Source organism: Chenopodium quinoa, unplaced genomic scaffold (assembly GCF_001683475.1).
Source record: "Chenopodium quinoa cultivar QQ74 unplaced genomic scaffold, ASM168347v1, whole genome shotgun sequence".
In the NCBI taxonomy this organism is placed as follows: domain Eukaryota; kingdom Viridiplantae; phylum Streptophyta; class Magnoliopsida; order Caryophyllales; family Amaranthaceae; genus Chenopodium; species Chenopodium quinoa.
In genome coordinates this window covers 4259978-4332066 of record NW_018743389.1, presented here as the reverse complement: position 1 = coordinate 4332066, position 72089 = coordinate 4259978, and the positions used below count along the sequence as shown (strand labels likewise).

Sequence of the window (72089 nt, the reverse complement as noted above, 5' to 3'; positions counted from 1 at the left end):
TGAGCTCTAAATTAAATATGGGTAAATTAAAATCTACCAATATTACTCTGCAAATGGCCGATCGATATGTTAAATACCCTTTAGGTGTTTTAGAGGATATTCCTGTTATAGTAGGTAAATTTTATATACCTGTTGATTTTGTTGTTCTTGATATGGAGTAAGATTTGCAAATTCCGATTATTTTGGGTAGACCGTTCCTTCATACTGCAGGGGCAATAATAGATGTGAAAAGTGGTAAACTTACACTATTAGTAGGGGATGATAATGTTACTTTTAATCTTAATAATGTCCCTAAAACCCCCATTTTAGAGGAAAAGTGTTATAGTGTTGGTGTGGTTGATGTAAATAATTTTTCTAATAAGCCCCAAGCTCTCGTTAGAGATCCCTTGGAGGCAGTATTTTGTGTTGCATCTTCCGCAGGAAAAACTAATATATCGAGAGATGAAGTAGATGGTATAAAAAGAGCTCTAAATTGTGTAGGTCTCGGGTTTGAAGATGAACAAGTGGAGAAAGAGAAGCAGATTGTAGAGGTTGAGCACGTAGTGAAAGTCCCACTAGATCGAGTGATATTTGCTCAATCAAGGGAAAAAACGAAGGTATACGAGGCCAAAGAGGAATCTCGTGTAGCAAGTTGTGAAAAACCACCTGATCGTACCTTGGATACGGGCCCGGTCGAGCCACGCTCGCCCGGTCGGGCGCGAGAACGCATCAGCGAAAATGGTCAACTTCAAAATGCTATAAATTTTGCGTTTCTTAACGAAATTTTGCGTGTGACCTATCGTTGGAAATATCTTCAAGTCTACTTTCCAATGCAATTAGAATTACTGCATTATAATTTGTATAAGAAAAATTATGAGAAAAATAGTGAACCTGACTTGTTTTTGCCTCTTTTCCTACTAACACTTTGTTTCTTTTTTGCCCAAAATTGTACCAAGGTGATGCATTTCAATGCTTGTAATGGTGGTGGATACGAATATGATGATGAGGGGTAGTCACTTGGATTGCTAGCTTCCCTTTAAGACAATGAGGACATTGTCTGATTTAGCTTGGGGGGATTTCTTGTATATATGGGTACTCTTTCTTTCCTTTTATTTTTATTTTCTTTGGTGTGCTTAGTTTATTTTTTTTTTCTTAGTCTAGTTTTTATTTCTTTATTAGTATAGATATTTTTGCTTTCTAGGTTAGATATATTGGTTTAAAAAAAATAAAAAAAAATTCCAAAATACATTCCAATAAATATTATATCATGCTTCCCTGTTCCCCTTGATGAAAATTTTTCGAAATTGTTTTGTTTCTTGGTTATTGATGATAAATATTGTGGATTAGTTGGTCATGATTTGATATTTGATTGCTTTGAAACTTTAACATGCGTCAATTTTACCCAACTACTTGTGAATATAGTGCTTTACTAGTTGATTTGGTGAGGAATTGTGTGTTAGTTCCTGAAATGTCAATGACGTTGAATATTGGTTTTTAACTTTGAGTAATGTTTGTATGATTCACTATCATGCACATTGAGGAGGACGAAGGCGTTTATTCTTTTAGGTAGCCTTCAGATGATATTAGATACATTTGTTCCCTTCTTGCTACCCGTGTTGTTGCCTTGACCCTTTTATTATTTATTTAGCTACATTACAAGCCTATTTAAGCCCCATTGGTTACTAGTCCCAAGCTTGGCTTGGAGAAGCTAATAGTTAGTAAGGTGAGGGAGTTGTAGTGTGCACATAATTTGCACAATTTGAGTGGATTTGAGAAGTTAATTGTTTGTTCTTATTTTGTAGATTGAAAAAAAAAAAAAAAAAAAAAAATTGTTGTTCAAAGTTGAAATTCCAATGTGAGATAAAAAAGATAAAAAAAAAAAAGAGCAAAAGAAAAAAAAAGTATTTCAAAGTTAAAGTGTTCTAATTGAAGGTTGCTCAAGAGAAAGAAAAAAAAAAGGTTCCAAGGAAAAAAAAAAGAAAAAAAAAGAAATTCAAAAGAGGAAAAAAAAAAAATCAAGTTTGAAAAAAAGAGTTCAAAGTTTGTTTATTCACTCAAGTTCTATAATATCATATTCGTAAGAGTGAAGTTGTAAGTGTTGAAAATTGTGAAGAAATTGGTTTGATTGTTTGGTGAACTTTTGTAGTGTTGAGTTATGTTGGAAGTGATTAGTCATTATTTATTATGACCTTGGTATTACTAGGATTTGGCTCCCTAGAGCATGGCTTTGCTCTCACATTTTCCGAAATTTATCCTACCCTTTACCCTAGCCTTACATTATAAGCTTTGAAGACTTTCCAACCTTCGAGCATAGAGTTGTACGAATGTGAAATTAGTAGTTTATCAATGTAAAGAATGATTTGACATATTCCGAGTCGACTATTAGGTTGAGTGTATGTCTTCTTAAACACACGAGTGTTATGAGTTTTGGAGGGCATTGTTCACATTAAAGGGGTTGGTTGGAGAGCGATCGAGTATATCTTTTACTCGCCACATAAATGAGAGTTGAGTGTGTGAGCACTAGTCTTAAATTCTATATGCTCTTGTGGTTTGCTCTATTTGACAATTGTTAGGGAAGATTGGTAATTTGATGTATTTGATTGATTGACTTTGATACATATTTGTCTAATTTACCTTGAATCGTATTTATTGATTTGAATTGTATTTGGGGTGAAGTATTGATTTAATAATTCATTGCTTTGCTTAGGGACAAGCAAAGGTTTAGCTTGGGGGAGTTTGATAAGTCTATTTTATATATATTTTTATTCCCCGTCCCACAGTCATGTTTGTGCTTATTTGAGCTCTGCGGAGCTATTTTTATTACTAATATACGTTTTCTAGTGGTGTTGTAAAATTGGTATTATTTTGTAGGAAATTCCAGATTTATGACGATTCCCAAACCTATTGAGTCACTACGAAAATATTAGAGTCAGATCGTATTTTATGTGAGTTAAAGAAACTTGGTTCGTTGTTCAAAGTTCAAGCAAGAAATATGGAATAAGCTGATTAAGAACTAAGACTCAAGAGTCAAGTCAACATGGCCCAAGTTCGAATCCCTATTCCAGGAATCAAGACCTTGCTGCGAAGTCCGTTAAGTCGGCTTTAGTCTTTTGTGGGTTTTGTTATTTAATCCAAATCCAATTAGTGGGCTAAATGACCGACAATTGGTGAGGGGTTAGATAAAGAATTTTTTTTTAGCTTTAGATAGTTTTAGTTTGCTGTTTCTATTCTTATCTTCTAAGACTTTTAGTTAAAGCTAGGATTCTTTTTTAGTTGAGCTTTCCTATTCTTATATAAGAGTGCTGTTAGTGGCGTCACCAGGATTTTCGAAGTGTGGGTTCGAAACTTCCGAAATTTGAAATCATAATTAACAAAGGAATAAAAATACAATAATTAAATATTCAGTACATAAATAATTTCAAACTATGGATTACAAATAGATTACACATAGAAAAATGAAAAAAAAAAAAAAAAAAGCTATAACCGATAAAATCTGATCAAGCTAATACAATGGCAGAGAAGCAACACATTAAATAAATTACAAGTTAACATTAAAAAAAAAGCTACAATATTCTAATTAGCAAGTAAGCATTACATTGCACATATACTATTTAAACTGAATAAGCTACATACTATCATTGTTATAGAGTTAAAATATGGATTCAACTAGTCAAAGAGGCCAACAATCAGCACATATTAACTTAATGACGGAAAAATAATGATAATGGCCATGATATTTCATTGTATCCTTTCACGCATCGCTAGAGCTTAAGGACTTAACCCAATACATGGATCAACATCCCACCTTACATTTATTTCTCATTTGATAAGTTGCCAAACTAACCAAATAGGGATATTAAGTTCAAGTAGCTAAATATTATCGTTTCACTATCGAAGCTTTTCTCATTCTGATTGCTCACTTAGATTATTGTAGCAGATTACTGTCGTTAGCTATGGCTTGACAGAATTCTTATGTGCCGACAATAAAAATGTTCAATTCAATGTAGCTTAGTTAGAGTTAAATTGTGTAGTAGATTCATGTCACAGGATTAATTTCAATTTTTTATATATAATTAATCAGCAATACAAAACCATCACTGAACTCAAAATTATACAAATAAAATTATCAAAGAGTGTTCGCCAAACATCACTTAACTCAAAATCATGCTTCAAACACAGAATAATTAAAGGCCAAATTTTCACGATTGAATTAAAAATTAGCATATATTAAACATAACAATGTAAATAAATTATCTCTAAGATCTATAATATTCATCAATCAAACCCATATCAACGAAATAGCAAATGAAATTATGAAAACTAGAAGGCAGAAACGAAATACAGAAAATAGCATATGAATTGGCAGAAACGAAAGGCAGAAAATAGCATAGCATATGAAAATAGCATACGAAATACAAAAAAATCCCCAAATTGAGAACTTGAGAAGTAAATTAGATAATTATATCCAAACTTCAGCAATTTACAAAACATTGGCAATTCGTAAATCGTAATGTATATTAGCAATTGAATTTAGCATATGAATTTCAATTTTCAAGTATTCAATGATTTAGCAAAAAAAATCCCCAAATTGAGAAGTAAATTACATTTGCAAAAAAAAAAAATCCCCAAATTCACTTACCCCTACATACACCGATACACCATACACGGCTGTGAGGCTGGGTCTGGGTGAGTGGCTGGTGCGCTGCCGGCCTGCCGCTGCCGCCGTGTTCTGCTGACTCTGCTGCCGTGCTGCGCCGGGAAGAGAAGGAGGAAGAACGGGAAGAGATTAAGAGAAGGAGGATTGGAGGAAGAAGTTAGGGTTTTGCAATTTGGGGGAATGAGGAAGAGGAAAGCGAACTCTGGAAGCAGGAAAGCTCAGTGCTCAGGAAACAAAATTAAAAAAAAAAAGTGTGAGTTATGGGTTTTGAACCCACAAACTCTTGTGTGATGGGAGGTAAAAATAACCACTGGGCTACAACTTTACTTGTTGCCATATAATACACAAATATTCTATTTAAACCTATTTTGATTTTTTTTTTTTTTTTAAAAAAAAAAAATTTTAATTTTTTTCAAAAAATCAGTGGGTTCAATGAACCCACTTGAACCCACCCTAGTTCCGCCCCTGAGTGCTGTACTAGTACGAGGGGGAGGTCAGTAGTTAGTTTTCTTAGAATTAGTTTTAGTTTAGTCTTATGTTTAGTTTTGTTAGTGGTTAGACTTATGTTTTTATACTTTTAGTTACTTTATTTTATGTTTTTATTTTACTTCTTTCCGATCGCTTTTCTCTAGTTTTGATTATTATTGCTTTTTGCACTTGTTTATTATTATTGTTTTTATCATGTTTAATTTAATTGCTTTGTTTAGTTTAGTTTTAATTATGCACGAGTAGTTTAATACTAGGGTTTTTGGGGATCAATAAATAATATGATGGGATGAATTATTATTATTGATTGTTAATGTTTTGGGTTAATTTCCTATTGATTGTAATAATGCTATCCAAATAGATTTGCGCGGGTTTAATTGTATGAGTAATGCAATATTGATTCGAGATTCGATAGATGAGAATTAATATTAAGGCCTAGTTTCAATAAGCAGATTAATTTATAAATGGTTAAGACAAGATTCGAGAGATGCAATTTAATACCGCCAAGTTAATTCTGTTATTGTAATACGTAGCGAAAACCCTTTATAATCTGGTTAATTTATGCATTGATAATTGATTGTTGTCTTTCATCCGGAATATTATTTATTGGTGAACCTATGACCCTAGGCTTTTTGTTATTGATTATTCCCTTAGTTTAATTATTGTTGTAGTATAATTCTCACAAAAATACTCGTTTCTTGATAATTTAGATTATAATAATTTATTAGAAATAAAAGAACATTGTTTCCCTGTCGATTTGACCCTACTTCCCTATCTATTTTAGTTTGTGGTTTTAAAAATTACTTTTGATTAGGTGATACGACTATAGCCTGTCACTTTCGACCCATATGTATAAGACTAAGTAAATGTTTGAAGTAAGTATAAAATAGGCAAATACTAAATCAAGCATGAAAGACTCTAATAGAGACTTTCAGTCATATCATATACCAAACAATTTAGTAAGACTAAGTTAAACTATATGAGCTAAAAGTCAGATGAGTGGGATCAAATTGGGAATAGTACTGCATTTGAATCCATCATGTATGCTACGATATGGAATCGTCACATGACTTGCATTCTTAGAGCATGACAAGCATAAAATACCTATCGACTTCAATCTGAATAATGGATCGTTAGATTATGATCAAGAACATCCAAAGTGCTTGGTTAAGTAAAAAGATGAGTTTTTGATACGTGAAAACGAATATAAATTAGAGTATTGATGTTGCGAGCACAACATTAACAAGGATTAGATCCTTAACAAGGAAGTCATTTATAAGCACGAGTTTAAATGTGTCGCGGCTTGAGAATGGCAACATGAACTAATGTCCATGTGTAATGTGTGGGAATTTAAGGTAAAATTTCCATGATCGCAAGTGATTAGGGTATCCCAAATCATTGCCAATTTGTTGGAGTAAAATCCAAACAAAGCATCATTAGAAAGTCTACTAAAATATATGTTGAGAACATTGTTGCCTTAGAGACAATAATAAGGATGTTGTTTAATGGATAGTTTGTTGTTGAACTTTGATAATTATAGGTTGCCAAGTTGAAGGTCTCAAATCATGAAAATGAGTGGGAGCCATCATTTGGGCAATAAATCCTAGATCACATGTAATCCATAACACACTCAAATTTTATCATCTTATTATGAAAATGTTCGATAATGAAGATGCTAAGATTTGCAAAGTAATGATAACTAAACCTATGCAATAAAAGAACCACAACATTCACAATTGCATAAAAGAAATCAAGAATATTACATATGAGTGTGATTTCTATAATGTTATATAAAGAGTATTACTCTTAAAACATTTGGGGAAAACCATTTACCATAAGATGAAACATTGAAAAGTTTCGTAGTGGAATAAAAATTTTACTAACAATTCCACAAACGATTTAATTGTGGTTTAGAATTAAATAATGAGTCCATTCGATTTGACAATATTCAAAATAGGGTATCAAGACAATGTCTTGGATAAAGAAACACCTATTAAATGAACATTGAATATCATATCAAAACCATCCCTAATCGAGGTCATTTGAAAGTTGGACGACTGTTGGCCGCGCGAGATTAGTGTGTAGTATGATTTATAACACCATTTCTTGTGCTAAAAGGACATGAATGTCATAAATCATTTGCACAGGTACAAGTTTGGAACTATACCGGATTGACCTATGAGAATACTTTAAGAGAATTAACAATCGTCATAAGTATATTACTCATTATGGCTATCGAAACCTCTTTCCTCAACCATGAGTATTGTAAGTTCTCTTGTTTGACTTATTAATAGTAGGGAACATGTCTTTGTTGTTTATAAGGCCTCTCGAAGAGCGAGATTGAGAAAATTCATGGCCGTGCTCAGATGGATTTTAGAAATCATCTGCTTATTGACAGTCAAACTCGGAAATCGAGAAACACTTCTGGACGTAATAAGGATAACAAAGAATATTACTTTATAGTTCATGAAGAGGCATTAAGTGACATAGGAAATGGGCTATACACAAATAGCACACTTGTCCAGAAGGACAAGTGGGAGATTGAAAGGAATGGTGTCATTCGAACAAGTGTATTATTCCGATAGAGAGTTCAGAATCAATTACGGAGTTAATTATTCAGTGAAGTCAAGTGATCGGAAAGTCGGGCTAGAGGCCATCTCCGATCAGTGAGATTAATTATATTAATCTCACATATTTCCTTTGACTGAACCCAACGGGTCACACCCAAGGTGACGAATTAAGCCGAAGGCCTTATTACGTCAAACAAGAGGCTACGTACTCCGACGTCGGATTCCGAGCTTAGAGTGTCGAAGCTGAACGTCGAAACGTCAAGTCGATTCTAGGAAGCGACGAGAACGTGCAAATAAGTCAAACAACAAGTCAAAGTGTATAGTCCTAGCCTTGCATCAGCCTAGCCGTGCGAGGGCTAGGGCCAACTTGATGCTGCCGCAAGCCTAGCAAACCACGTGCATGGGCTGGCTGGGGCCTGCTGGCCAAGTGCGTGGTGCGCAGGTATCGCAAGCAAGGCCCAGTAGTTAGCATATCTAGCTAGGCCTTTGCTAGCGTATGCTGCGGCTAGCAAGCAGCAGCAGCCCGGCTTGCGATGGCAGCACCACAGCCCAGCAGCAATAGCGGCCCGCAAGCGTGCGAGGCCTTCTGTGCTGCGATGGGCCTCGCTAGCTAGCCCAGCCGAGAGCACAAGGCATCCAGCAAAGGCCGGCCTTGGTGTTCAAGGCATAGGGCCCAGCCGAGGCACAAGGTTGCCACCTTGGCAAGCCTTGTTGCCCAAGCCTTGACCGGTCATAAGTTGTTGTGATTGGTGGGTTTGGTGGCTTGGGGAACAAGGAGACCATGTGGCTCTCCTTGTGGTCCTCACCTAACCCCCCCCCCCCATGTGATTGCCACTTGTTGCTTGACTATTTGTTCTAGCTATTTAATTTATTTTAGAATTAAATTAAATACTACCTTTTCTCAACTTTGCAAAAGTCCCACGTTGATAGAATATCAAGGGGATGGAGATGCTTCTCCTATAAATACCCAACGCCTCCCTTGGGAATTCTTGGCAAGAGTTGAACTCTATACAAGGCATCTCCATTGAGAAAACCTTATAAAGATATCCTCTTGTTAGTAGTGTTAATATTACCCTAGCTGGTAATATTAGCCAAGTTTGGGTGGGTGGGTGGACTACGTTGGAGGGGTGGCGTTTGAGGCTCTTTCTCCGTTCGTGAGTTTGTGCTCGTGCTAAGTGGAAAACACGCATTAAGGGTATGATCATCTTTTCCTCTTTCTCTCTCTCTATTATTTTCTGTTTATTGTTTAATTAATTATATGCATGTTTAATTGCTATAATTTATGCACGGATCTTTGGGCGGGTTTTGTTTCTGCGCGGTCTTGGGCACTGTAAAACCCAACATTGGGGTCTGCCTGGCTATGGGTGTTAACATGCACTCCCAACTCTGCTTCTTCATCGTTACCCACAACCTCTTCTTCCTCATATTGATGCCCATAATATTCATCAAAATCCTGATCAACAACCACATCATAACCCATAGAAACAATATTTCTCGGCCTAATTTTCACCTCTTTCGTGTCAACAAATGGAAATACACCCTCGAAAAATTTCACATCCCTAGAGACAAAGAATTCCTTTTTATCAATATCGTACGACCATCATCCTTTCTTTCCGAAAGGATACCCCAAAAACACACATTTCCGACTTTGACTCTCGAATTTATCACCCTTTGTTTTTTATTATGAGCAAAACACAGACAATCGAAAGTTCGAATAGCATTATATGATGGAGGATAGCCAAATAGAATCTTGAAAGGAGTTTTGTTATCTAACAAAGGAGTCGGAGTACGATTAATCAAGTGGGCTGCGGCTAGGACACACTCCCCCCAAAAATCAATTGGCAATTTTGCTTGAAATGGGAAGGCCCTAGCAACATTCAAAATACGCTTATGCTTCCGTTCAACCCGTCCATTTTTTTGAGGAGCCCCAACACAAGAAGTATAAAACAAAACCCCAGTAGCAGCAAAATACTTACGCAAGCAATTAAATTCCATGCCATTGTCACTTTGAACAATCTTAATAGTCCAAGAAAATTGACGATCAACCATTGCAATAAAATTCAAAAATACACGAAAAACCTCCGTTTTATCATCCAACAAATAAATCCAGACAGCACGGGAAAAGCCATCTACTATTGTTAAAAAATAACGAGCTCCACAAGAAGAAGCATGTCTATATAAGCCCCACAAATCACAATGTATCTTTTCAAATATACGACTCGCTTTATTACCACTAGAAGGAAATTTGTCCCTGGGATAATGTTAAGCACTAAAGCAAACTTCACAGTTCTTATCTAAGCTACCCATAAGGCTATCAATGGGAAGTAAGTTTACTATCTTCTCCGAAAGATGACCAAGTCGCTTGTGCCATAACTCTAATTGTGACGTTGCTCCATTCACCGAAATATGTTGCACCGAATCGCCTCTGAAGTAGTAAAGTCCATCTCGTCTAGCCCCCGTTCCAATCAGTTTCCCCTTTTGGTCCTGTATAGCACACATAAAGGAATTAAAATTGACAATACAATGCAAATCATCATTTAATTGAGAAACTGAAATCAAATTATAACTCAATTTGAGAACATATATAGGGCATGTTTAAGGACTATTGAGTCTGACAAACGAACCGAACCCTCTAATTTTGTAAGGACGGTCTCACCATTCGGTAGACCAATCGGACAATCAAATATAGGCGTTGTATCAAACAACCAAGTAATGACAGTGTCATGATGTGTGGCACCCGTATCAACTATCCACAAATTAGTATTGAATTTACCATTCATCCGATTATTTGACACCTTAGTGTGACCGACCATAGTTGCAATAGCCTTCCATTGATTCTTTATGAAAATTTGAGAAGCAGACAATGGTGGTGGTGTACTGGTGTGCCGCCTTTCATAGGTTAGGTTTTAAAATAAACAACCTGCTTCGATACTATGTAAATTATATTTGAGGCAAAGCTTGAATTCATTCATATGAGCTGCAAAGAATACATAGCGTACAAAATATAACGGCCTTAGGAAACTACCTAGGTAAGATCAAATATTTCCATATTCCTATCCTATGCCAACCATACAAAATATAAGATAATATCAAATCATATATTTCTATCTTAACAACTTTGGTTGTCACAATGCATCGTAGGAACACATATCCCCGACTTTAACTCAAGGGCGAAGCTAGGATTTGAATTAAGGGGTTGAGACTTATATTAACTAAAATAGTATTGTATTTCATATAAGTAGTATATGATTTCCATAGCAAACTTTTTTCTTTTGCACTATTATAAATTAGCTTTGTACCACTTTTTCACCAATATTTCTTTGTTTTTTAAAACATTTTTTACTAATATATAACCAAACAAAGGTTATTAGCTGTATTATGATTAAACAAGATGTATAATTTTACATAACCCTTTTTTTTATAACTTATACGAATTATTATCAAAAATACCAATGGTCAAATCAGTACAATATGTTAAAAATTATGTTGCAAAACTCAATCTTTATGATCGGTTATTATTAAACAAAAAAAAAGGAGAAAATATTAGTTAATTTCAATAAAATATCTTTAACCCATAGTTTTGTTATTCATCAAAATAATCACACATTACATAGAATAATACTAAGCCAATAAGGTATTTCCCATTTGTATTATTCATTGCCACTGCGGCTCATTTGCACCGGCACCAAATAAAATAAGATAAACATTATTAAACAAAAAAAAAAAAAAAAAAAAAAAAAAAAAAAAAAAGAAAAGGGAAATTAAATTAAGCTACACAACTATGTAGTTAATTAAAAGTATAAGAAATATTGGAGTAAAATATAAACCAAACTAAGAGATAGAAAGGTTGTAGGGATAAGAAAGATATTGAAAAGACTAATAAGAAGATTGGAATGATTATTTGCAAAAATAACAAAAAGATAGGTTGAAGTGATAATAGCAAACAACGAGAATCGAACACGGGCTTAATTTGTCAATGCGCAAGTATCATACCACTATTCCTATAGCTGGGCTAGGAATTACAATGTTGTAATACAATACAAATTCTTATATAATAGTTTAAAGGGGCCGGTTTTGACAGTAAAGAGATTTGTGGTTGGGCCAAGGGGGCCAGGCCTCCACCACCCCCACCCCGCCCCCCCCCCCCCCCCCCGGCGGCTCCGCCCTTGCTTTAACTCACCAAGAAAGCATCTTAGCCATTGGGTTTCTTTGAACACATCCGTCAATATATACCATGTATTTGGCTTCCGTTGTAAACAAGGCAGTCACTTCTTGCAACGCCAAACTTCAACTAATTAATTACCGAACCACTAAGGCAAGACATACCTCGAAATAGACTTTCGATCATCAAGGTCAATACCTGTTATGTCTTTCCCAAAGGATACCCCAAAAAAACACACTTACGACTCCGACTAGCAAATTTGTCTCCTTTACTTCTTTGGTTATGGGCGTAAAACAGGCACCCAAAAATTTTTATGTGATCATATGTGGGACGTTTATTAAAGAGAATTTCAAAGGGAGTCTTAAATCCTAGCAATCTAGATGGTGTCCGATTGATTAAGTGACATGCACCCAAAACACATTCCCCCCAAAACCGGATGGGAAGATTAGCCTGAAAACGCAAATTCCGTGCTACATTCAAAATATGTTGGTGTTTTCTTTCAACACATCCATTCTGCTGTGGGGTTCCTACACATGAGGTTTCAAACAAAATACCAGTCGTACGAAAATAATCCAACAAACAATTGAATTCTGTTCCATTATCAGTACGAACTATTTTAATCTCAGAAGAGAACTGTCTTTAAACTAAAGCCACGAAATTCAAGAAAGAGCACGCAACATCTGTTTTATTATCTAAAAGGTACGTCCACACACCCCTAGAAAAATCATCCACTATAGTTAAAAAGTAACAAGCACCACAAGACGATGGTGTCCTGTAAGGTCCCCACAAATCTATATGAACTAGTTCAAATTTACAACTAGCCCTATTATTGCTCTTAGGAAAACTACTCCTGTGTTTCTTTGCTCGTGGACATACATCGCAACATTTATTTTGCATAAAGGAATTACTACTAACAAACAGGAGATGTTGTAAAACCTTTCCCGAGGGATGCCCAAGTCATTGATGCCACAACTCAAAAGAATTGGTCAAAGTTGCTTTTAATTTGTGCACGGTTGGTACTCCTCGGAAATAATACAGTCCATCAACTCGATCACCCACTCCAATCACCTTCTTCGTCGCTAGGTCCTGTATAACACATAATTTGTTAGTGAATTGCAAAGTGCAATTTGATTCATCACATAATTGGGAAGCAGAAATTAAATTGCAGTTCAATTGGGGTACGAAAAGAACGTTTGTTAAAGTTAAACCCCCTTGCAAGGTCACAGAACCAATGCATGAGGCATTTACCGAATTTCCGTCTGGCAATCTTACCGGATAATGTGTAACGTTCTCCGTATTTTCAAGTAACTCACGGTCACATGTCACATGGTTCGAAGCTCCCGTATCTATTATCCAGTCATGCTTACTATACAGTTTACCTTTGAGAGAATTCAAGTGATCCAGAAGTTGTTGTATTTGGGCTGGTGTCACTTCCGCAAGAGTCGCACCATCGAAGGTTGTTGCTCCCTCAGGTTGGTTGGTCCTTGATGAGGAACCACCAGTTTTGTATGCTCGGGTCGTGCCAGAATCGGACTGCCCCCTTCCACGTCCTGAAGAACGTGCTCCGCCCCAGCCACCACGATTTGAGCCACGGCCACGAGGTCTATCCCCCCACCACTCGGGGTAACCATGTAGTTCGAAGCAGCCTGACTCCATGTGACCTGTTTTGCCGCAATGGTCACAAACTTTATCGGAATTATCTTGTTTCCCCCCACGACGACGAGTATCGGAGTTAACATTGAACGCTGCTGCCATGTCCTGCCTAGTGGCATCATCAGCCTTCGATTATGTTCCAGCAATACTTTCGGCTTGTATTATTTGCTGGTAAGCTTTGTTAACACCGGGTAGGGGTTCTTGGGCTAACAATTGCCCACGGATTGATGCGAAGTTATCATCCACACCAAGCAAGAAGTGGTGCACATGGTCTTCCTCTCGCAGACGTTCCACCTGCGAGACGATGTTGCAAGTACACAAACCACCCGAGCATGTTGGGACTGTGAGGTATGTGTGTAGCTCATCCCAAATTTTCGATAAGCGTCCAAAATAGGAAGCAACCGCCTCCTTCTTCTCCTGCCTGCAAGAACTCAGAGAGTTCTTTAATTGACATATTCTTGTGCCATTCACCACACAATATCTATTCTTAAGATTAAACCAAAGGAGTTGGGCATCATATAATCTCCAATGGTAGCTCAAACCGAAGGGTCCAATGTGTTAGTTAGCCATGAAACCAACATGGAGTGCACGGCTGACCAGTCATCCAGTTTCGCAGGGTCAGATGGTCGCACCACCGAGCCATCAATAAACCCGAACTTACGCTTAGCCTTTAGTGACGTTCTCACCGCCCTCGCCCATTCATCGTAGTTTTCTCCACGAAGATGAACGGGAGTAATGACATTGCCCGGAGCATCACTAGAGCCGAGGAAGTATGTGAGATCAATCGTCGATTTTTCACCATAACCGGTGTTTGTATTGGTCATGATGATCGTTAAAAAAAAACTGGTTTCTTGATCTTGATTTGCTTGGGTTTTTTTTTTTCGTTGAATTAACCTTGGCTATGATACCATGTTAAATCAATATCAATCTATTTCCCATTCCCATAATGTATCAATCATACCATCTTTATACACCAAGAGTCCTAGACTAAATAGGTTTTGGTAAAAGATAATACTTCAAGATAATACAAAATATATCTAAGATATAACACAATGATTATCCTAATAATACCATAATCGGAATCCACATAACCAACCAAGTCGTCGTTTTTCTCCGATACTCAATACAATTTATAATAAAATACCTAGCAAATACTGAAGCATCCACATAATGGCTTTCCAATGCGCCTTTCTCAGCTTGTGCAATTTCCGGTTGAGTATAAATCATTGCATACCCAATAATCCCATATGCATGCATAAACAATGGATGACATAACTCCTTGTCCTCAATAATTTTAAGAATTAAGATGAGATGCTAAAGGGACGGAGATAGGATAACACTATATGAAATCTCTCAAAGACCTTCTCGATGTATCTCTCTTGGGATAGACACAAACTACACCTTTCACGAATTCCTATGATCTCCAAGCCAAAATTTACTTTGCTAGCCCCAAATCGATCATTTCAAACTCCCCCTTCTATATATATTTCTTTCACCTTCTTAACCTTAAAAATTTCTTTTATCTTAACAAGCATGTCATCAACCTATACAAAAAATTACACCAAAACGCCATCACTCACCTTCTTCAAGAAGACACAATTATCACATTCACTACAAGAGAAACCATGCCCCCAACATACATTGGTCAAACCATTTGTATCATCGTCGAGGTGATTGCTTCAAACCATACAATGACTCCTTCCCAAGCATATGTACGTAGATGCTCCTCCTTGTTAGGGTTTTAATTGTGAATTGAATGAATTGATCCCTTAGGTCTTATGCCAGTGGAAGTTGGGGTGGATGGTATTCATAAACTGCTATTCAAATTTAGCTCATAAATACCATTGTGAAATTGCAAAATTGACTAGTACCCGATTATTACCATAACTAAACCATCCGATTTCAAATTATCTAGCCCGATTTTAACCTGATCGGAAACTCACTAAGTCTATTACTTATTATTTTATCAAGGTAAGCATGTTGGCAATACTTTTTCTGTTTCAAAATAAAGGACTCAGTTTAACTGACATATTTGCCAAATCGAAACTTTGATAGATGATATCAATCATTAATTGTCAATAAGTATAACTGATAAAAGGTTATTGATGTTCATTAACTATACATTGAGACGATTGCAACGACTACCCACATGAATATGTTTATGTTATATAAAACACAAGCGTTGATCAAATCATTATATATGATCGAATAATGCAAAAGTCAAAGTGGGACATATATTTTGAAATGAAAAAAACACGCAACATTGTAACTCTAGCTATTAACATACTCACTTAACTAAAAGTTTTTACTTATCTGATATATTTACACGATTTGCTTTTGAACATTAGTAATTGTACAAACTATTCTAGAATGGGCAAATAATAACTCAGCATGTTTAAATATTACTGTTGACAGTCTTGACACCAAAATTCTGTTAATATTTAGGTGTTAAATATATGTAAAATAGGTTATAATATCAAAAAAATAAGATATTATCTTCAAGATCTCATAGAGTATTTGGTAGCTATCTTGTTTACTACTCTATGACACTCTATATAAAGAGGGTCGTTTCTAGGGTTTAATTAGGTTCAGATGGAATAAGTCACAAAAACCCCATCTCCTCCCTACTACCAAACATTGTAGGTATATAGTATGGATCAAGCCGACAAGACCCTATACTATAAACATATATCAATACCCTAGCCCTTTAAAGAGAGGAATCAAGAAATCTATGAGAGTGGTAACCCACAAATTATGAATAAAATTATTGTTTCCGTATATTTTTTTACCTCTTTATTTATATATTGAAGGTTTGAATATTTAAGGTTTACAAATTGGCATGCCCGATGGGACAATTTTCGCTCTTTATCTCTGCTCTCCAAGTTTCGAAATCCGTGGAATCAATGAACGCATCACAAATTTGCTTTCAAATTCTACAAGAAATCGAGACCAAGTTGCATCCGATGTCAAATCTCCACAACAGGTCTCGAGGGGGCATTTGTTGACACCAAAATTTTGTTAATATTTAGGTGTTAATTATAAGTAAAGTAGGAGATAATATCAAAAAATATACTCCCTTCGTTTTTTTTTTTTATTTGGAAATGCATGGAGTTTTAAGGAGAGTAATATAATATTGTAAGTGGGTGAATAAATTATTATAATAAAAGTAAGATAAGGACCATGAAAGAGAAAGTATGTGAGAGAGAATAAATATTTTTATTATTTAAGTGGGGACCATGGAAGAGAGAGAAATGAAAAAATAATTTGAGTGGGGTTTAAAGTAAGAGAGAGAAATGATAAAATATAGTATAAAGTTACCAAATAAGGAAGTGATACATTTACAAAAAAAAAAAAAAAAAAAAAAAACACCATAAAAGAAAAGTGAAAAAAAAAGAAAGGAGTAAGATTTTATCTTCAAGATCTCGTAGAATATTTGATAGCTATCTTGTTAACTACTCTACGACACTCTATATAAAGAGGGTCGTTTCTAAAATTAATTAGGCTCAGAGAGAATAAGTAACAAAGACCCCATCTTCTCTTTACTACCAAACATTGTAGGCACTTCTTCCGTTCTCTTTTAAATGCAACACTTCCCATAAATGGAAATGTCATATTAAATGCAACACACTATATACGGTAAGTATTTTTGAGTGAATTTCCAGTTTTACCCTTGATTAAATATCATTACTGTAATACCCTAGAAATTCCCTTCTTTTAAAATACTCTCTTACTCTAAATAAAACATAAATTTAGAAAATATCCAAAGTATTACCGCCACCGTAATAACGGCTAAGGCTATATCAATTCAAAGTCACACGGCGAAAGACTAACTTTTAAAGGCTCAAATGAAATAAAGTTTAATAAAAATCAAACTCAAACTTTAAAACCAACTTACACTAAACCAATAACTTGAAATCATTAATGGCCCTTTTTTAAAAACCAAACTAAAATATCAAAACAATAATTAATGTTAGTGCCAACAATTACATAAAAAGTCCAATACAATTAATAATAAACAAAGAAACATATAACCCTCTTCGCTCAATCCCTCATGCTTGATATGCTCCTTCTACCTGTACTTCTCTTTATTTCAACCTCACTACTCGTCATATAATGAGTCATAGTAGGGTCAATCCAAAAAAAAAGCCAAACACAGACAACAAAGTACGAATCAGCAAAAGCTAAGTACATATGCACTAACAAGAATACTCACACTAACATGAATATCCTATCAATAGACAATGAATAATTAATTAAATAAATAAATAAAAACATGCTTGCCATACAACACAAGTCAACTTACCTTTGACTCATGACTCTACTTTAATTAATTAATATATAGTTTTGGATAACGCATCGAACGGGTTTCCTTCCTTACAAATAGCCCATTAAAATATTGAGCTTCCAATAAGGAAGCTACCCCAATTCGCACCAACTATGTCACCTTGTGACGGAATTCTAGCGCATTAATAATAAAATAAAGTACAGCGTCCTGTACCCCTGTAGAAGCTATGGTTAAAATATAAAACACCATAACTTCCCCCATATGTTCATACCCAAGGTATATACGTTCCAAAAGTTTTGGTGTGTATCCTCTAACACTTTACGTGATTTACCAATTTAACTTGTGATGACTCCAACCAATCAATCAAGAACAAACATAATAACAATCAACACATACTTTCTATTCATTCTTGAATTAATTAGTGAGCACATACTATTTATTTTAATTATGGTTCCTTGCCTAGTTTTGTGCACAAAATTGCACGATTACTACATTGGTGCATAAAATGTACAAATAAATTTCCTTGACTCAATCTCAACTTATGTGAGTGAGTAATAAACTAACTTCTTGACTCGACCTCAACTTATGTGGGTGAGCAAATAAACAAACTAACTTTCTTTGGTCAACTCCAATAATAAATGGGTGAGAATAAAATCATGAATCATGCTTAATAATTATAACTTTAACCCTTTTTAATAAACATAAGTCTTGCTTATTAAATACTAGTCTTCTTGATGATGAATAATAAATAATACAGTATGATTCAATTACTTTCAACTTGTATCAAGCTCATAATAATAATTTCAACATACTCACATGCTTACATATAAGACATGGATAATCAATCAATCATTCCAGGTATCACAACAACAACTTAACATGATAATAATCTCATACTTGATACCAAATTAACTTCCTATCATGGTACTACGCATAATTAATACATCCTACGCGCATATGTACCTCAAATCGTCTTTCCAACTAGTCACAATGCTAGAAATTACTCAATTTAAAGTCTCCTACAATACCAAACACATAAATTCAATTACTCCCTTGATTATAAAAATTTCCTACAACTTTTAAGCACTTTAAAACCTCGCTAATAAGCTGAAATTTTGGTTTAAAACCCTTAAAACGCTTTCTTTAAGTGGGTAATTAAACCCGTGAAAACTCATTCATGGTGTTTATATAAAAATTCCAGCACACTTTTAAGGTTTAAACCCTTCAAATAAATCTGAAAATTTCATTAAAACCAATTAAAACCTTCTCTACTTATTAGTAATCAAACCTTTTTTATAAAAACACAAAAGTAATGCTCAAAAAAAAACTCCCGCAATATAATATTAACAATAACTCATTAAAATTCCATAAAAATATAGTCTTAAAACTTTATTATCACTTACAATCAATGGGTATATAAAACCCCCAAATTAATTGCTAGTTAGAACCCTAAAAATCAACACTTTAATAATTAAAACCCTAACTTTTAATACATGATAAAATCCAAACTTACAACCCTTTTATAAATCTTAAATTTATACTCTTTAATCATTAAAACACAATTATAAAACATACTATTCATATTTCAATAATTAAAATCAAAACCCAAAATACATACTACATAAAATAAATTAAAAACAAGAGGAGAAAGAAGGAAGGACCACCGTGTGGTGGTGGCCGGTTGGCCAGACTGCCGACGGAAGGTGGCCGGGTGTGGTGACGTGGCAGTGGGGCCGACGGGTTGTGTGTTGTGGCAGCCACATGCGTGAGGTTGGGGATTTGTTTCCCCAATTTCCCGCGCACAGCAACAAAGAAAGAAAGGAAAGAGTGAGAAAAATAGAAAAGAAAGAAAAGAAAAAGAAAAAGGAAAAATAAATAAGGAAAAAAAGTATTACCTTAGAAATCTGATTAGGAGCCTCTTTATGTGGGAAAATTTTGGGGTTTGGAGGGATATTTATAGAGTAGAGAATATAAGGTAGGTTTGGGCTTGATATATAAGTGGACTTAAGTTATGAAATATTTTACCCACAAGGGTTCAAATGTAAGAATTGAGCTTAGTTAAATGAAATAGGTAAGTCCATTAGGAGTATGTAGGAATTCTTTACATTCGATTATTTAAACGAGTCCAAATAAATTATAAACGTTTAGCGCAAAACATATTTTACTTTCATAAAACTCAATAATAAGAATGCTTTAGCCCTTTAAAATATTTAATTAAAATACTTGAACCCTTAAAAATATATTTTATAATTAATTAAATGATTTATAAAATACATAAAAACACGAGTATTACAATAACATATTTTAATTTACTCTTAAACATTAATTAAACATGCAACCCCACTACTCCACCCCACTAACCCGTTTTCACTCCCCCTCCACTCTTTCTCTCTCATCCTCATTCTTTCCCCATAGCCATCACCTCCACCAATTCTCACCAAAACAACCATCAACTACCCACCACATTCTGACCCAAACCACCATCAACTAACCCTAGAACTACCATCAAACCACCACCACGGCCACCGAAAGTACCCGAAACCACCACCACTCCCACCGAAACCACCACTACTCCCATCGAAACCAACCAAAACCACCACTACTCCCACCATAACCAACCAAAACCACCACTATTCCCACCGATACCACAACTTTTCCCACCGGAAACTCCACCACGCTAATCGAAAAACCCACCCAGCACTAGATCTACAAACATTTAATGTGAAGCTGATTCACTTAAGCTTGAATCAGAAAAATAGAAGAGAGAGAAATTACAAAATTAATTTGGGAATAGTTAAATGAATGTACAGCTTGTAAAGTATTTATAGCCTAACGTCTAACTAACTAGCTGACTAGGAAAAGCTATAAATAATAAAATACAATTAATGGAATATCATTGCTGAGGTGTGCATATTCTGTTATTCTTCATAACAGAATATCGAAGCTTCTAGGAGCATCTAGATATTGTTGTACATTCCACATCCCCCCCCCTCAAGCAGGAATTGTGGTTGTAGAGGAATCGGGAACAACAATTCCTAGCTTGAGCACCAGATTCAGGTGTTGAGCTGGACCAAGGGGCTTAGTCATCATATCAGCTAACTGTTCTGCAGAATTGACATGTTGGATCTTAATGAACCCATATTCTACATTCTCCTTAACATAATGTACATCTACTTTAAGATGTTTAGCCTTTCATGCATACAAGGATTTTCTGCAATATGTTGTGTAGAAATGTTGTCACAGAACAAAGAGGAGGAGATACTTGCAAATCAGATAACAAGTTAACAATCCAAGCTATCTCACTTGTAGTACGGATCATACTACGATATTTAGCTTCAGTAGAACTCTTGGAAACCACCTTTTTTTTTATTAGTCTTCCAAGATATCAAAGATGAACCCAAGAAAAATCACAAGAACCCCAATCTGCATCACAGTATGCATGAACCTCAATGATGTATTTGCTGAATAGAATAAACCATGATGCAAAGAACTTTTCAAATATCTCAACACATGATGTGCAGCTTGAAAATGAGGAACTCGAGAATCATCAAGGAACTGACTTAAATGTTGTACTGCATATGAGATGTCAGGTCTTGTCATATTGAGGTATAATAGTTTACCAATTATTCTTCTGTAAACTTCAGGATTAGCTATTCTTTCACCACCAAACTTGCTAAGTTTCAATCCCTTAGGCAAAGGAAATTGGGAGGGCTTACAATCCAACCATAGAAGTATTTTCAAGAAGATCTAGAACATACTTTCTCTAATTGAGCAAAATACCAGAAGCTGTTCTAGTAACCTCAATTCCAAGAAAATACTTTAGTGGCCCCAAATCCTTGATAGTAAACTGAGAATGCAACTGATCTTTTAATATTTGTATCAAGGACTGATTTGTTCCAGCAACCAGAAGATCATCCACATAGGTTACCACTACTGTAAAATCAGAACTTGAAGAAGAAGTGAACATAGAATAATCATACTTTGATTTTATGAAACCAAGTGAGATCAAAAACTTGCTGAGTTCCAGATTCCATTGTCTAGAAGCCTGCTTAAGACCATACAAGGATCTCTTTAATTTACAAACCTATCCAGGTTTAGCTTTAGTATAACCAGGAGAAGGATGTATGTATAGCTCTTCTTCAACATAACCATGCAAAAATGCATTATTGATATCCAATTGATGCAATTCCATCCCACAAGCTGCAACAAGAGCAATAACAAGTCTAACAGTTGTAAACTTTGCAACTGGACTAAAAGTGTGCCTATAATCTTTCCCTTTGATCTGCCTATCTCCTGTTACAAAGTCTCCCTTTGCACCTTTCAATTGTCCCATCAGGGTTGAATTTGGTTTTATAAACCCATTTACACCCAATAGGTTTAACACCTTTTGGACAATCAACTATGTCCCAAGTACCATTCTGTTCCAAAGCATCAAGTTCCTCGTTCATAGCCTCAACCCCCATCTAGGTTCTAGCTTAGCTTGATTATAAGAAGCTGGTTCAACATTAGACAACAAATTAGCTAAACTAGGTAGCTGATCTTTGTGCAAAGAAGACAAAACAGGACAAGCATAAGCATTGAAGCTTGAAGAACCAGAAGAATTTTCTTAACCAAGAAGACCAGCAGGTGAAACAATGAAACCTTACAGCTTAGAAGAAGGTTTAACTAGGGTCTAGAAGACCTACTCAAAATAGGAGGATTAGATATGATCTCAAAATCAACAGAAACAGGAACTTCAAGTATAAGACCAGAATTAGAAGATACATTTGTATCTTGCACAATTGTATGCTGTAAGTCTGATGCGGAACCAGAAGATGAAGAAACAAGAGACTCGGAAGATGCTAGAACTTCTGGAAAATAAGGAATATTAGTTGGATAACTGCAGGATTAACCATAGAACCATGTTCAGATGTAGAAGTATCAGAATCCTTGTCAACAGAATGAGTTACCTTGAAAGGAAACACATCTTCAAAGAAAGTAACATCCTTTCTCAAGATGACTTTCTTACTCTCCAAATCATATAGCTTGTATCCTTTTTTACCATAAGGATACCCTAATAAAATACATTTCTTAGCCCTGCTAGCAAACTTATCAGAAGTTTTATAAATAGCATAACACAAGCAGCCAATGACCCTCAAATGATCATAGACATGTGGCTTGTCCATCAAACATTCAAATGGTGTCTTCTAATGTAAAACCAAACTAGGCATGAGATTAATCAAATAAGTTGCAGCAAGTAAACAATCACCCCAGAACTTAGTTGGTAAACCATTATGAAATCTCAAAGCCCTAGCAGTCTCAAGAAGGTGTTTATGCTTTCGTTCCACTCTACCATTTTGTTGAGGTACCCCAGGCAAACTTCGTTGATGAACTATCCCTTTTTCAAAGAACAGAACAGAACAAACATCTTGGATGATCTCAGTCCCATTATCACTTCTAATAGTCTTAACAGATTGATTTGCAACATAAGCCAAAAAACCCTTGACAATAGAAGGAACTTGAGTCTTACTATGAACCAAATGAGTCCAAGTTACTCTTGAAAAATCATCCAGAATAGTGAGGAAATAATGAGCACTATTTAAAGTAGGATGTCTATATGGTCCCCAAAGATCAACATGTATTAACTCAAAGGCACAGGAAGCATGAGAATTAGAAATAGGAAAAGGATGTTTATGAGCTTTTGCAAAGATACATGACTCACAACCAAAATCATTGATCTTATTAGATTCAAATGGAACTGTCAATTTTGACAAGTTCTGTACAGAATTGTGTCCTATCCTAGCATGAAGCAGACTAAGCTTAGGAATAGAAGAACTAGCTTGATAAGAACCAGAAGAAACATCTACATCCAAAGATTTATTCAAAACAGAAACATATGAGTTTATTCTCTACAGCCCAGCTTGTTTGATGCCAACAGCTCTAATTTGCTTAGTGAATTGTGTCCTGAAAAACATATGAGTCATGCTTAAAATTGGCAATCAAATTATTTTGTTCTAATAGTTTTCCTACTGAAAGAAGATTGTGTTTAAATTCGAGTATAAGAAGAAAATTTTTTAGTGTGATTTTAGGTGTTAAAAAGACGGTGCCAATATGGGTTACATGTTTTAAATGACCATCTGGTAAGCCAACTGTAAATAGTTTTGACAACAAATTGCAAGTACTTAATAGATTCTTATTATAGACCATATGATCTTTAGCACCAATGTCAACAATCCAATCTGATTCGAGAAAACATCTTAAATCAGAATCAACATTGGAAGCAGTGATAATACCTACAAAGTTGACTGACACACTGTTAAGATCTGCAGCCTCATGTTGCTTTCCCTTCATCATCTTCATTATCTCCTTATAGAGAGCACTAACAAGAGCAGTATCAACTTGAGTATCCTTAGCAGATGCCATTCCATCATCAAAATCCAGTGGAGATTCAGAAACTGAAACCTCATAAACATTTGCTACAAGCTTTGACACATTACCAGTGCCACCAAACTGCTTATTCTTCATAGCTACATATCAAGGAGGAAAACCATGAAGCTTGAAATAAGCATCCATAGTATGTCCAGATCTCTTGCAATAATCACATTTTCTATCAGATTTATCAGCTCTATAAAACGTGAAGCGTTTCACATCTCTATTTCCAGATTGAGAATTTTGAGGATTTAATTTTGAGAGAATTGATTCTGCTTGAAAGTAGCAAATGCACTAGTCTGAGAAGATATATCAACCATCTCATTCAACTTATGTTGTCTCTCAATTTGCAATAGCATATAATATGCTCAATTCACAGTAGGCAAGGGATCCATACTGATAATATTTGTCTTAGCAGCATCATAGTCTCTACTTAGTCCGGCTAGGAACTGAATCAACTTCTACTTTTAATCAATAGCTAAAATTGTCCTTAAGATTCCACAAGTACATTGAGCTAATGCTCTAGAATCACAGTCTGGAAAACCTTCCAGCAATTGTATTTCATCCCAAACTCTTTTCAGTTTAGAATAATACTAAACAATTGAATCAGAATTTTGTTCAATTGAAATCAACTTCTTATGCAAATCAAACAAATAAGGTGCATTAGACTGTCCATACCTCTAAAGGATTTCTTCATACAACTGATTAGCTGATTGTTGAAGAATGAAACCTTCTAAAATTATCTTCTCCATCGAATTCAATCACCAGGATTGCACCATATACTCATTTCGAATCCATTTCTGCAAATTTGTAGAATCCACAGCAGGTCTTCTACAAGTCCCATAAATGAAACAGAGTTTGTTCTTCGCTCCAAGAGCAAGTCTAATCGAGCGATTCCAGGTGAGAAAATTATCTCCATTAAATTTGTGAGCTCTAAGATGTTGATCAGGTTGATCACCAGTACCAAGGAAGTACTTATCAGTGTAACCAGTAGTAATCGATTGCTCATTAAGAAATTCTTGAGCCGCCATTACAGCAAAACGAAGTTAGATCGATGAATCAAGTTCGATCGATCGCAAAATTCACCTCAATTTCAAGAAAATTGAGTTGAATCAAGAAAATCTTCAGCAAATTACTAAAGCAGGAAGTAATATCAATCAAAATGTGAAGAAAAACAAGGAGAAATCAAGCAAAAAATCAATCAAAGATCGACCAATGCTCTGATACCATGTGAAGCTGATTCACTTAAGCTTGAATCAGAAAAATAGAAGAGAGAGAAATTGCAAAATTAATTTGGGAATTTTATTTCTCAAGTGTGTTAAATGAATGTATAGCTTGTAAAGAGTATTTATAGCCTAACCTCTAACTAACTTGCTGACTAGGAAAAGCTATAAATAATAAAATACAATTAATGTATAATATCATTACTGATGAGGTGTGCATATTCTGTTATGCTTCATAACAGAATATCGAAGCTTCTAGGAGCATCTAGATACTGTTTTACATTCCACATTTAAACCCACCCAATCTCTTGTTCAAAGTAGTATCGAGAATATGGTTTCAAAGGCTAGGTTATTGATTCTTCAATTTTTTTTTATTTTTTATTTTTGAATTTTAATTTTTAACTACATTTTGTAGATCTGATTTTATTCTGTAAATTTGACTAGATTTGTTGTCGTTTTTTTTCCCTGCTTTTAAGATGAGTATGGTGTTGATATGGTGGTAATGCTGGTTTTTGCATTGATTTTGGCGGTGGTGCCGGCGGTGGTGGCGGTGGCGGTTATGGCTGTGGAGGTTACTTTGTGTTATTATCTGTGTAGTTGGTATAGCTACTATAGGATGATTTAAGTTGGTTGGGGGGTGATTAAAAACTTTATCTCATTGTATTAATTCAAGTGGGGCCCACTTGATTCCATTTTCTTAAAATGTGTGAAAAGTGTGTGTTGCATTTAAAAGAGAATGGAGGAAGTATATAGTATATATGGATCAAGCCGACAAGGCCCTGTACTAACTATAAATGTATATCAAAACCCTAGCCCTTTGAAGATAGGAATCAATAGCTCTACGAGAGTTATAACCCATAAATTATAAATAAAATTATTGTTTCCGTTATTTTTCTACCTCTTTATTTGTATATTGTAGGTTTGAATTATTATTGTTTACAATTACATTAATAAATATACAAATAGCATATTTAGGTTTAAGTATCGTGTATTAGATTATGTTGCAGCTATAGGCCATCAAATTGCAGACTATGTAAACATTGATCCTGATTGTATAAACTAAATTTTTTTTTTTTTTCATTTCTATAGATAAATTAGGATACAGTCTTGCGAGAAGACTTACCTAACTTTTGTATCTTTCCCATATAAAAAATAAAAATAAAAATACAATTAAAAATAAAAAAATAATTAGGTTTAGTATATACTCCCTCCGTCCCATAATACTTGACATACATTTTTGTCCGTCCCAAAATACTTGACACGTTACTAAATATGGAATGTGATAATAAAAAAATATTTTCCTATACTCTTTGGGACCACAAAACCCAAAACCCAATTAAATCCTACATTTTTTTTTTCTCCTCACTACCCTCACCTTCCTTACTTTTTGTTTTCTTACAATATAAATACAAAAGAGAATCTTTTATATAATAAACAAATATATTACATGGAACCACTTATAGTTTTCTTAAATTACGTGTCCACCCCAACGTCTCAATTATTATGGAACGGAGGGAGTATGATTTAGATTGCCTGAATACAATAAACAGCAACTTTAAGTAGCTTTATTATATAGGCTAATCGAACAACAGTTCGTTGAATGGAATTGGGAAATTATTTCAAGTTAAGCTGAATCGGCGGGTTCAAATTATCTCTGACCAGGTAGGTTTTGGATATCAAGTCAGTTGACGTGGGTTGATTTCAGCTATTATTAATTACAGAGTTAAGAAAAGTTAGGGGCACATTAGGCCGGTTATGTTTACATAAAAATAAGCTCGCAATGGTGTGGTTGAATTTGATCTCGAGGGTTTGGTAAATTATATTACAAGTTATTATATCAAGTTAATAGTTTCAAACTGATACTGAGTTAAGGGTGAATTCTCTATTTAGCAGATATTAGGTTCACAACGCATGTCGGGTTTCCTACAATGATCTGGTTCAATCTTTGATATCTCTAAGATTATTTTGGAGATTCTTTCTTTTGTAGATTTTTGGCTTATGAATTGTACTTCCTACGTTCTCAAATATTGCAACATGGAAATGAGATACGGATTTTAAGAAGAGAGAGACGATAGAGAGTGATATGGACCCCATGTAATGAGGAGAGAGAAAGATAGAAAACACGTGCAAATAAGGAAATGTTCGTTGCAATATTTGTGAAATTCTTCAAGTAGTACACGTTGCAATATTTGTATAACGGAGAAAGTATTAGTGAATCTTACCAATTTAGCACATTGTTCTAATTCCCTTTACATGTACTAGGTGAACTAAGCCACCCTAACAATGTAACAACTCTTGCTTAAGTAAATGTCGTTTGAAAAAAATTTGGGTAGATAGAAATCGATAATTGCAAGAATAATGATAAAGACGGGATTCAATCTCACATCTTGGATACCGTACCACCCTAAAACTTTAACTAACTACTCCGTAATATAGTTGACGCTCAGTCACTCGATCACCTTAAAAAAATGTTTTTGTGATTTGCAACAATTTTATACCCTTAATTCATTTCAAACAAAATTAGGCAGCAATTGAACATAAACAAAACGATACAACTACCCATGTGAGATATGAATATGAACATGGGATGAGATATAAATTCCATATATGCTTAATCCATGCCGAAGGATAAGGCCATTAAGGATTATGTACGATTCTCTTCATATTTGCACGATTGCTCCAAAGCCCCCACCAATATGCTAGCTATATGACAATTTTTGCATTAGCTCATTTTACCAAAATGAAATAGTATTTTTTTACTAGGTTTGAAGGTTCAATTCTTGATATACAGTCTTTCTTAGTGAGGAGATAAAATAGGAGGTCATTAAAAAATACTTATCTTTCACAATTTTTGAATTAGCTCATTTTACCAAAATGAAATAGTATTTTTTTACTAGGCTTAAAGGTCCAATTCTTGATATACAGTCTTTCTTACTGAGGAGATAAAATATGAGGTCATTAAAAAATACTTATCTTTCACAATTTTTGAATTAACTCATTTTACCAAAATGAAACAGTATTTTTTACTAGGCTTAAAGGTCCAATTCACTGAGGAGATAAAATAGGAGGTCATTAAAAAATACTTATCTTTCACAATTTTTGGATAGCTCATTTTACCAAAATGAAATAGTATTTTTTACTAGGCTTAAAGGAACAATTCTTGATATACAGTCTTCCTTACTAAGGAGATAAAATAGGAGGTCATTAAAAAATACTTATCTTTTTTTACTTCCTACAATATAATCTTTCATGTTTCTCTATAATGTATAATCAGATCATTAATGTATTTAGGCCAAAATTCTATTCACCTAATTTTCTTTTATTTCAGGTCTTAATAAAATAAGTTCAGATAATTTTAGGAAAAATAGATTGTGGTAAATGTTATCCAAGTTCAAATTACAACAAAAATAATTTTTTTTTTTTTTATTTTTTATTATAGGATCTAATAAGATTAGATAAAATAGGATAAATTCAAATTGTTAAAATAAAATTAGGAGAATTGAATACACTCTTAATTATATATAACTTCGTTTGATTATGAAGAGGTATTGAATACATACTTTTTCCAAGACTCAGTGTTTGTATATCACCAACAACAACAACAAACAAACAAAAAAAAAAAAAGAAATTGAAAATATCAAATCGAGCTTGGTATCATTTAGTAACAAAGAACCGTGTAAAATACTTGTATTCAACATCCACATAAAATACTAAGAAAATTACGGGTATTGAGCAAACATTGTCCCAACTGCTATTATTAATTCCAACATTACAGTATTTTGATAACACCTTGATTTTGACGATTTTTGACAATAAACACGATGGTCACTTGAGCTTGAATTGAAATAACAGCCGAAATGTGACATTCCAATATGAGAGTAGTTGGAGGGTCGAATAAACTACACAAGTTGCTCTTATTATTAGGGGGCTAAAAGGTTGTAGTATTGGACATATTCTGTTCTATTTTGTATTTTCAAACTTTGATCTACCTAATAATGTACATCATCTTAAATTCTTAATTGTTTTTAAATACGAAATACACCTTTAATAGTTGTGCTCCTTAAAAATCTTCAAATGAACTAAACTGATAAAATGAGCAAAAATCCTTTATGTAGGTCAAAATTTTGCGTAAATTATGTTATTACTTCCTCCATCCTGTTTTTTTGGGTCATAATTTGAAAATTTTTACGTGTTTGATATTTTTTTTGTTTTTTTGTCATAATCTAATAATAACTTATCACCTACATAAATTTAATACGGAGTACGTATTCAAATTTTATCAAACTGATAAAATGACCAAATTTTGTGTAAATCATGTAATTACTTCCTCCATTCCTTTTTTTATTTTTATTTATTTATTTATTTATTTTTCTCCCATTTAGGACCATTCTTAATCAAAAGATTGTCTCATACTATAATGGTTTGCATTATATTAGTTCATTGAATAGAAATGCATTTGTACGAAATCTCATACTCCGTATTAAGGAGGAATGGATTCAAAATTTGGTACTTATTAAAGTTGTTTGGTTTATTGTTGGAATGATTTCTACATCAATTCACCTTATTAATGGAATGAATTGTTAATAATAGGGGAGAGGTGGGCGTGGGATTATAAGCAATGGGGTATTAAAGTTCACAAATTCTTATATGTGGTTGGCTGCGTCGTGTGGCTAACCATCATAGGGGTTACTTCGTTAGTATAATAGGGGTTACTTAGTCAGTGTTAAAGGGGTTACTTCGTCAGTGTTATAGGGTTACTCGCTCATTATTAAAGGGGTTTCTCGGTCAGTATTATTGGGGTTACTTGGTCAGTGTTACAGGGATTACTTTATTCTTTTATAAGTGGTCACACGGTGTGACTAGCCACACACAAAACGGGCTGATTAAAGTTAAAACCTTCTTAAAAAAAGGTTTCACATTTAAGAAGTCTAATTAAATAATAAAATGGATCAAACATATTCTAACTTCATTCCAACCAATTTCAAAAAATCCAACCAATTCCAAAAAAAGAATCCAACCAAACAAACCCTAAGTGAATGAGACCATAACTTTACTCTTATCAAAATCACTTTACACCTTATATATTTTTCCTCTGATCAATTTTTGCTCAACTAAAACTTAATTACATTAATAGGAAGAAAATATACTTGGTAATTTAAATTTTGTTCAAGGGAGGCAAAAGATAAAAAGGGTGACAATGATTGTCGTCAAAATGAGACCCATGTTGAGTACGTTGACAGCTCGGTGCCATAATCCAGCAAGGTCGGTTCACTATTTAGCCCAAATCACGTGGTGGGGGCCCTTTTCACGTCCGTTTGCACGATAAAACAAACCACAAATCTACCTAAACTGTGGCTTCTGTTTCATCACTGTTTTTGTAATTAAAAAAGTGACTACTTTGACAAATACAGTATGTATGATTGAGTGGTGATCTTTCAATCAATGCTTCGTCGCCTTTTGTAGCTACCGTTTTCAGATCTCACTTACTCTCCTCTCTTCACTATTCTTTTCATTTCAAGTGGTAAATGAATCCAATGTCCACTTGTATACTCATTGTCATCTTGGCTATAATTGGCAGATACAATATTAATAATACTCCCTTTGTTACTTTTTAATGCATGCAATATTCTAACTCACTTAGAGTTTTATGTGATTAAGTTGAATTTGTTAAAATATTATGTAATTTAAATTTGTCTAGCAATTAAAATCTGGTAGAGTACATCATAGTCAATGATATCTTGCTAATTTTGTACACCTAAACACCTCGTATTACAAAAATGGAACTTCATAATAATGAAGCTATTGCACATGTCATGTCTAGTGAAAAATATGATAAGGTACTTCAAACAAAGTAGTACATCTTAGCTTCATGAATCATGCAAATGTCAAATAATAAATAAATGAAATAAATGAATCCTCCATGAATTCTTAAGGTTTATTAGGGAATTTGAATTAGAATTGAGTACGCAAGAACAATAAGGTATCTCAATTTAGCATTGTAAAATTGAAAAATCATTTTTTATATATTTGCATAGTGTTCATTGATGTACAACCATGTCTATTTATTTTTCATATTTTTTCATGTAGGGATGGTCCAAATCAACAATGAAATAAATTTGATTATACCATATGAAAATTACAACCAGTTTTATAGCAAAAGTATTTGTATAGCTTTTGTTCTACATTAGAGAAACTTTTGAGTTTCACACTCTGCTAAGATGCACAAATCATTTGGATGCCCTCAGTAAAGGCTCGGCCATATACCAATTGTACAATGTGCATAATGTGACCAGTTATACAATATATAGATGCTTTGATATAGCTCTGTTTGACATAATAGCAAGTTTTTTTAAGATATAATTGATTAATCACAATTATGTCCAAAGTAACAAAGGTATAGTATAATCCAAAGTTGGTGGATATGATAGAATATACAATATATAATAGTAATATTAAAAAAAAAAAATAGAAGATAATATGATTTTTATTAAAAAAAAAAAAAAATAGAACATCCACAATAGTAGCCTCCAAAACCTCACTATCCATTAAATCCACTACATATATATACTCAATAAATATAAAGGAATCTCATAATATGATAGTGACGATTATGAAAGACGACCCACATTATATAAATTAATTACCACCATGATTTGAAGAATTGTCAGATTAAAATGAGCCCCACAAATTCAAACTCTCAAATGGTACAAGAACAACCAAAATAACTCATTAAAAAACAAAGTTCCATCTTCAAATTTTGATTCACATAATTAATTAAGCAGATAATCTCTGGTAATCAGCAGGGGCAGCCTCTTGGCCTCCAATGAAGATGAACTCGTAGATAAGACCGGCGATTCCACCACCGATGAGGGGTCCGGCCCAGTACACCCAGTGGTTGGTCCAGCTCCAGCTGACCAAGGCTGGGCCGAATGACACGGCGGGGTTCATTGAGGCACCGTCGAATGCACCACCAGCTAGGATGTTGGCACCAACAATGAGACCAATGGCTAGGGGAGCAATGATTCCAATGTTGCCCTTCTTGGGGTCGACGGCGGTGGCGTACACGGTGTACACTAGACCGAAGGTCATCACAATCTCAAAGACTAGGGCGTTCCATACGGTCACGTCTGCGGATAGAGCAAAGGCAGATGTTTCCTGCACAAAAATTAAAATGTAACACGCACGTCAATTTATGTACGTACGGTTCTAAATAGTTAAGATTATCTTTGTCAAGATTTTGCAAAATCTATTTTACTTGTTATTTGCTAATCACAAAGGTAACAATTTGCGCCAATTTTCAGTCTTCAGAGAAAACCTTCCTAATTTTCATACATCATTTCATTAACCACAAACATATTGTAAAATATGAAATCATTGCAGGCTGCAGAGGCTTGCAACAATTATTGGAGTTTTCAAATACTTCCTCCGTCCCATAATATAGTTCTTATTTGTCTTTTTTACGGTATTTAAGAAATAAAAGAAGAAAGTGGATGAAATACATTAATAAAAGTGAAAAGTACAATTATAGACAAAAGTTAGAGAGAAAAAAATGGAAAAAAGCACAAGGCATGTGCAACATTCAAGGGTATTTTAGGAAATACCATGAATAAAGGTAAAAAAAGTGAAGGTATGATGGTCTTTACATACTATTCAAAAATAAAAACTACAACAATATTTTAGATCTCCAAAATAGAAAAATAGGAACTATATTATAGGATTGAGGGAGTAACAATTATTGTAGTAGATAAGGTTGGAAAGTACAATAAAAGATAAAATATAAGTTAAGGCATTAATTTTTATTGTTTTTATTTCACCTCCCTCCAAAAAAGATCTCGCATTTGAATATCATAGTTTTAAATTGGCAAAAGCTAACGTGCGCCTCCAGAGCATTAGATAAGAGAACTAAATGTAGAAATATTAAAGTAAAATTAACATTAATTACGCCGATTGACACGTGATTTTATCATGCATTCCTAATACTATTTTAAGTAATATATTACTTAGTTATCTAACGTCACGAAACGCTTGTTAGCAAGATCCTTTTAAATTAAGTCTTTTAAAAAAAGTTATGATGTAATAAATAAGAATGTTTATATAGTAATTATTATGGGATAAGGATAAAACTAAATGCACAAAATTAATTGATATATTTTATCAATAAAAGTTAAATTGGGTGGGCTAATGATAATACACACTATTTGTTCAATTTATCCCTATGTTCTACTAAATTCTCGTTTTTTATTCTCGAGTCTCTCGTGCTTTTTCTAGATGTCTCTATTTGACACTCAATTATTAAACGTGGTGTATAAAAATAATTACGACTATCCTCACTAGCGCGAAAGCCGTTGTACGTTAGTCACGCAAGCTTTTCATTGTACCATTTTCCTCAATAGTTTTTCATATAATTGAATTAATCCACACAATTTAGAAGTCGTCATTGTTTTTGTGTGGCCTCTTTTTATTTGATTTAAATATTTCTTTTATGATATATGATTTTAAAAAACTTTAGTATTATTTTAATTAATTATATGCATGATATTGGGACAAATTTAGTCATTACTATTATCCTTAATTAAGATCAAAAAAGAATTAAAGAAAAAATAGCCGATGAAGTATAAAATCTCACTGCAGTAAATAAGGTTTGATTTCTTACCTAAAATAAAATAAAGATCCTTTAAAACAAAAGAACATTTACCTAAAAAATGCGGTACTAAAAGAATTTGCCAAGAACAAGATAAAACGTGGATACTTGATCCTATCATACATTTCACGAGTTCATTCATTCATTCCCCCTATTTTTTTTTATTTTGCTGAAATTCATGTCATGTCAGACTGTCATATGGTAGCTAATTAAGCAAATCCGCATACAATCTCGTATTTCTATGTATCCAAATTCTGTACCAAATTGGTAAATTCACTAAATTGTGATATCTATCCAGTTTATTAAAAAAATTAAAAAAAAACAAAAAACAAAAAAAAAAAATTGGCCCCTACTCATAAATTCATCAATTTTAATGTTGGTTTTTATATATCATGTTTTCTCTAATTTTTTTTTTGTTACCATTTGCGTTTTCAACAATTCACACCCTCCTCCACAACTTCATGTTGTGATTTTACTATGTACACGTAGTATAATGTATAAAAAAAATTATAATTCTGTGGAATTTTGTTAAATACGTCTTAACATATATAATTTTATGTAATTACATATTAACTTATTAAAACCTATATAACTAAAGAATATTTGGCAAAAAAAACAAGTCCTAAATCAACAACAAAAAATGCAATCATGATCCTAAATTACTACAATTTTATTTTAAAAAAAAAAAAAACTAAGTCATTTTCCACCAAATGTCAACATTAAAAGTACTTTCTTACAAATATTCTTTGAAATATTTAATGATGAAAATATGTATTAAGATATGGTAAACCCCTCACGTAAAATATATACGGATGTATATACCGTAACGAAAGAGCTTCTATATATTTTCAAAAATTATTTTCTAAAATACGCAATTATAAATAACTAAAAATAATACGATTAAATTTAATGACAACCATGAAAATCAAAATGTTGCAATTAGGAAAAAATCAAACCGTTAAATAAAAGGCAAATGGTAAAAAAACAAAATTAAATAAATAACATACCAAGCCACCAGTGGAGAACTTAAGCAACAAGCAAGCAACAGAGGAGCCAGCAAGTTGAGCAATCCAGTAAACAATTCCATTAAGAAGAGAAATATTACCACCAATAAATGCACCAAAAGTCACAGCAGGGTTAACATGTCCACCGGAGATGTTAGCTCCGACGGACACGGCAACAAAAAGCGCAAAAGCATGGGCAATGGAAGCAGCCACAAGCCCCGCTGGAGTCGCAGCGGCTCCAGCGGTAAGCTTGGCGAAAGCCATACCAGAACCTTGACCGGCGAAAACAAATATAAGGGTGGAGATGAACTCCGCCAACCCCGCCTTTAAGGTGTTGGGGTGGCGGACTTCATCGGCGGTTCCGACGGAGATCCTGCTAATAGGCATATTGATCCCGGACTAATAATTAATTAAAAAGAAAAAAGATTGATGTGATGAATTATTTGATCGCTCTTTTTTGTTCTAGTGTCTTCTTCGTAGAGATGGGAGCACGTACTTTATAGTAGAGTTGTCTAGGGTGAGTGAGGAAGATAGGTTGGTAGTGTAACCGGCGATAGCCGGTTACCCGGTGGAAATAATGATATGTTGCCATGTTGGCGTGTTTGGGATGGGTAACCCCATTGGCCAGCCTGTCCATTATGTAAAATATAACATTTTTTTTTTTAAATGCTTTGATGTTGAAATATTGGTTTATAAAACGGATATTGGAAGAAAATTCTAGAATATGTCTTTCACCGGCCATTATTTTTCTTAATTTCGATAGGACCGGCCACAATTTTTTTTGCCATTATAACAAAATGTCTTTGGCTTTATACTCCACAAGCTGAAAAATGGGTAACTGTTTCTCATTGTGAGAAACAAGTTTTATTTCTCATGGGGTATGAGTCAAGGTTTGGGCTTTTACTCATGACACATACGCGGTCTCTACCAGTGAAAAATATCACATTATTTTCTAAAATGTCATTATGAGAAACAAAGTATTTGTCATAATGAGGAACTGGGGCTCCCTCCTGAAAAATAGGAAAAAATGATCGAAATAAATCTGACTTTTGCCTCTTCTGTCCAAATTAATTCCAACTTTCAATTATTTTTAATAATTGGACCTTAAATATCAATCCACTTACAATGGTCCCAAATGACCGTTAACCTATTGAATAGGTAATTTTTTTTTTTTTTTTTTTTTTGGTTTTTAAGTACATGCGTCACCACGTAATTTATCTAAAATTTAAAATTAATTAAAAAAAAAAAAGAAACCGACAGCCCCCAGCCCCCAGCCCCAGCCCTGCTTTTCCTTTTACCTCCTCGTCGGCGCTACCCTCCTTCGTCCTTTGCCTGAGGGCGACAAACCCTAAATCTCTCTTTCTCTCTTCCACCACTTTCAATCATCCACCCCCTTCGAACCTCTCTCCCGTCTTCGCCCTCATCGACGAGCTCGATAAGCGTCGCGCTCTTCTTATCATCGTTGTCGAAGAAGAACACTCTTTTGCGGGCGGAATTGGGACGGGGGAAGGGAAGGGGGCTGGAATCGCAACGGGAAAAGGGAAGGGGTTTTCGAGGGTAGTTTAGTGGTTCGGGGGAGGGGGAGGGGAGGAGGGTCGGCGGTTTAGGGGGAGGTGTTCGGCACGACGCTCCGCCGCTTGGGGCAAGCAGGGGGTCGGGCTGGTGGGTGTGGGGCGGTAGTGGAAGGTAGTTGGGATAGTTTTTTTATTAGTTAATTATTTTTTTTACCAATCAGATGCCGACACGTGTCATTTAACTTGTTATAACAAGTTAAATGACCGGTTGGGATCATTTTAAGCGTACTGACATTAAAGGTCGGATTATTAAGGAATTATCAAAATAAAGGTGGGATTATTTTGGGCGGATGAGGCAAAGGTCAGATTATTGTTGGCAATTTTTCCAAAAAAATATACGTAAGATATCTATTAGACTTTTATTTACCACTTTATTCTAATAAAAAGTAATAATAAGGGGCCGTTTGGTTGGGGGTATTCAATAAAGGGGATGGGAATCAACGGGAATCATTCCCTTTGTTATTGTTTGTTAGGCCACTTTTCCAATTCCCTTTACCCCCTTCATTCCCACAAATCCCTCCAAGTTCATTCCCCAACCCCCCCCCCCCAGGGTATTTCCATTCCATTCCTTGGCCACCACCACACTACCATACCACCACCCTCCTACCTACCCACATCACCAGAACCAGCATCACCGTCGTCACCGTCTTCACCTTCGTCACCGTCGTCGTTGCCCTCCCCTCCCCCAAACCACCATCACTAAAACCTCATTCCCCTCCCCTCAAACCACCAACGACACATCACCGGAAACAACTCCCCTCCCCAAACCCCTCGGCTACCTTCGTCGTCGTCGCCCTCCCCTCCCCCAAACCACCATCACCGAAACCTCATTCCCCTCCCCTCAAACCACCAATGAATCTGAACGTTGGAGCAATGGGATTGATACGTCATCGGAGTTAGGGTTTTTTACGTTGTGGGTAGGAGTCGGAGAAAGGAGAGGGAGCGGCAAGGAGGCTGGGGTTGGTGTCGTCAGCGCAGGGGAGGGCTGGGGTGTTGGTAGGGGGTCACCGGAGGCCCAGGAGTAGAGAAAATTTTAATGAAAGAGATCAACAGTGGTGGTGGTGAATCTAGTGATTCCCATTGTTTTTTTTTACAACCAAACAACATACTACATTTGAGGGATTTTCATTCCCTTTGTTCATTTCATTCCGTTTACCCCGTACATACCAAACGACCCCTTAATATTAATAGATGCAATTTAAGATTGGTTGAAAAAAAATCATAAAAAATATTAAAAAAAATATTTTAAAAAAGTTGATTAAGTCATGGAATATTATTTTTATTGAGTAATAAAAAAAAAGGTTGATAAGTACTTGTATAATTGTACTCCGTATTATCCTTAAGATTAAAATAGAATGATAGTTTTTTTTTTAAAAAAAAAAAAAAATTAAAAAAACAAGTTAATGAGGGGTAATTTGAGAAAGTGAAATTTATCAACTAAAACCCCTCTTCACTCTATATTATTATGTTTATTGCAAGTTTTCATTATAGGATTAGTTCATGTTGTCCATGATTAAGTAAGGTAGATTTTTAATCACCTGGTTGCTAATGAAATTATTTATTATTAAAATTAAAATTGATTTTTATTGAATGTAATTGAACTTTGTTAATTAAAGTTATATTTATTGATCGATTACATTTATTTTAATCGATTGTGAGCATAATTTGTTATATAATACTACCTCTGAATATAAAAATTGATTATCAAGTTTTTTTTTATATTTATCAAAATGTAATTGTGTAAACAAATAATCATGTCACCCCAAATATATCCAATGATTGAATAAGTACAGCTCATCTAATTCAGCTCGAAATTGAGTGAGGGTCGAAGAATTATAATGTCCACAAACCTTGTAAATATTGGACCTAAATATTTTTAATCAACTCTAATTTTGTCTAAAACCCTTCTGATCAAACCCTTTAAAAAAACTTGACCCATTCTATGCCCTAATTACCTCAATCTTGTCTAATGGCCTAAAATCCCAACAAAATTCTTCACAACCACGGAGCCTAAAGCTATCCCGTTGAATCTAAACTGACTTTAAACTCTACATATTATGCTCATACCTAGCTCGGTACACTCGAATGCCAACTTGGATTAAATCAGTATGCCAAGTGGAATGATGTTATATATATATATATATATATATATATATATATATTATATATATATATATATATATATATATATATATAGCCAGGCCACGAGACGGGACACTTGGTATTTCAGTTTTTCGCCAAGTGTCACGCCAGATAGGAGATAAATAGGTATTATTGTGACACATATGAGGCTAAGTAAGCGATTTTTGGATAGATTTTTTAAAATAAAATTGTTGTATAGAGTTTTATTATAATAAAATTCTAATATACAAAATTAATCATAACTTTTAATAAATATTTTATAACTCTATTCTATTTCCATCATCAAATCCCTTTTAAAAAGTTCTTTAAAATAAGATCCATTTATAATATATTTAATCACAAACTTTTATAAGTAGCTGGCCAAATCATGTCACCAACTATTACAATAGTTTCTTCGTTAGTGCTATAGGGGTTACTTGGTCAGTGTTATATTAATTACTCAATCAGTGTTATAGATAGGGGTTAGTTAGTGTTAGAGGTTACTCAGTTAGTATTATAGGGTTACTCGGTCAGTTTAATAGGGTTACTTTGTCTAGCTAGATGGTGCGGCTAACCACATACAAAATGCATTGTTGTTTAATTTATTTAAAAATAATAATAAAGAATCAGTAAAAATAAGTTTTAATTAGTAAAATTAATTTTAGTTTGGTAAAAATACTTTCAGTTCAGTAAAAATAATTTAAGCTCAATAAAAATAATTTAAAGTCAATAATAACATAGATATCTATTTACAAACAAAACTAAAAAAAGTATTATTATATAAATATAAGTCATATGACATCATATGTCTAAATATCCTACATTATTAGAACGAATTATTTGACCGTATTTAACATTTAAGTATAAATGTTATTTTAAAATTTTATCAACCATCTGGGCATCGCCCGGGCACAAAACTAGTATATATAGAAAACCGGTCTCGCAGCTAGGCCACGAAACATCGACACTTGGCATTCCAGTTTTTCGCCAAGTGTCGAGTCACGTAGGTGACAAATAGATATTATTGTAACACATAGGATGCTAAGTAAGCAAATTTTGAATAGATTTTTTTAGGATAAAAATGTTGAATAGTGTTTGATTATCGATATACTTCTAATATTTCATATATCCAAAATTAATTATAACTTTTAATAAATATCTTATAACTCATTACTATTTTCATCATAAAATTCGTTTTAAAAAGTTCTTTAAAATGAGATCTATTTATAATATATTTTAATAAAAAATAGAAATCAGTAAAAATAAGTTTAAATCCCAAAAAAGAATTTTAGTTTGGTAAAAATACTTTATGTTCATTAGAAATAATTTAAGAGCAATAAAAAAAAAAAACCAAGTGAATTGTAGCATAGATATCTATTTAAATAAAACTACAAAAAGTACACTATTATATAAATAACCGATGATATCGTATCTCTAAATATTTTACATCATCAAAAGGGGTTATATGATCGTATTTAACATTCAAGCTTATAAGTTTAGGACAATCCGGACATCGCCCGAGCACAAAACTAGTATATATATATTCATTCTCCAATTTTCAACACACAAAAATGTGAGCCTAAACATTGGTATTAGCCTAAACCCTCCTCAAAACTCCCTTTCAAGTATCGTTGAATATCGTTAAGCTTTCAAGATAACATCATAAACGTTACAACTTGGTCCATGATCATCGAGTCTCCATTGAGAGGATTCTATTAATCTTTAATAGGTTGCACAACACATTTTTAAGGCGTCTTGTCAGCTAGTCCAATCTAGTAAAAAAAGTTGACCCATTTGGACAAAGTTTGGGTCGGTCGGCCCCTAATCCTCCCTAAAAATTTGTATCAAAACCTACTATTGCGAACTGGAAAATAGCAGCCTTTTCGGGCCATTTTGGATGTAATGAGTAATGACTATGTTTTGAATAGTACAAAAAACACATTACAACGTATATTATTATTTAATCCGTTTCAAAATAATTGTCTCATTTTTATTTTTTGTACTATTCACATAATCTACTTTGACCAATTTTAGTAATTTATATATAAGGAAAAGTAAAACATACAAGTACTTGTTGGAATCGATCGTCTCAATGTATAATTTTCAAAAATCAATTTTTCTATAATTTTTATTTATAGATATTATAATTCACAATTTAACAATGGTATACCTGTCCAATCAAACCAAGGTAAATATTTTGAAACAAGTGTAGAATTTAGTTTCCATTGAACCTCTTAAGATTTCAAATAATATAATCAATTCAATACCAAGAGAGTAATAAGGACATGTTCTCTTTACCATAAAAAATAAAATTTAGTAAAAATAATTTCAATTTATTTCAAATTGTTTCAATTATTCATTAAAAATCAGTAACTTTAAAGATGAAATATAAGACCTTGTTCACTTCATCTTACAAAATAATATATTGAATAAAAATAATTTTAGTACAGTAAAAATATTTTCAGTTAAATAAAGTATAAGTTTAGTTTAGTAAAAAAATAAATCCAGTTCATTAAAAATCAGTATTTTTAAATAAAAATATAATAGAGATTCAGTAAAAATAATTTAGTTTAGAAAAATAAGTTTTCAGTAAAATTAATTTCATTTATGTAAAAGTAATTTAATTTCAGCAAAAATAATTTCAGTTCTGTAAAAATATTTTTAGTTTAGTATAAATAAGCCATGTTTACCTCACCTTATTATTTGTTGAACTCAAATTATTTATACTAAACTGATATTATTTTTTTGGAACTGAAATTATTTATACTAAACTAAAAATATTACTGAACTAAAATTATTTTTTATTAAATATTAACTTTTATAAGGTGAAGTGAACAGGACCTTATAGAGTCAGTAAAAATAATTTTAATTTAATAAAATTAATTTCAATTTAATAAAAACAATTTTAGTTCATTTAAAAATAAGGTAAAGAAAACAGGATCTAAGTTTCATATACTGCATAAAATTATTTCTTGTTTTTTTGAGGTTGGGTCCCACTTTGGGATAGAGATGCTATTGTGAAGTGACACATGCACAAGCTGGATAAGGAGTATTATTGATCTTCACGATTTCACACATTCAATCTCCCTTCTGAAATTAAAATTTAAATAATAAAAAAAAATGAATCAATAAATAAACATTCATCTAATTATTCATCAACTTTTTATATTTTTGGGTGGGCATTGGTGGGTCATAATTGGGGAAAAGGGGGAAATACTTTTTTTTTTTTTTTTCATTTGAGAAGAAACGGAAAAGACTTGTATTTAAGAGCCCCACTGAAAATATTTTCAAGTATTTCATAATTCATGTTAACAACCAATAACACAAAAAACATTCCAGTCTTTTCCCGCCGCATACTTCGTTTTCCCCATGTTTTCAATCGAATGGGTTCGTGGCAACAAATTTAGTCGGTTCCGGTCATATTTGTCCGAGGAGAATTTCATTTTGAATTTTGTAGAAGATTTAGTTATAAGATTGAGTTATACTAAAAATTTTGTCAATTAACATCAATCAATATCGGTCATATATATTATTGAATCATATAAATCATGGGCAAATATATGCATCGTTATGCAAGGTACAACTAATATTATTATAGCAACTTTTTGGTGCAGCAGGCCACAATGTGTGGCAGGTAAAGGTGGGCAACAGACCGGGTCGTGCCGTGCTGTACCCCATTTCCACCAAGCCAACCCACGTGCCGGGCATGTCGTGTCGGGCCAGCCCACGTGCCTGGCACGGGCCTGACACATTCTTCATTTTTTTTTTTAAAATACAATACATTATTTTTTTTTATAATTAACTAATTAAGTTTACTTCTTATTATTATAAATTAATTAATTAAGTTTATTATTATTCTATTATTATACTTGTTATTATTATAATTTATTTATTTAATTATTATCCTTGTTATTATAATTTATTATGTTATTATTATACTCGTTATTACTTCTTATTATTATAATTTATATTTATTATAGTTATAATTATTTTTTTAATAGTTATAATTTATATTTATTATAGTTATAATTATTTTTTTAATAGTTATAATTTATATTTATTATAGTTATTAACTTATTTTGTTTATATTACTTTTTATTTTCTTAACGGTGAAGATGAAAAATTCAAATCTTAACGGATAAAAAAAAGAGGAAATTGGACTTTGATTCTTTGAATGTGATTAATGCATACTTCATATTATTATTACTTGAAATATTACAAATAAATACATACTTCTTAACGTTGGAAAATATAAATTTAAAAAAAAAAAAAAACTCAAGTATAAATGTTTGATATTAGTCTAATAAGTAATAATGATAAAAATCGTACAATGATAATTATTTTGTATAAGGATATTATAACAAAATTGTCTATAATTAGAAGTATGTAATCTATTTATAGTTCATTATCTCTTCTTCTTCTTCTTCTTCTTCTTCTTCTTCTTCTTCTTCTTCTTCTTCTTCTTCTTCTTCTTCTTCTTCTTCTTCTTCTTCTTCTTCTTCTTCTTCTTCTTCTTCTTCTTCTTCTTCTTCTTCTTCTTCGCGTTCAAGGACATCGGCTAGTTGAATAGATTGGGAACTAGCCAACCCGAACAGTTGGAAGCGGAGGTTCCTTCATCGTTGTCGTTGTCGTCGTAAGTACGGTCTTGTGAGCGATTTTCAGCATCCAACCAATCTTTGAAACACATGCGCATTTCAAGTTTTTCGAGTTTTAGAATTGTTCTTCTATCGTCTAAAACCCTCCCGGATGCGCTGAAAGCTCGTTCAGAGGCAACGGAGGAGACTTAGATACCAAGAATGTTTCGTGCCATTGCTGCCAAAGTTGGATGCTTCGAGCTTTGTTGTTTCCATTATACAAGGAGGTCGAGGTTGTTTATCTCATCGTCGTCCATGCCCTTGGTGAAGTCGTAACTCAAGTACATTTGCAACTCCGAGACATCGCTTTGTGTGCTCCTTATTGATGAATCACCTGAAAACCTTGAAATCAAGTTAGTAGCTTGTGAAAATAAATGCTTGGCCTTTTTAATTACGTTTTTGGATGGTTGGGAAGGGCCAGAGCGAGAAACGGTGCCATATTTGGTTTCATAAACTCTATATAAAGCAAAAAATTGATCCTTCACATTACTCTTATAGGTTTCTACATTATCGTCAATAAGCATGCATTGAAAATAAATGTCAACTAACATAAATGTATTTTCATACTTTTTCCTTGGATCTAATATAGAAGTAAAAATATAAATTAAAGGAATTTCAGTATAATATTTACGCCAATTTGTTTTCATTGCTGGAAGATATTGATCATAATCATTTTGGTTGCAATGATCAGAGAAAAGCTGGGCGAGTAAACATGCATTTGAAAGAAAGTTTTGAGCACAAGGATTATAAACAGAAGAAAAACAAAATGTCATGTTATATAATAATTGTAAAAATTGCATATATCTTTCACATTTATCCCAATCATCCTCATTTAAAGCATTGTTTGGAAATTTTCCATTGTAAAAAATTGTTAAAGGCACCTTAAATTCAATTGCCTTGGTAAACATGTCATACATAGATGGAATTCCACCTAGTTGGATAATTGGTTTTGATTTTTATTGCTCTTATCTTTTGTTGTCTTAGGAAACCTTTCCATTCTTGGTATCTCATATTTGAGCTATTAATAGAGATAATAGCTTCTCTAATTTTGTTATAGTATGGACCAATTGCTTTAATTCCATCTTGTACACATAAGTTAAGAACATGGCAAACACATCTAGTATGAAGTGTGTCACCATCTAATATTACATCGGTTAAATTTTGTTTCACTAAATTAGCAGTATATGTCATTGAGGTTGCATTGTCAAATGTCATAGACATGACTTTTTCTCTAAGGTTGTATTCATTTATAGCTTCCGTTAAATGGCGAGCAATGTTAATACCGGTGTGGGGGTATTCTAGCATTTTGAAATGGATTATTCGTTTTTGTAATAACCATTGATCATCTACCCAATGGCAAGTCACACATAAATAGTGATATTTATAACCACTATCCCAAGAATCGACAGTCAAAGACACTCTACAATTAAGTTTACTCAATTCGTCTTGTAACCGCATTTTGTATTGTAGGAAGTTTTTCATGGTGGCGGAACGAATGGTTTTCCTAGAGATTCTTTTATGTTGGGGTTGTTGTGCTTTATTAATGTAAGTGTTAAACGGGTCACTTTCGGAGAAAAGAAAAGGTTGTTCGGCGTATACTGTCATTTTCCCTAGTTCATCCTTATCCCTCTCATAGTTGTAGGTAAAGCCGTGTGGATGGAATTGGGAAATTTTTGGCTGGATTGGATCACTAGATGGTTGTACACAATTTTTAAAGTGTCTAATTAAGTGTTCCGTCCCGGCCTTGGATGTGGCCAAGTATATTTTACCACATGCTTTACATTTTGCTCTTATTTGTTCTTTATTTAGCAAAAAATAATTCCATACATCTCTTTTGCGGCTTTTAATATTTACCATGTCTTGTTCGATTAACCATTGCTCTTGTGTGTTTCGGATCGTGTTTGTAGATTCGGAGGTTTGTTGTTGAGTAGTAGGCTCGGAGGAAAGGCTATTTTGTTCGCTACCTTGGCTAGTATAAAAATTTTGTGGGTCAAAGGGGGGAATTGACCGAATTGTGGAAATTGGTTTTGTGGTGGAAATTGGTTTTGTGGTAATTCGGGCATATTCATGTTATAGGGTTGAAAACCAGAAGTACCATCATGCCTAAATTGCTCAAAACCTAGGGGGTCGGTTCCGGGGTCATTAGTCGGACTCGGAATTGGGGGGGTTATACGATTAGGTGATTCCCTAGAACTATTACCACGGAAAAATTGGGCTTTCCTAGAGGATGATGGGTTGTTCATGTTTGGTGATGCCATAATTAACAACTTAACAATTTTAATAATAACAACAATAATAATTAATAACAACAATAATTAATAACAACAATTATAACAATAACAATAATAATAATTAATAACAACAATTATAACAATAACAATAATAATAATAATAATTAATAACAATAATTATAACAATAATAATAACAACAATAATAAAGATTAGTTAGATCTTACAACCGTGGTTCAACGCTTTCCACTAATTACGATTACGAACTTTTAATTTTTTCCGATATTAATAAATAATAATTAGAGAATATAAGAGATTAAGAGAATTAGAGATTAAGAGAAGAGATGAATTGAATTGTGATTTGGAAGTGAAGTGAAATTTGGTATTTATAGAAAAAATGGGAGCAAAGAGCCGTTAATGGCCGTTAGAGGGGAAGAAGAGCAACGGCTCTATTAGCCGTGTATAGCCGTTAATGGCGTGCCAGGCCAGGCCAGCATGCTGGCCGTGCCTGGCAGGCCGTCCACGTGCCAAAAAGCGGGCCAGCACGGCGGGCTCATGCCGTGCCGTGCCTGTTTTCTGGCTGGCTCGCACGCGGCACGGCCCATGGCCCGCCTGGCGACCACCGTGCCGGGCCGTGCCCAGGTTTAGTGGCAGGAGTTACCCGAGTTATTTTATTAGAGGTTACTCGAGTTACTCGGTCAGGGGTTACTTGAGGGGTTCGGAGGGGTTACTCGAGGGGTTCACTTGATCAAGGGTTACTTGAGGGGTTCACTTGGTCAGGGGTTACTCGAGTTACTCGGTTAGGAATTACTCGGTCATGGGTAACTCATGTTATTCAGTCAGGGGTTACTCGAATTATTCGGTTAGAAGTAATTTAAGGAGTTCGGTCAGGGGTTACTCGAGTAATTCGGTCAGGGGTTACTTGAGGGTTCAGTTAGGGGTTACTTGGAGGGTTACTCAGTCAGGGGTTACTTGAGGGGCTACTCGGTCAGGGGTTACTCGAGGGATTCGATCATAGATTACTCGAGGGGTTACTCGGTCAGGGGTTACTTGAGGGGTTACTCGGTCAGGAGTAACTCAAGTAACCCCTGGCCGAGTAACTTGAGTAACCCCGACAACTTGAGTAACCCCTGACCGAGTAACTCAAGTAACCCCGGAAACTCGAGTAACCCCTGACCGAGAAACTCTAGTAACCCCTGACCAAGTAACTCGAGTAACCCCTGCCGCACGGTACAACAGGCCGCATACAAAAAATTGTGATGTTATTATCTTGCTAATGTAATTATATGAGTGCATCTTGGCGCATATCACCTATGTGTTTTGGAATCACTTAGGAGGGTAAACTAGTCAATTGACAATTCATAAAAGTATTTTTTATGGTATAGTGGTATTTTTTGTGTACTATTATGCATGTATATTATACCATTAGAATATAGGTTGTCTTAGAAGTACTATTATATCTCACAATGGTATAATATTTGATGTACAATTTACATATTTATTTGGGAAATTCTCTTTAGTAATACTGTATTTTTTAATTTTCTTAGTGGTAAATTGTGAAAATTCTTATTATCCTTGGACTCTAATTAGGTATAATTTATTCAATGGTGACATTAATGAAACAATTTAGTAAATGGTTAACCATGGTTAATGTTTATTTTAAATAAAAAACTAAAAATTCCTAAAATACCTTTACTTGATACATTCAACCAACTAAATATTTTATTTTTTAACAGTAAAATAATTTTATAAATGATTTTCTTTTTTCCTAAAAAACCACTTATTCTCTTCACCAACCTCGACACCAGTGGCGCCGGTGGTCGGGAGCCGGCAGTGGAGGGGTAGGGGCAAGGGGTGGCTGGGTTGTGGTGGAGGAGTGGGTAGTTTTTTTTAATTTTTTTTTATTATTATTATAAAACTTAACCATAGTTAGGCTTATAATTGCATATAAACATCATTAATATCACCGTTGGATAATTATAATAAATTAGAGTTTACCAAGGATAATAAGAATTTTTACAATTTACCACTTAGAAAATTAAAAAATACAGTGTTACCAAAGAGAATTTCCCTATTTATATATTTGTACCATTAGAAAAATATTTATACCAATACAACATTTAATGGTACTATTCACCTATTTAATGATACTTTATACTCATGTTAATATTTACAACTTAGTCATCCTATTTTTTCAAAGCAAATAGATCTTATACGCCAATACTTATTCTAAATTATACCTTGTGAGCACTAGCAATATATAGTTTTATCTTGCTTGTACGTTGAAGATACTCATAAATTACGAATTAAATGTTTTGTGGGGTTTTATTAAATTCATCTTGGTAAATATTTTCATAATATTAAGTTTTACTTTTGGAGCAACAACACCAATAGTTGGCTAATGTATTGTACATGCTCCAATGGTTATCTAGTTGCTTAAATATTTTTAGAAATTGCAAGCTAGTTCTTCGAATTAATCATTAGTATATATAAATGTGTTGTAACATTTGAAGAACAAAGTAGTAAATATTTATGTTTTTTTTTAATGCATACAAACCTATCTAGGCTTATCCATATTGTCACAAGCCTTTGTATTGCATACACAAAAATTACGGAGTAACTTATTAAGTGAGAGTGAGAGATTGCTCAACTCTTTAAAGTTTTCTTCTCGGATCCATGAGATATTGGAATTGATTCTAATCACCTTCTCTTATGATTCTCCAAACACCAAACAAAAAAAAATAAAAATAAAAACTTATTAAGTAAAAACTTAGTTTACAATTAATGTACTCGTAGTATATATGAAAATTTGTCGGAAACTATCTTTTATCACAACCAGCAATCACTCACTCTTCTTTCCATAATTGGCGCAAACACGTGATGGTTGAGATAGATCTCTCATGTTCGGTTCATCGTCCGACGTCCATGCTAGAGCCATGCTCACTCACATAACATCCAACGATAAATTTTAAACATGTGCTCAACCATTAATTCTCATGTATATTACGTAACTGTAACTTTCATAGCTAATAGTACAATCCAATTTATTTTCTTAGCAAGTACATTGAATACTCAACTTCATTAAATTAAATTGTGTCTAACAGTGCATACAAAATACAAGCCATTTTTGTACAATTTTCAATAATTCATTTCAAATGAGAGGATAAAAATTTCCCTTTCATAGCATGTACATCATATGAGCAATTAAAAGATTTTAAACAAAAGTACATACAAAACGCACCATTGCTATATCAGAATACCCACTTTTAACTTAATTGGTAAATTTTATCAATCCAAACTCTAGTCACTTCTTATTGTTTAGTTGTTTTTCTTAATCTAATTCTTAATTCATATATTTGAAGAAAAAATAAACAAAAGGTTAGATAAGTCTTCTCTCAAAATTAGACGATACTCTCACTTTCAAAGGTGCCAGAGTATATTTTCCAGTTACCTAAGTGCAATGTTACTTTATGCAGTATTTTGGTAAATTTATTTGCTTAATCTTCTAGTAAAAATTTGTAAATTTATGACGAACTTTACAAATTGAACAAATGTTGAATATTCAAATTGAACAAATTTATATTTGATCCATTGGTAGTTTTGCATCAAAAAAAATAATCCATTTGGTAGCCATCCAGTAATAAATTATGACAATGAGAATGCATGAAATTGGGTGCGCTTTAAAAAATAACATCATAATGTCCATGTTAATGTCTTCTCATCATCCCCAAGCCAAATTTACATTTTTCTTCGTAAATTTTCCTTCTACCCAATACCACTACTATATATGAACAACAATGAAAATTAATGAAGAAAATAAGACACTTAGGGTATGCTTGGATTGGGGAGATGTATTAATAGGGTAATAAAAGTCAAAAAGTGAGTCGAGAAATTCGCGACGCTTTTTCGTGTCACAAATCTCGACACCATTTTGTGTCCCAATATTTTGTGACGCCTTTAAGTGTCTTAAATATCGACGCTTATTAATGTCTTATTAAATATATTAACCGTCGAGAATATCAGTATTTAGGCGCCACCACCAAATTTCTAGACGCTTTTTCCCGTCTATATTGTCGACTTTGTTTTCAGTCTCAAAATCAATTGAGACGCTTTTTAATGTCCACACAAAAATAGTGGCGGGAAATTTTGAAACTGATTAAAGCAAAATATCTTGACAACAAAAAGCGTCTAGATTTTTTTTTTTTACTGTTTTTTTTATATATATATGGTAAATAATATTGTATTACCAATTAAGAGGGCTGCAAAGCAGCAAAAAATTACAAATACCAATGAGCCAAACAACCTAACACCCAAGACATCAAACCAAAATAAACCAAACCAGCAGAATAAGACAACAAACCAAAATAAAAACCCAGATAAAAAATAATAAGCTTGAAAACAGTCGCATACACAACAAACCAAAACACCAAACACAAAATCAGATAAAAAAAAGATGGAAAGTTGCCTACAAAACAGCCATATAAGCTACAGCAACAAGGTATGTACCAAAAAAAAAAAAACAGCAGCCCCAAAGCAACTGAGCACAGGCAGCATCAACAAAACCAGTAGCCTGCTAACACAAAGCAACTGAGCGCAGGCAGCATCAACAAAACCAGCAGCCTGCTAACACAAATCAACTGAGCACAGGCAGCATCAACAAGCTATGTAGCAAAAGCAGGGAGGAAGTAGCCCCAGCAACAACAACACCAGAAACCTGCTAATAAGATGGCAGCAAGCCAGCAGCAAATCAGACTCAAGCAGCAAACAAGGCAGCTTCACAACAGCAGAAATGAACGAGCAGCCCCAGGAAGCCAGCACCTAAAGCAGTCACCAAAAGAAAACCAAACCAACTGGTAGAGCAGGCCAGCAACCAGAAGCTCAGAGCATGAAAAGTTCAGCAGGTTTAGCAGCATCATCCCAGAGAAGTAGCAATCATAAAACAAAAAATAAAAGTTTTTTCAAATATTTATATATATATATTAACTAACTATAAACAAATGAAGGTGCATAGTAGGCTAATTTCCGATAGTTGAGCTTCGCAACGATAAGGATGATCAATTGGCAACCATTTTCGATGTCCAGGAAAGACAATTTTACCACCAAATCTATATGAATAAGTAGAATCAGCACAAGAAGGCCAAGCTTTATAACCTTTAGTACTCCATCCCGATAACATAGCATATGCTGGGAAGTCATTTATTGTGGAGTGTAAGGCCGCTCGCATGTTAAAGGATTTTCCACTGTAAGCATCAAAAGCATTTACACCTTTCCACAACAATTTCAAATCATGTATTAATGGTTGCAAGTATACATCAATATCAATACCAGGACCATATTTACCCGGAATAATCAAGGACAAAATGAAAGATAATGACTTCATGCAGATCCATGGTGGAAGATTGTAAGGAATTAAAACCACCGGCCATGTACTGTTGTTAGTATTCATTAGATGATATGGATTAAAACCATCACTAGCTAATCCCAATCTAACACTACGAGGGTCGGCGGAAAATTCCTTATATTTTTCATCAAATTTTTTCCAAGCAACACCATCTGCAGGGTGCCTTAGGATCTTATCATTCTCACGGTTAAAATTCCATCTCATATCCTCTGCTGTTTTAGAAGACATGTAAAGCCTCTTTAGTCTAGGTATAAGAGGAAAATATCGCATAACTTTAGCTGGCTCACCTTTCTTAACTGATTCATTCCTTTTCTCAATTGTGTCATCCTCCTTTCCTTTCATAGTTTTCCACCTTGATGTATGACAAATATAACACTCAATTTCATCGGGAAATTCCCCCCAATAACATGCAATCATTTGGACATGCATGGATTTTTTCATATCCTAATCCCAAGTTTTTGATTATTTTCATCCCTTCATAGTAAGATGATGGAAACTCTTTAATATGAGGGAATGCGTCATTTAGATGTTCAATCAATTTATTAAATGACTCGGCAGACCAATGAAACATACACTTAAGGTGAAACAGATGTAAGAGAAATGATAACTTTGAGAAAGTAGTACAACCCTCATATAGACCCTCGTTATAAGCTTCCATGAGACGTTTATACTTTTCCATTTCTTCATTAGTGTTAGTTGAAGGCATTTCATCATCTACCTCACAATGAAAATCAAACTCTTCATGCATGTCATATGAACCTTCCTCATCAAAATTCATTTCATTGGATTATGGGGCTTAGAATTCATTAGTGGATTGTGGATTGTGAACCCCGAAAGCCGCTCTTAGTAGCCCATCCATATCATCTCGATCTACTTCCTTCCCATGATCACTAGGGGGCTTTAAGGTATTACTCCCTTCACCCTCACAATGGAAAATCCATTTTCTATAATTCTTATAAAAACCGTTAAATAAAATATGGCCTCCTACTTCTTCTAAAAGATGCCATTTATTTAACTTGCACTTATTACATGGGCATTTGGTTTTTCCATCTATAAGATTCTCCTTAGCAATCTCTAAGAATTTCATGCAACCCTCATAATAGGCAGATTTGCCTTTTGGTAAATCAATCCAACTAGTATCCATATCTACAGTGAAATGCATAATAAAATTTAATAATTAATAATTATTAATGAGTATCAATAATAAGCTAACAATAATTTGGTAATAAATACTATAAATGTTATAATTAAGAAGAGTGTAACAACATATTCCATCACTTAGTTGATTTTTAGCACTGTTAGTAAATACTTTACCAAGGTTTCCCCTTCTATAGCTTTTATATGATGTTATCAATGTGGTTGGAGACAAAATGCAAATAAAGTGATCAAACATAATAATACATGGAATCATTCACAAAAAAATAGATACATACATGTAATAATGTAATATAATCAATAAGCACATAGATAAGACATAACGAATTATATATAATATACTACCTCACTAAAAATCTACAACTTAATTACTTACATTTTTCATATATGATCAATATCATAAATTATGTAAAATTATTTTGGGAGGGCTATCTACCATACATATGACATGAAAATATAATATACAATTATCTGACATATAAAATAATTTAGGAATTTGGGTAGTTACCTCGGCCAACTTGCTAAGTGCAGCAACTATCACAATCTAGAACAATTTTTAGACAAGCTCCTCCTCTGTCACCTATTAAACACAACTTCAAATTTTAAGATATGTCATAAATATTAGCCTATTGGCTTAAGTTTATATATATTTTTTACATAAGTTAAACTTGTACGATTTTTAGTAATCTACTTGTTCACATATGGCTAACATTCTCAACATAAACATTTGTTTGATTATTGTTCTCACTAACATAAACAACCAACAAAGAAACAACACCAAAAAACAAAGAAAGAAACAACAGCTAGTCAAGGTAGCAAGTAATCTATACACCACAGGCAGCAAAGAAAATAGCAACAATAGCAGCCCTTGAGAACCAACAGCAAGCAGACAAACTATAAAGCAGCACAACAGACAAACTATAAAGCAGCACAACAGGAAAAGCAGCAGGCAGAAAGCACAAGCAGCAGCCTGGAGCAGAACCCAAGAGACCCAGCAGCAGAGTAACAGCACCATCCAGCAAAGCTGAACCAAGCAGCAGCAGCCTGAGCAAGAAGAAGGCAGCAACTACCAACCAGCATAAACGCACCAGACTAAAGCAGCACCAGCCAACAAGCAGCAGCAACAAACACCAACTAGCAGCAGACCAGCAGAAGGCAGAAAACCACAAACAAACAAAGGATAGCAGCAAGCATTAAAGAGAAAAAGCAGCAGGCAGAACACGAAGAACAACAAGCAGCAGCAGCACAAACCAGGCTGATAGCAGCAAGCATCAAAGAGAAAAAGCAGCAGGCAGCAGCAGATTGTATAAGCAGCAGGTAGATTCTGGGTATTTATCTTCTTTACCCTAATCAATTTCTTGCCGCTCTACTTTGTTTTATTTTCACTAAAAATTTCTCCAATTTAATAAAGTTTATTTTGCAGAAAAAAAAACCCCTTTATTTTCATTTTCTAAACTATAATTTCAAATAGCTTTAATCTAATTTGCGGAAGTTGTTATCGATGAAGGGTGATAAATCAATTAAGAGTTCAACATTTTGTAAAATGAGGAAAACATTGTCTGATATTAGCAATTTGCATTCTCAACACAAATTGCCTTTCAAGAATCAGTACCTATAAATAAGTTTCAACCCACAAACCCCAAATAAAATTAAAATTTCACGAAATTAATACAAAAAATCAACAATTCAATAAACATAATCAAGCAAAACACATACCAATCAATAATAACAAGTATTATATAAAAAAGTATCTAATACCATGACCTGTGATTTATATTCTTGGCTTCTATGCATCGATCGTTTCGAAATCCTATTAGCAAAAAGAATTCCCATAACATGCAATGAATAAACAAAGATTTAGCATAAGCAACCTAATTTGAGTGATATATCAACAAAAAACTACGAAATTGATGCCTATAACAAGGAGATTACGGAAAATTGATGACAAGAGCAAGGGGATTACCGATAATTGAAGATAATAGTGAAGAGAGGAACGAAAATTCAACAATGTGGTTTAGGAGATCAGATGAGGTCAATCGTAAGCGAGCATAGAAAATTTAGGGTTTTGAAGGCGAACTAAAGGGTTTTTTTTATTTCTTCGGTCTAACTTTTGGTATACTCACTGTATGGGTGGTTTTTTTTTTTAATTTTTTTAATTTAGCTAGCCCGCTTATTATTTCCTAAAATTTTGAAGTCCCAGGATGGACTGTAGTCACGTGCACTAAGGTTCGACGCTTTTAAGTGTCAAGACCCAATTGAGACGCAGAAACGCGTCGAAAAAACACGGAATTTAATTTTTTTTGCTAACCTGTTACCTGGTGTCGAGCAAACAGCGTCCAGAAACTAAGGGATTTGTAGTAGTGACTAGGGGGAGGGTGGGTAACTATTACCCTCATTATGAGATAATAATTCCTCCATCTCTCTCTTTTTCTCATGGCACAATTACTTTATTACATTTGTAAACACCATGCCTCCTACAACAACACCTCTATTATTTATGTTTTTTTCAAGTTTGACTTTTATTAACCCCTTATTAATATTACCCCCAATCCAAGCAAAGCCTTAATGTGAAATCGCATTACCATGGTAGTATTTGATATATATTACTTCATGGTTGTATACATCATAGATTCATTCTCATTTCATCTATTTTCTCAATTACAGAAAGTCCAAGTTTATCTTCAAATTTGTTTATCAAGTGGGAAAACCGTAAAAAATCAACAATTTTGTCCAATCAACGCGCATGAAATATTTATAAATAAATCAACAATCGTGGGACCCTTTTTTTTTTAAAAAAAAAAGTTGTTGATTAATTTACATTTTTGATATTTGATAAATATTTTTTTTTTTTGTTTATTAAGGAGATAAAAATATTACTGCCTACGAAAGGATCCATTAAAGTCTACCAATTATGCTAGAGAGTGAGATACACGGAGTATATGAGATTATGAGAGAAAGACAGAGAGATATTTCATGAGTACATGATTGATTAGGAAATAAGTTGATGATCATTCACCCACGTCCAGCCTAGCTCGTTGACAAAGAAAAAAAAAACAGGAATCTTTGCATTTGGCAAACTCCAACTAACACAGAGTTATACAAGATAATCATGTTTAAACAGATCATTTTATGTAAACAATTAAGTTTATATATTGTATGTTATCCTTAAATCTTATAATACCCTTTATATTCTACATCATCATCAGTAATCTACATCATATAAGTGAACTACTACTTTTTGTTTAATTCCTAAAAGTACAGTTGCAATACTTATTAATTTATTAATAAAAGAAAAAGGATGTAAATCATCACACTACTTATTTTAAACATAAAAAATAAAAAAGGTAGCAGACTTAGCTTTTTGTCTATTCAAAAATAATTGAGATGTCCATGCGCCACACGAGACACCCTATCGTGGCAAATTACAATTATGTCACATTCCTCTACCTTAGATGTCTTTAAGGTTTGAGGAGTATAGCCACATACTCTGCAAACCTTGATACTTCTTTTGTTTTTTAATACTTGTAACACTTATATAGAATGAAAATATCGCAATACTTGCAACACATTATAATTAGAGAGTTATTTTAAAAAAAGGTTGTACTATTTCCCTTATTTAAAGTACATGACCTACTAAATTATACTTCTAACAACTTCTCGCCCCATTTTAAAATGTATTAAACTATGTAAACCCCACTTTTCTTAAATACCGTGAAAAAATATGTGTTGCAACTATTAAAAAATGGAGGAAATATTTAATAACAAATCATTTTTGGCTCTTCGATACTATTAAGCACATTCCCAACATTAGATCGATGCCCCATTACCTTACTTTAGATGTCTTAAATAATTCATATTTCTAAGGCTTTTTAAGAAATATAAAAAATATACATTTTTTGATATATTGAGAGTTATAAACGATAGTGATGCAAATGAAATTTGATCTCATTTTATGAGTATAACCTCTAAAACTTTCACCAACTAATTTCATTGGCATTCACTCTTTTAAAAAAATTATAAATGTTAGAATATGGCTTGAAATAATTAGCCCCCTTCGTTCGAATAGCTATACGGGGGGCTCGTTTGGTTGTGGACTTTAACTTTTTTTTTAAGTCTATCGGCTTATTATTTTTTCTTTGGGAGTATTATGTAAATTCCCTTATGGTTTACGTAAGCCATTATTTGTAATTTGTAATTTCCTCAATAAAACTCTCCTTTTGCTTGTTTATGGACATATGTAGCAAGCACATCGGCATGAGCCACGTAAAATTATTGAAATTTTTTTCCTCACTTCATATACAGACATGTTTGGTAATAGATCAAATTGTACACTATAAGTCCCAATTACATGTATTAACAGTCAAAATTGAACTCCAACCATTTGTTCTATATTAGTATGAACTATCAAAATTTTGATAGTATGAAAAATACATCAACAGGAATCCAAAAAATCTCACATGATAGTAATCTCTTAAAAATGAATCATTGTAAGTAGTCAAACTGTTAAAATCTTTTTTTTTTTTTTTTGTTTTGTTTTGTTTTTTTTTTTTTTTTTTTTAATTTTTTTTTTAAAGAAATAAATAAATAAGCCATAACTCAAAGTCTCAAAGTATGTATTTATTTGTTCTTTTGCCTTTTTTTTTTTTTAAATAAATATTTCATGCATCGCAGCACTAGGCATAGCAGCGCTGGACTACAGATGTTGCGGTCATGACAGTAATATTTTGTCTCTTTCAAATGGTGTGGTCGATATTCCTTGATATTGTAGGCTTTGTAACCTTTTGATGAGAATCAAGATTCAAGAAGCGCCAAGGGTCACTAGAAATGAAAAAAAGTTTCTAAAGACAATCTACGATAGAAGTTGTTATGAAGAAATTTGGATTAGACTTTCTATATAATATAAAAGTCAGCCTTTCACATGTGTTTCATAGATCCAGGCTTGGTACAGACGCTTGAAGGCTGGGGCTTGGTACATAGGCTTTCATATTTAGAGGTGTTAATTTGATTATCTGTGTTAAAGTAGAGAAAGGTTGGAGAAAACGGCTTAGCTTTTGTATTGATAATAACGACATATATATACCCAATACAAAATAAGACCTAACTTGCCTAAAACTCCTAACAAGATAAACTTGACAAATATACAATATTAACATATATAAAACCAATCGACTTCTAATACTCCCCCTCAAGTTGGAGCATGTAGATCACGAATACCCAACTTGTGCAACAAAAACCCTAACTGATGTCATCCAAGAGCCTTCGTAAGAATATTTGCCAACTGATTAGTCATCGAAACATAGGAGGTAGAAATATTACTCTTTAACAACTCATCATGAACAAAATGACAATGTACCTCAATATGCTTCATACGATCATGAAACACCGGATTTTTAAATATATGCAAGGCCGACTGATTGTCACAAAACAACTGCATAGACTTCAAATGAATAACTCTAAGAGAAAGCAACAATGCTTTAACCCACTTCAACTCACAAGTAGCAACTGTCATAGAACAATATTTTGTTTCGGCTGAAGAGCTGAGCGAGATACGATAGGTTGTTTCTTAGTCTTTCAAGAAACAGGCGAACGACCTAAGAAAACAAGATAATCTGTCAAAGAATGCCGAGTCAAAGGACATGCTGCCCAATCACTATCACAAAAGGATGTCAACCGTAAATCTTTCATAGGCCGTAACAAGATGCCTTATCCCGGACTACCCTTAAGATAGCGCAAGACATGAATAGCCGCATCCCAATGAGAAACCTGCGGATCACTCAAAAACTAAGCCAAAATATGCACCGAATAACTCAACTATGGCTGATAGGGATGCCAATGGGGCGGGGCAGGGCGGATGTTGGATTTCCCATCCCCATCCCCGTGGCGGGTCCAAAATTCATCCTCATCCCCGTCCCAATGGGTACAAATTCCAAAACCATCCCCGCCCCACCCCCCACTTGGATATCCACCCCACCTAATCCCCGCCTCCTAAATACAACAATATTACGTAATATACTAATGTAGATTACAATAAAAAAAACAAAAATCATTGTTAATATTAAGTTTATTACAACATATTATATTTAGTTATTTACTACTTTATTTTACATAATTTTTTAATATAAAATAGTATAAAAGTATACAATTTTTTTTTTAAATATATAGATGTGGGTATGGGGTGGGTACAAAATGGGGCGGGTACAACCTAAAATCCACCCCCGCCCTATCACCCATGGCGGGTATGGTTTTCATCTCCATCCCCGCCCCACCACCCACCAAATTGGGACCCATCCCCGCCCCACTGGGGCGGAGATGGGGTGAGTCTCCTACTTGACCCGCCCCACTGACATCCCTAATGGCTGAGTAATTGACAAATAAACCAATCGTCCAACCAACCGACGATACTGATCCGGCTGAGCAAACGGCTCACCCGAAGCATGTGAAAGTCGATGATTTTGCTCCATCGGAGTATCAATGGGTTTACAACCCAACATACTTGCCTCAGTCAAGATATCCAAAGCGTACTTTCGTTGAGAAAAAAAAAAAACCCTCCAGACTACGAGCAACCTCAATGCCTAAAAAATACTTAAGCGCACCTAAATCCTTCATATAGAAGCATTTGCACAAATAAGCCTTAAACCGAACAATTGCATCATGAGAGGACCCTACAATAATCAAATTATCGACATAGACAGGAACATGCTTAGAGACACTGCCTTGAACATAGCTAAATAGAGAGAAATCAGCATATATATGAGTTTTTAAACCCAAAATCTCGCAGAGCACTAGACAACTTCGAAAACCACTGCCTCGGGGCCTGTTTCAAGCCATATAAACTTCCGTAACCTGCAAACTTTGCAAGGTGTCGGAGTGCCGTACCCTGGAGGAAACTGCATATATACTTCTTCATCCAAATCACCATGAAGAAACGCATGATGAACGTCCATCTGATGTAACTCCCAATTCAAAGACACAACAACAGCTAGAAAAAGACGTATCGTTCCCATCTTTGCAACAGGAGCAAACGTCTCATTATAATCAACACCGGCAACTTGTCAATTGCCATGAACAACCAAACGAGCCTTAAGACGTTCCACCTTCAACTTGTCAATATACTTGATTTTATACACCCAACCACTGCCAAACGCCTTCTTGCCGGGAGGAAGATCCTCAACGGTCCATGTGCCATTACGCTCTAAAGCGTCAATCTCATCTTGCATCGCCTTACGCCAACTAACATCTTTAACCGCCTCTTTGAACGAAGACAGTTCCTTTCCCTTAGTGATCGCCATAAAAAAACACCTGTGTCTCAGAGAAAAACTATTATATTCAACATGAGAAGTTATAGGGAAAGGTTTACCTAAAGAACGAGATTGAGGAGGGATGACAGTTGATGGAGTGGGGTCTATATTTTCAGTGATGATTGTATTAGTAACATAATGATGATGCCACGAAGGAGGACGTTTCTCACGTTGACCACGACCAAGATTATGTCATCCGACGAACTCCTCCTCAAATCTAAGGGTGTAATAGAAATGGATTCATCAAGAATTTGTTGCTCCAGAACACTAATAGACAAAGACCGAGAGTTACCCTCGTGAGGCACACCATCTGAAGAACTAAGGGGCAGCTGTGATGTTATGTCCCGGCCAGCACTAGACGAAGAAAAAAGAGAATTAGACGAAGAAGAAGACGGAGCAAGGAACTCCGCAGCCTGCCCACGACTAGAGTCCTGCTGTCGCAGCCTACCTGCGGCCTGCTGTTGCGTGGTTGGGGAATGATCAGTCCACTCCGTAGCCTGGTCGCGGCTGGGCTCTTCAGGCTGCAGCCTACCCGCGGGCTGGTCTGTCTCGTGCGCAGCAGCGTGGGTTGGCGCACTATGTGGCCACATACCATCGTCATCATCATCCAATAACGGAGGGGCTGCAAAATATTTTTCCCACTGTAAACGTCGCACATCCGGAAGCGACTCAAGATACAAAAACTTGTCTTCAAAAACTGAACATCACGACTGACCAAAAATTCATTACTCATCAAATCATAAATTAAAGTCGCCAACCTTTTTTACCAAGCAGATACCCAACAAAGATGCACTTTCGACTTTGAGAATCAAACTTATCTTTAATCCGAGGACAATTCGCAGCATAAGCAAGACAGCCAAAGACTCGTAGACTATCATAAGACGGCACTTGACCAAACAAACACTCATGGGGGATCTTACCATTGAGAACAAGAGTCGGAGTCTTGTTAATCAGATGCACAGCTGTCATAACACACTCACCCTAAAAATACTTGGGCAACTTTGCTTGAACCGAATCGCACGATCCACATTTAAAATGTGACAATGTTTCCGTTCAACTCTACCATTCTGCTGAGTCGTGTCAACACACGACGTTTGATGCATGATGCCCTTCTTTGCAAAAAAAACGACCCCAAACTAAGAAACTCTTGACCATTGTCACTGCGAACCACCTTCACCTTCCGGCCAAATTGAGTTTTAGCCATAGCACAAAACTCACGGATCAGTTGTGAAGCTTGATATTTACCAACCATCAAAAACACCCAAGTAGCATGAGAAAAATCATCAACAATAGTTATGAAATAACGAGCATCACAACTAGAAAAAATCTTATTCGGACCCCAAATATCACAATGAATTAAATCAAAAATTTCAGATGCTTTATTCATACTTAACGGAAAAGAGTTTCGGGGTTGCTTTCCCATAAAACAAATGCAATCAAAAGAACAACTAGAGTGACTACTATGAGTACTACGACTACTAGAAACTCCTGGAAGAGAGCTCACAACTTGCATTGACAGATAACCAAGACGCCTATGCCATAACAAACTTGCATCTTAAATAACTACTTTGTTCGCTTGCAGATTTCGAGCACGAACCGGACGGAAAATATAGACCCCATCATATTGTACCCCCGCTCCAATTAGGTTCCTCAAACTGCGGTCCTGATTAATGCATAGCTTGTCAGTGAACATAATAAAATAGCATTGTTTTTCTAACAATTGAGACACTAGTAACAAGTTGCATTTGAGAGCAGGAACATATATACAACATTATCAAGTGTCAAGCTATCAGACAAAACAACTTTTCCTTCTTTCGTAGCCGTCGTGCTCTTCCCATTGGGCAAACCAACAAGCGAAGAAATATAATGTAAATAAGTGAAAAGATCAATATTACCAGACTTATGATTGGAAGCTCCAGTGTCAACGATCCACTCAATAGAATTATACGTACCAAGTTTAGTACCATCGGACGAAGAACTAGACTTAGCACCCTTTAAAGTAGCCATGATTCCCTTCCATTGAGAATTAGAAATTGTCGAAACACTCCCACGATCATAATCAGAAACCTTCTCATTAGAACCTCGAGAGCTACCAGCAGCACCGGCAAACTCACCTTTGCCCTTACCAGACGACCGACCACCACGACCTCTACTCGGAAATCTGTGCAACTTCTTACTAATCAACAAAGTAGAAACAACAGAACCAAACTTCTTAGGATCCAAACAAAGACAAAACTGATGCAACAACTCATTTTCATGCAACTTAGCATACTCTTTCACAGCGGAACAAGTACAAGTAGGGAATTTCACATAACTAGACAACAAATTCTGTAATTTATTCAATTCACCATAATAATATTGTAACAGAACGACCCCTTTGCTTACAATCAGCAATATCATGCTTAAGTTTAAAAATACGAAGACTGTTACCAAGAGAATAACGATCACGTAAGTCATCCCACAGAATTTTAGCATCATCATGAATAATAACTGTAGAACGAATACTAGCATCAAGAGTATTATAAATCTAAGCAACAATAGTAGAATTAACAATACCCCACTGACGATAATCCGCGTGCGTAGAATCGGGCTTGACGATAGAACCATCAACAAACCCGAGCTTTCTCTTGGAACGAATTGAAGATTGTTGTGAATCTAGCTCGACCATCTTCATAGTTGTCGACGATAGGCAACACGGGACAAATCACCAACTGAGAACCCTCACTTGGATGAAGGTAATAATCTGTGAACGGCTCGTACTGAGGAGGTGGAGGAGGAGGTTCGCCTTCACCCATTGCAACAAGTCACGAGCAACACAACAAACAAGGAGCAGAACTAGCATGCCACACCACAACTCACGCAACAACAGCGCACCACACACTCGCACGACAGCTAGCAACACACCACAAATACGCACAACACACACCACACACCACTAATGCCCAACACACACCACGCACAACTCACAGCACTGCGTACCATACATGCACAGCAGCACGCACCACATCAACAAACCCTTGCAGCACACCACACGGAGCACTGCAACACAGAATGCACATAGAAGATGTGCACCAAGAAACGAGCATAAATTAGGGATCGGGAACCCTAATTTCGACCAGAAAAACTAAATTTGTGGAATAAAAATAAATAAAAAATCGAAGCCCTAATCTCACAAAATAAAATAATTTGCGAAAAATTAATTGAAGAACAAACCAGGATCGAAAAATCTTTAAAAATTAGAGAGGCTGTGATAACATGTTAAAGGAGAGAAAGGTTGGAGAAAACGGCTTAGCCTTTGTATTGATAATAATGACATATATATACCCAATGCAAAACAAGACCTAACTTCCCTAAAACTCCTAACAAGATAAACTTGATAAATATACAATATTAACATATATAAAACCAACCGACTTTTAATAATCTGGGTCAGATTGTAGGGTTTCGTAGTGACCCGACACTACGCGGAAAGAAACCCACCAAGACCCGCCCCTTAATTAAAGCAATTAAACAAGCATAAATAACTTAATCAAACAAGATTAAGGACAAGAATTATACCTTTGACGCGTGCTTCGCTCCTATAGAGCTCTTACTTCAAAAATCCCGAAAAGACGAGATCTCCGACGGATCGTACCCTCGACCCGACCCGAGCGTCCTAAGCCTCAAAGGTTAGTCGAGGCCCAGACAAAACAAACTTGGAGTTTTACGAATTTCAAGGCTTACTCAACAATGGAGTTACCTTTACTTTTCCACTCAAGGTTGTATTCTCAAAATCCCAACCAAGTGGGTATTTATAAAGAATGGGGACTTGAAACCCCTTTTCATGATCAATGTGGGATCATGTGCATTTGCAATAATTTATTTAATTCTAAAATAAATAATTATGCAAAACAATCACAAGCCAACAAGTGGCAAAAGGAGAGAATGGGTTAGGTGAGGACCATGTCCCATGGGGGGGACCATTGCCTTGCTCCCCAAGGGAGGCTTGGTGGCTTTGGTCCCCACATCCCTTCAAACCGCCACTTGCAAGGCAGCTAGGCTGGCTGCCACCTGGCGCTGCCAGCACGCACAACCAGCTAGCATGCTTGGCTGGTGCGCCATGCATCACCCAGCCCAGCACTTGCGTGCTGCTAGCGAGCCACGCCTTGTGCTGGCGCTGAGCGGTGCTGCCTAGCTCTTGCTGGCGCACGCACACACACATATGTGTGGTGCTGCCTTGCTGCTATCACAGGCACACACGCACACATATGCGCGGTGCTGCCTTGCTATCGCACGCACACCCTCTCGCACAGGGCCTCTCGCACTGCCAGCCAGCTAGGCCAGCATGCACACGCAGCGAGTGCACCACGCACGCAAGCCCCAGCTTGTTGTGCTTGGTGCTGCCATGCGAAGGCACGCACACAAGCACACAGCTAGGTGCCTCATAGCGAGGCTGCTGGGCGATGGTGCACATGCTCACGCATTGCTAGCCATCCTCGCACTAGCACACGCCAGTGCCTAGCACTGCTATGCTGCTGTGCGAGATGCTAGGTTGTTGCGAGAGCGCCTATGCACACACACGCACACGAGGCTGCTGTGCTTGGTGCGATAGTGCTGCGATGGTGCGAGGCATGCATGCACAAGCCCATGCGCCAGTGCCTAGCACTGCGATGGCTATGCATGATGCGATGGGCTAGCGATAGCACCCATGAGCACCCAGGCACCCACGCTAGCACGCTGCTAGCTGCGATGGGCTGCCTGGTGCTTGGGTGGCTTGCGATAGCTGCCATGCGCACCTAGGCACCCACGCTAGCACGCTGCTAGGATGCGCCTAGGCTGCGATGGTGCCTATCACACCATGATGCGCCTAGCACACACATGGTGCACCTAGGCATGCTACGAGCTAGCCTAGCCTAGCTACGGCTACGCTCATACTTGTTGCTTGTGATTTTGCGATGCTCGGTATCGACGCCCTAGGCTCGATTTCCGACGTCTGTATTCGTAAAACTCTGTCGACTCATTAAATCCTTTCGGATTAATTCGACGTCTCGGATCGGAGATTCGATTGGGTTCGACCCGAAGGGTTCAGTTAAGATTAAGCTGTAATATCAATTGTACCCTGATATTACTAATCGGAAGCGGCCTCCACGTAGGCATTCCGATCACTTGACCTTACTGAAGAATTACCTCTGTAATAATTCTGAACCCTCTACCGGAATAATACACTTGCTGGAAGGACACCATTCCTTTCACAGATGTGTTGAGATCGGATCGGATTAGGTCAGGTCTTTATCACATTTAAGTCATGCAATCATGCTATATTATTGTTCCTATACGAGTATAAGTCATAATCTAACTCGAAATTTTTTTAAATTTGGTCGGTCAGGTCAATTTATGACACCTTTAGCATATAATTGTTTTAGTTCATTTTATTAAAAAAATTGGTAAGGAGGACCTTAACCAGACCTCAACCCTCACGATTTTCTTCGGTCAAATATTTATAGGCCATGCACTTGGGAGTAGAGGGGAAATCCCTACTTCCAAGTATCCTTGTTGACATAGTTTTACAATTAGCTCTTCAGATACGGGTTTTACATGTTAGGGCTTTTTTAAAGTTATTGTTAGTTTCACTGGTGATTTATGGGCTGCTAAATTATTGGGCCCAGTATAAGCGTTCGGATTTAATTGTTTCAGTCCATATGTAATAGATTTTGTTTAAGCTTATATGTAGAAGACAACTATTTTTTTTTTTCTTTTTTTTTGCTAAGGGTATTCAATATAGTACCGCTAAGATTGGTTTCTTAGTCTTCAAACATTGATAAGTGTAGGCGTAGACTTACCTACCGATCAATGTATAACACGTGTGAATGTGATTGGCATTTGATTTACCTTTGTAAAAGAGACATGAATTAGGAACAAGTAGAGAATCGCCTAAAAAGCTTTTAGTAAGATTTGTAAAACTATTTGCTTGAATTTTAGGATTAGGCAAGCAAAAAAGACATTCTGAAAGGATTCCTCCAATGCATATGTTTCCATTGTAAATCCATGACATATAACTCCAAAATGATCATTTAACCAAACTGAATTCAGGGATATTAAAAAAAGGGAATGCCCAAAATAATTATTTTAAGTACACAATTCACCCATTTTGATAATATTGCAACACAATTTTACCCTTTTAATAATCTTACAGAACACAAAAGAATTAAATTAGTCAATATGAAATGGGCTAGGATAAACAAACTATAGGTTAAGGTTAAAGTGTAGGATGAGCTACTTAAAAGAAAATAGGCTAGATTATTGGGCGGAAAAGTTATACTTCCACAGTTCCACTTGTTCTTAGATTCGGACAAATAAACCAACTCGATGTTTGAACGCTCAACTAAAAAAAGGCAGATTATGATATCGTGCAATAGAAAAAGAAATGTTTAGTATCCCTCTAAATTGGGTTTTTTCATCTAATTTTTTTTTTTATTTATTATTTTTTTTTTTAACATGTACTTTTCTTAATGTATAATGCATGAAATAATGTAAATATAATAACGTAATTAATAATTTTAAATTACTGCTTGGATCGCATGCATATAAGGCTAGTCGTTATGAAACAAAGGCAATAGATTGCTCTTATCTTAGTAACTATGCAAACAGAAATATAAGGCTAGTCATAATGAAAAAAAGGCAATAGATTGCTAATATCTTAGTAACTATGCAAACAGAAATACCTTGCAATTACTAAATAACGATGAATTGCTTGTACATTGTATATATGAAACCATTGGGCTTCAAACACGGATTGGTTTGTGGGCTTGTATCACCTTATTGAAGGTCTTCTATATATTGGGCCTGTATCATCTTTTTTGAAAGTGCTCCTATTAAGTTTAGTTAGTTGACTATATTTAGGTTTATGTCAACTATGGCCTAGTTTAGTTTAACTTATTTTTACTTATTTTAGAAAAATAAGTTCAGATCAGAAAAAATAAGTTTAGATCAGATAAGAAAAAATAGTTCAGATCAGATCAACGTTTTATGTGTAGTTTTGTATCGCTATATATTTTTAATTCGTGATGACAAAAACTATGAAAATTATATATTAATAAAGTATACATTATTACGAATCTAACAAAACCCCACTTGATACATTTTTTCCTTATAGATTATCGTACACATAAGGTCAAAGTTTGGTCAAATCAAACAATCATATCAAATCAAATCATACCAGATCAGATCAAACTAGATCAGATAAGATCACATAAGTAAAAATAAGGTGAATTAAACAAGCCCTAAATCGGGATGGAGGGAGCAATGCTAAATCCAGCAAGATTTTCAAAGGACTATATTTTTTTTATCAAGCATAATTTGTCAAAATTCGTCAAAGCAAAGTAGGTGAATATTGAATAGTGTATAAGTTAAACAATTGCTACTTGCTAGTATTAAGAAACAATTGGTTTATTGAAAATCAATTTGTATGTTGAATCCTCAAACTACGAACTAGTCATACATAAAAACATTAAAGTCCAACTAGGCCTTACCCATGATCAACTCTACCTTAATCCTACATGACTTCACCTAACATCACAACATTAGTATATTACTTTATTATGAACACTACTCTGAATCCTTGGACACAATTTAACACTTATGACTTAATTTTACTTAACTTATTTTTCATTTAACGAACTGAGTAATTTTTATCGAACTTAATTAATTTTTACTAAATATTTATTTTTGTAAGGTGAAGAAAATAAAGCTAAAGGCAATAATTTTGTCGTAGTAATTAAACCTCGTCAACTATAGCCTAAAATAGACCATCACACAATCTAAATTTGCACCCTTATCCAAAACCCAAATTGCCCAATCCAACCGACTTTATCGATCATAACCAACAGGTATGCAAAATTCTCAAACTTTGAACGAGTCGTACGTGGTGGTTAAAACCCATCTAGACCTTGCTTATGATTAACTTTACCTAGATCTAACATGACTTCACTTGACATCACAACATTACTTAATTTATAACACTATTTGAATCATTTAAAACTATTTAACACCTTTTGCAAGTAAAAAGAAGTAACAACATAAACATAGCAATAATATAAAAGGAATCAATAGCCAAAAAGGGGCAAAGCAATGTAATAAACAAAAGCCATGGTATCTAGCTAGCCAACCAACCAAAAAAGAGATCGTTGGTGATCAAAAAGTGATGTCAAGGTATCTATAATACTACAATACAATACAAGTAGTAGTAGCCCATATAACAAGCTCTAAAGTAAAAGGGAGGATGCTTTGCTTTGCTTTGCATTAAGTCAGTTCAAAATACTTGCCTTACGTGCTTCCCATAACCTAACTAAATTAGCTTCTTCAAATAAAATTATAAATTATAAATATAAATTAATTTATTATATTAATTTAATAGATAATTATTTTAAATTATATTTGTTTTCTCTAAGAATCTCTAGCCACTTACTCCACGCTATCTCCTCAATTAGAGGTTTAGAGAAAAGCCTTCGCACCTCGATCACCGGCCTAGTGGATTTTGTTTGGATTTTTTTATTGGGTTTGGTTTATTTTTTTTAATTATCAAGTGATCATTATATGATATGTATACGAAACACGTTCTATAACCTAGTTATTAGTTAGGTACACATTAACACATAATTAAATTAGCAAGTCTAGTTAGTTTAATTTTTAATTAAATGGATCCTTTGTTTGTAGCAAATAGTAACCTACCATATTTTTTGAAGTTCTATTTTTTTCCATTATGGTGCAAATAGATAAGGCGCTGTTCTTTTGAGCTGTTGTGATCTGCTCTGCTGTGCTCATTTAAAATCTGCTTTGTTCTGTTGACACCTGCTCTGCTATGTTGAATTGCTGAAATCTAATTTACTCTGCTCTGCTCAGAAGCTCAAAAGAATAGAGTCTTACCAAAAGCACATAATATAGACAACATGACACTCGAGGTTTGATCTCAAGTCATTGCATTAGTACCACCCTCAAGACTTTAAAAAGGAATTAATTAAGTGACTTCCCATGCTACAAGATGGAAATTAAGGTCCAAGGCCATATGCGAGCGTGATTTTGTAAGAGTAGGATAGAGACAAATTTTACTGAAATTTCATACATCTGACTTGAAAACTTGATTTATTAAACTGGATGGTGTAATTAGTATTCAAATTGAAGTGTTTATTTTTTTAATCGGATAGGATTGGATACTTTTTCATAGCTCAGCTTTGTGAGTTTAGTTGTCAAATTTCATAGCTCAAACTAGCTATTACCAACCCCATATTAGTTTCTTTCTTCTTTTAAATTAGAAAACGGATTCAAGATGTCTAAATGATCGGTTAATTCAACCTAAACAATTTAATTCACTTTCTTACAATTGTTAATTATAATCATATTTATGAACTATAGCATAATAAACTTCAAAAAATAACTCAAACATCTATCGATTCAACCTAATATTTTACCACACGCGTAAAAATGATTGAAAACAAAGAAATTATAATAGGTCATTGCTTCACTGACTTTAAGAAGTTAGATCAACCTGAGTTGCAAGCATAAGATCATCAGAAGATTAATAGTCTTCAAACTAAAGCTTGAAGTGTGTTATGACGTTGACGCACAAGCAAGAGTACTTCTAGATGAGTAACTAACAAAAACTATCATTTAGGTCACCTTCAATCAACTTTCATTGTCATGGTTAGTCTCTTTAACTAAAATCATTCAACAAGATAAAGTAATTTGAGTGATGAAAAACCAACTATATGTAGTAGTTCTTTTCTTGAAGAATGTTTTTTTTTTTTTTTTTTTTTTTTTTTTTTTTTTCCTCTACATACTTAAAGAAATTTATGTCTATATTTAGGTCGTTATATTAATATACCTTTATTATGATCGATAGTAGTAAAGATTTATCGATTTTTTTTTTTCACAAATTTACAATAGATGTATCATTAGTTTTAGAAACCAAAAAAAAAGAAAAAAAGGCCCTCAGTCTTAAATTCTTAACCATTTAGTCAAGACCTCATTGAGAATTGAACGTACATCGGTACATGGTAGCTACACAAGAAAATAAGCGATGGAAAATTGTCTTAAAAGTCCAAATTAAATTTTACTAGATGAAACCCGTGCGATGCACGATTTGTTTGTATTTTTTTACAACTTATATTTTTTTCCTATGTTTGTGATAAAATTTGTTACTTTATTTATTCATTGTACGTAGTATAACATATTATCATTTAATATTCTTATTTTACTTATTTTATAATTAAATGAAATTCCTAATATCAAAAGATAATATTTTATATTTATTAATTTAAACATTAAAATTTCATTCGCCAATTTTATTTTGTTGACGTAGAACTTAATCTTTAAGATGAATAATAAAAGGAATGGAAACCTTCGAACAAGTGTATTATTCCGATAGAGGGTTCGAAATTAATTAGAAAGCTAATTATTCAGTGTGGTCAAGTGATCGAAATGCCTAGCTGGCGGCCGCTTTCGATCAGTAATATTAATGAATAATTAATATTATAGCTTAATCTTGATTGAACGAGTCACACCCAATCGTGTAACCGAACCGAAGTGTCGAATAAATCCGAAAGATTAAATATGTCGATAGAGATTTTACGAACAAAGAGGTCGGATTCCGAGCTTAGAGCGTCGAACGTCGAGTCGGTTCAAGGAATCGAAGAGGAGAAAATAAGTCAAATGACAAGTTATCGGACCTAGCCTCGGATTGGCCGAGCCAGCCGAGGACTAGGCCGTGCTAGCTAGCATGGCTGCTAGCCGTGGACTAGCCTCGGCAGCAGGCCCAGAAACCACACGTGTGCGCTGGCCGGGCATGCTAGCCGAGCTAGCTAGCTAGCAGCGTAAGAGGGCCTTGCGCGCGTTGCCTTGTGGGCGAGCTAGCAGCACTAGCATCAGCCCGCAAGCATGCGAGTAGGCCAATGCGCAGCGCTAGCACAAGCCCGCAAGCATGCGAGCAGGCCTAGCATAAGCCCGCTAGCTCGCGTGGGCTTGCAGCATCATAGCAGGCCCAGCCGAGGGCAAGGCGGCCAGCTAGGCGAGCCTTGACGCCCAAGGCATGTGGCCGGTCTTCCTTATATTGACCAAATATGTGAGTTAGTGGGTTTATGCTTACTCTCCAAGCCTGGGTATGTGGTCCTTACCTACTCCCTCCCTCATGTTGACACTTGTCATTTAACTATTGCATGCATAGCTTATTTAATTTAATTTGGGATTAAATTAATTGCTTATTCTCATAATTTACCAACTATCCCACATTGAAAGAATGAAAGACGATGAGAATTCTTGGGGACATTTCCCTATAAATACCCATCATTGGGTATTGGGAAATTCACTTGAGTTGGTTAACTCTAAGGGATTTCCAAAAGTGAGAAACACTTTGTTCGTAAACTCTAAGTTATTTTTGGTCTAGCCCCGACTAAGCTTCGGGATAGAGACCGTTATGGTTTGGTAGCAAGGTTGTGAGCCGTTGGAGGTTCTCGCACTTGTGGAACTTGAAGTTTTCAAGTCCGAGCTCAACGGTTGAGCGAACCACGCTACGAGAGTGAGCATTCTTTCTCTCTCTTCTCTTATGTTTATATTTATTTTGCATGTTTTTATATATGTTGTAATTATTATGCATGTGATCCGGTTATCAGGTTTTTTTTTCCGTGCGGTGTCGGACACCGCAAAACCCAACAGCGGTATAAGAGCCTCTTGCATTTAATTTTACAACTAAAAATTAATTAAGGTGATTTAAAATGGATTTAAATTTCTGGTTTAGCATCCTAATTAGATTAGGAGCTCTTTTTTAATTGGGTTAAAATCGTATTTAAGCTGATTTTGGATTACGAACTCTGATTTTGACTCAAAAATAGTGAATTTTGGGTGGAATCGACATTCTAAATCAGACTTTACTCACTTTGTCTTTTAAAATGGCATTCTAGAAGCCAAAATCCACCCAAAAAAGTGGTTTTTTTTTAAGGGTTTTTCGTTTTTGACGAAAATTTTTAAATCTTTAAACCTTGATTAATTATGGCATGCAATTGTTGGATTATGTGTTTAATTATACCATTAATGTTTTACAATTTTAACCCTTATTAATCATGTTTATGAAGTCATAATTGGTGCTTAATTTGGTTAGCTCTTATTTTCACATAAACTTGCAATTTCACATTTTTGCAAATTAATTGCTTGGAGTGTGAATGTTTATGGTTAAAATGTAATTTTGAAGCCCCTAACATGTTAAAGATTCAATCTTTAATAGTTTATTTGGTCGGATCTTAACTTTCAATATTCCATAATGAACTAATTTTTGGTTTTAATCATTTTTGAGTTGATTAAAGTCTTAAATGTTCAAACTTGTAATTGAAATTTGATTACTCTTCATGTTAGAAGAATGTAATTTTTCAAATTTGCACAAGTTAGTGTTGGAGAAATTTTTCATTGGATGATTGTGTTTATTTTTCCAACTCCTTTTGTCAAATCTCATTGGTTAAATTAATTGTGAGAATAACCCTCAATTTTGTAGCATCGAGTTGAGCCAAAAATAATTTAAAGAATGGTTCTTGAATTAATTTTGGTTTGTGCACTAAAGTTGAATTTAATTAAGTTGGACTTTTTTTGTTT

At 34.6% G+C, this 72089-nt stretch overlaps 1 protein-coding gene and 1 long non-coding RNA gene across 2 annotated transcripts; both read right to left on the bottom strand.

Annotated features, from left to right (window-relative positions):
* Positions 1–31889: 31889 nt before the first annotated feature.
* Positions 31890–35555, bottom strand: LOC110738459 (probable aquaporin TIP1-1). The gene is made up of 2 exons (XM_021918866.1): positions 35072–35555; positions 31890–32578 (listed from the first exon to the last, which is right to left on the bottom strand). The coding sequence occupies exons 1-2, from the start codon at positions 35453–35455 to the stop codon at positions 32198–32200; spliced, it is 765 nt and encodes a 254-aa protein (XP_021774558.1). The 5' UTR covers positions 35456–35555; the 3' UTR covers positions 31890–32197.
* A 13967-nt stretch (positions 35556–49522) lies between these two features.
* On the bottom strand, positions 49523–54706 carry LOC110738458. Its single transcript, XR_002514623.1, has 3 exons — positions 54146–54706; positions 52691–53992; positions 49523–50340 (listed from the first exon to the last, which is right to left on the bottom strand). It is a non-coding gene; the product is annotated as an uncharacterized LOC110738458 (long non-coding RNA).
* Between the last annotated feature and the right edge of the window lie 17383 nt (positions 54707–72089).

Excerpts from the sequence above, each read along its gene's own strand:
- LOC110738459 (XM_021918866.1), bottom strand. The coding sequence starts at position 35,455 with ATGCCTATTAGCAGGATCTCCGTCGGAACCGCCGATGAAGTCCGCCAC. Across the intron at positions 32,579-35,071 it reads AGTTCTCCACTGGTGGCTTG|GAAACATCTGCCTTTGCTCT; the intron begins GTATGTTATTTA and ends ATTTTTGTGCAG.